Below are 72089 nucleotides of genomic sequence, written 5' to 3'. Positions count from 1 at the left end.
AAATGGGTTAGTTAACCCCTCGCTGTCCAGGAGAGATGCTAATATGCAGGGGCCTGGGGTATAGCAGGAGGAGGGAGGGGGCAGGAATGGAGAGGGCTTTTTAGTGGGATAATAGACAAAATAAATGCCTTAGCGTTTATTCCTTTCATCAGAATGAAAGCATCCCTCCATTCATTGTTTCCTCCCTTTTTCCTTGTGCGCGTCAGCCTGTCTGCTGGACGCTCGCTCAGTGGGTGTCTTTGGCTCTGCCACTTGCACAGGAAGCTCTGGTGGAAGAGTGGTGGGGGGAGAAAAAAAAGCACAGAAGGAGTAAAAAGTAACAAGGCCATTAGAAAACAAGACAAATCTGTAGCAGATTCGTACGCGGCCGCTGCCAATAAGAGTTGTGTTGCTCAAACATGTCAGGATTCATTCCAGCTTCGCTTCACATGTGATGCGGAGTGACAGCTCCTCCTTCGCCGCAACTCATCGTGTGGAGTCTAAAAATGACACATCAGTCAAGATTACAAGTTTATGGACTTGTAATTGTCTGCTCTGTGTGTGTGTGTGTGTTGGTCCTGGTGGTCCAGTCCACACACTCACTCACATTCGGGCCAGCAGGAAAACCCGAAGACAGAAACTTCCCAGACGAGAGCCAAGGCATCAACGTCACATTGTTTTCAGCCAGATAGGGAAGCTCTGGGAATAGCTTACGAGAATACTCCGAAGGAGGAGAACAACGCTCCTTTTGTTATTTAACTGTCCTGCTCGGAGAGGAGGAACGGTAATTCGGGTCGGAGAGGAGAGCAGCAAACTGTGCATATATCTTCTCCCCTGCAACACGCACCAGGGCCAGATTAATTTGCGTTAATAGATGCGTTCTCAGGCCTAGTTTGGAGGGGATAAAGGACATTTTCATTAACTTTCTTTATATTTAATGTTCAATTAGTTGCGGGTATAACCGGACCATAATCAGATGGAAATATGGGCAGGAATTAATGCCCCGGCAGGAAGAAAGAAAGACCAAGGGATTGGTATGCACCCAATGCAAGCTGTGTGCAGATGTGAGTGTGTGTGTGTGTGTGTGTCTGTATGAGGGTATGTGTGTGCTCACTTGTCTTCATGACGGTGTAAAAACCCCGATGCTCAGCATGCACAGTATTACAGTACAAAGGTATTAAATCTCATAAATATATTTATAGAGATTAGCTGAGATATTTACATAAATACACAAATATGTGCTGTTGTGTCAGGAGCGACGCCGCCGGGGGAACGAGGGAGAACGGAGGAGGTTTACAACGGCATAAAGAGAAAATGAATGACACGGAAAATAGAAAAATCAAACGCTTTGTTGTGTGGATGAGGCATGCTTTTATCATCCTGATAGGCAGTGTTTAGTGTCGTGTGTGTGTGTGTGTGTGTGTGTGTCTGTGACTGATGCGGCGTGTTGTGTTGCATGTCACGCTGAATGATAGGATTACTCATTTTCCCCTCAGCAGAACACAAATCACTCTTTTATCCGCCATCATTGAATCTTTCCAGGGTTAAGTGTTTATGTTCACAGCTTGTCACCGTGTGAGTGTGTGTGTGTGTGTGTGTTTGTCTCTGTGTGTGTGTGTCTGTGTTTGTCTCGTTTTTGCGCATTTTGTTTGTGCGTTCAGCAGAATATTCCTTCAACCTTCAGCAGCACTAAAGTGAAACGGCAGAAACTAAATGACAGCTTAAAAACAGTGTAGTCTTTCTTGTCATTAGAACTGAGGTGTGTGTGGGTGCATGACTCTCCATCACAGACACACACACACACACACACACACAAAGACACACATACACACACACACACACACACACACACACACACACACACACTAAGCGGTTCACAGACAGAGAGAAACAAACAGAAAAAGAGTCGCTCTTTTATCTGCCGTTGAATCATTCCAGGGTTAAATGTTTATGCGCTGCAGCTTCTCACACAAGGATGTGTGTGCGTGCGTGTGTGTGTGTGTGTGCGTGTGTGTGTGTTTGGGAGTTGTGTGATATATGAGGTCACTGTCTGGGGATTCATGGCCTGCAGTCCTGCACAGCTCACGATGAAGACGATGACGACAACTTATTCTTCGCCTGAAAAGATTATGCGAAGCCTCTTCAGTCCTTCTGTTTCCCTCCGGGCTGCACAGCTGCTTAAAGAGGCTGGAGGTTTTTTAATTCCTCGCCATGAAATCTCACACTCTTTAGTCCTGTCTGGAGGTGCTTTTAAGTGGAGGTTGTGACACGGGGCATCGCCACAACGCACTTTCTCCTTCTCTTGTCACACACACACACACACACACACACGCACACACACACACACACACAGGTGTTCAGGTCTGTCCAGGTAAGTGGGTCAGGACGAGGACGTAAATGAGGTGAAGACAGAGCTGAAACATATTCAGACATTATGCGTAACCACATCATGCACAGTAACAGTAAGTCGGCCTTAAAGGGATACTTCACCCAAAATCCATAATTCACCAATGGTCTACTCACCGTCATGCCAAGGAAGGGTTTGTTGAACTTTCAGAGTCATCAAAACTCTTTAGGAGTTCCAGGGGGGGTCCGGCTGGTAACGGATTTTCATATAATGGCGGCGGATAGAGTTCACTTTTGAATCGTCCAAAACACACACTATGAAACATCCAGATACCTCCATACTGCTCCTATAGGGCCTCACAGGGCCTAATGTCGTGTATAAATTTACCTTGCTCACAATTCATCAGCCACTGATATTGGATCCGTCATCCGTCAATCAAACGTGAGAAAAACGAGGGGTACGATGGAGGAGACTCGTCCACCACCACCGACACAAACTCTCCTCCGTCCCTACTCCACTCTCCTCCAGATCCCTGCGCTCCATCACTTTGCCTCGCTAGCTAAGTTAGCAAGCTATAACGTAGCAAGCCTACTGGCTTATAGTTAGCTACGTTAGCTAAACACACTCGCACACACACATATACACACACCGAGTTCGGTCCGGCCCCCTCGATAACGACCAATCAAATTAGTTTGCGACAACACGTGGAAGGAGGCACGACAAACAGGTCAAACGGCCATTTCTGAACACCTTTAAAGCTATGGTCGATGTTGAGAAAGACAATGAGAAACATTTGGGAAAGAAAAAAATTCTCTCTCTCTCACACAGTTACGATATGTGTGGCTTTTTCCAGCAGGAATGCGAGAATTATGAAATGATACAAAACCCTGCATATTTTGCGCATTTTGAACGTAAATCTGCAATTAATGCGGCAAAAGAATAATATAATAATAAAATCCAGACTTTGGCTGATTATGCATTGAATTATGCAATGGCATGATCTCATTTTTCTAGAGGGCCGTCCAATCAACACAAATTTTTGCAACCTCCCTGTAGTACCACTGTGGACCCCTAGGGGTCACGGACCTATGCACTGGAATACAGCTCAGACTTTTTTGAAAAAGAAGAAGAGACACATCCAAGGCTTTTTCATTTCATATTCAAAAAAACACACAACTTCAAGATGTCAACTAATGTAGGATGGTTTATCTCACCCACAAAACACCCGCTGCTTGTACAGTAATTAATTAAATCAACACATAAAACAAGTTCTGATGACAGTGTGTAATTCATTAGTTCTTTGCGTCTGCACCTCCGTAAACTAGTTAGAGTTCAAATAATCTTTAGTCAGACTCAATGAAAGTTCCAGTCTTAGTGAATGAAAAGTAAATGTCCCTTCAGCTTGTGTTGGCTCCAATGTTTTTTTTTTTTTTTTTGCACTCCATGATCCAAGTGAATTCCTTTTTCCTACTTTCAAACAATTTCATGCTCTAATTCCAAAAGCCTACTGCGTCAAAGATAACAGGGGAAACATGGAGGAAATTCTGATCATTTGGCTAAGATCCCCTCTGAGTTCATTAGCGGCCCACATTAATTAAAAACAAACAGGATAAATTGACCACAAATGGAATTTTGGGTGAAATCTTGTCAGCAATCCAATAATGGTGTATGTGTGTGTGTGTGTGTGAAAAGAAAAAAAATATCATTTCAATTACAGTGTAAGCTGTCTAAAGCTGGGGTCAGATCTGCCCCTCTCCACTGAACTTGGGGGCTTCCCAGGCTCTGTCTTGGTGAGAGCATCGGGGGACTTGAACACAGACGATTACTGAGGTAATTTGGCTGAAAGCCCACTTGAATTGGCCCCAGACCCTCGATACTATCAGCCTCACAATTAACCAACAAAAACAGATAACCTCCAAATCTCTCACCAGTCCATGTCCAACACACACACACATACACAAACACATGCGCGTGCACATACAGTACTGTACATACACAGATACTGTACTGATGCACACACACTCTCCTGGAGTCACACACACACACACACACACACGAGCACAAGCTTGTGCAAAAAAAAAAAACCCAAATACACTGCAGGGATTTCTGTCCAATTAACATGCATGCAAAGCAATTTAGAACCCAACAAGATGTTTTTGTCTGACTGCTCCAGGGTAATTTAGCACTTCTGTTTCCACACAAGCCCGCCATGGAGGGAGGGGAGGAAGAAGCGAAGAGGGGTTAGAAAAGTGGAATGGATTTCTTGATTAAAACTGGCCTTTTTCCCCCCTCTCTCCGCGCACAGAGGCGCGAGGCTGCAGCTACACACGCGCAGCAAAACATGCAGCGAATCCATATGCCCTAATACAGAGGCAGCATCGTTGTTAATTTCCTTTGTTAGCCGCCTGCTCCCCTGGCCGATTTAATTTGTGGCGGGTGTTTTTAGCGAGCGCTTGGACAGGAATTGAATTAACAGACGTCCGTCCGCTCGTGCATTCCTCTGTCTCCGTCCCGTCGCGTGTGTGTCAGTTTTACATACTGCTCAATAATTGGACTTAGATTACTGTTGATGCGAATGCATGATCACACGGACGCCTAGTCTCCGCAAAGCAGATGGTCGGCCGCGTGACGTCGTCTCTCCAACAGCCTGCTGGCGTTCGCGCTAAAGATTGTTTTCCAGAGACAAGAAAACTGACAAATAAAGAGTTTGAGGCTTTTATTTCTTGTTTGTCTCAGCATCTCGCCCTTTTCCACTCTAGGAGGTAAATGTTTGGACATGACGATGTAGCATCAGGAGACACTGAACACACCTCCCACCTTCACTCCTCCGTCCTCCTCGCTCTTTTTTTTTCACGTAATTAAACCTATAGTCACTTTCAATTAGCTAGCCTTTCTCCCCGTGCACGCCTTTATGCAAAAATTAATTAGTCAATTAGCCAATTAACATGTGAGCAGGTCTTTGTGTTAACAAGGCTTTTACAAGCTGTGGCAAACCCTGCAGTAATGGCAGACAGGCAATAGACACCATGGGACTAGTTTACACCGCTCGGATTCAACACAACCAGAGCTGCTGGCACACACACACACTCACACCAACACTCACACCAACACACACACACACGCTGACTTTCATTTACTCTGCTGAAAAGCCTTAACTCATGCTCCACACAGCAGATGGACTTGCTTGCTTATTTTAGCCCAGTTCGGTGATTAGATGTCTTTCATTAGGTGAATCGAGTGCGTTGGGGACGGGACTGGACCGGAGCCAGCGAGGTCCCTGCAGACTCCTAATGCCGGCGCGCTGAGGCCCACACCGCTCTGCACCGTTCCCAGTAAAAAGCCCGGGCCCTTCCTCTATTAGGCCCCGACCACAAATCACTGCAGTTTATTTTTACTGTGCATTGTACACAGACACACATCTTCTCCCCCCTGAGTCACATAATACGCATGCTCTCCTTCTTCCTTTCTTGCTTTCTTTCTTTCCTAACTCTCACACACAAATACACACTCATGCACGGTTGTATCAGCATGCGTCTGTTCTGTGTCTGTGTATAAATACGGCCCAGAGACAGCAGTAATGGCTCCTGCTTCAAATAAACAGAGAAGCACAGAGAAGCAGAGAGAAGCCTCCCCCCCCGCTCGCTTCCCTCTGACCTAAATCACGGCTGGACAGACACCCCCACTTCCTCACGCTGGACGTTCTCAAGGAGGACCCGCCGCTCGATCCGCTACCAGATCTCCGCCTGAGTATGTGTGAACAAGTGAGAGGGGGCGAGGGGCAGAGAGAGGCAAGAGGCGGGTCGGGCCGGTCGGTCAGGGTGGTGATATATGCCACATGTTGCTCTCGGCGAAACCCAGACACAACAACGACTCCCCCCTCGGCATGAGGAGGAGCGCTGGAGAAAAGAAAAAAAAGAGAGAGTAGGAGACGGCAGAGAAGTTTCTGCTGGTGACGAGAGAGAGGGGAAATACGATGGGTACGAGCTGGAACTGGTGGGGGGGCGGGGGGTAGTAACAACAAGCAAGCTTTTAAAGGGATAGTTCAACATTTTGGCAAATTGGCCCATTGCCATAATCCCTATAGTTTTAGCAGTAGGTTTGTTACCTTTATTTGTCGGTGCAAGCTATTTTTAGAACGGCGGAGCAGAGCCGTGAGCTGCTCAGAGCTATGCTACGGAGGGATTTCTTGGTTTCCCTCATCAAACTCATCAAATGCACAATCCAACAACTCCAAAACGCTCTGGTGGACAAGTTGTGACCTGCACATTCACCACGCTATGAAATAATAACAGAACGTTACAAGACAGAGTCGTTTTAGAGCCTTCAGGGACAGTTTTTCGGCAAGCAGTCTCTGTATTTCCTTCGAAAACAACTCTCTCTGGTAACGTTCTGTTATTATCTCATAGCGTGGTGAATGTGCAGGTCACAACTTGTCCACTAGAGCATTTTGGAGTTGTTGGATTGTGTATTTGATGAGTTTGATGAGGGAAACCAAGAAATCCCATGAGCCTCCGTAGCGTAGCTCTGAGCAGCTCGTGGCTCTGCTCCACCGTTCTAAAAATAGCTTGCACCGACAATTAAAGGTAACGAACCTACTGCTATGACTATAGCGATTATGGCAAAATGTTGAACTATCCCTTTAAAAAGTGTGAGGTTTGAATTTGCTGAGGTGGAGGCTGCATCAGGGAGGAGGAGGAGGAAGAAGAAGCGAGGTCATGCAGGGTTCACGTGAAATCACCCTCTGATCACCAAAAAAGAAAAAAAAACAGCGGCCAAAAAAAGGAACCTGTCATTTTAGGCTCAGCTCACACAAACACACACCTCCTCAACCACACACACACACACACACACACACACACACACATTTTGTGCTGGTAGCGGAGATCTCTCTCTCTGTCAGTAAAGAGCGTCGGCCTCCTTGAGAACGTTTATTTTCCCGTTCCGTCAATCTAAACAATCCCTTAAAAGGGATCGCAGATGTTTATAGACCTTCACAGAACAAATGCTGCCTTTCTGACCTGCACATACACACACACACAGACACACACAGACACACAAGCACGCAAATATATGCACACACACACACACACACACACACACACACACACACACATCATCCTCCCACCAGCGGAAGAAACAGAGGCAAGTGCTTGTTGTAATGAAGACGTCCACTATGAGAGAGAGAAAGGCAGGAGATGGGACTAGAGTCAACAGCAGCCACGGCTTAGTGTCACCGACGTCACAAAAACTCTCCCTGTGCTTCTATTATGGGATGTTCAGTCTGACTCTAACATACAAGGTGATGGTTTTAAAGGGACATTGTGTAACTTCTCCTGTTATCTATTCACGAAAATCGATTATTTTCCTGCATTCACATGCAGTCGGGCAGACGGCCAAACCGGATGTCATTTTAGTCACAGAAGTCGACAGAAAGCCGGTAAAACGTGGGTCAGGTAAACAATACCACATCGCCATGACAACAGATTGTCACGTGTATTGTTTTGCCTCGTGCTGACGGACCACTTGTTTACATAGAGGCTTGTTTATGCCGTTACATGCAGCGGCTGTCGTCCGTCTGCCGTCTGCCCAATTTCACGTGAATGCAGCATGAAAAATACGATTGAGTTGCTTGCGATATACAACCGCAACGCTAGATGGGAGTAATTCCTACACAATGTACCTTTAAAAATGACCGGCTTTTTTTTAAAAAATACACTGATTATCTCTCGTCACATTTCAACCTGATCAGATAAATGAGAGCACACAGGGAAGAACTCTTCACAGAGGAAGTAGAGGAAGAGACAGAGGGATAGAAAAGGGCCATGTGTGTGTGTGTGTGTGTGTGTGTGTGTGTGTGTTTGCCTGTTTTTTTTTTTTAAAGCCTTGTTAAAAAGGCTGCCCGCTCTGCCTGGGCTCTAAAGCCACTCAGACAAGCCGTGTTTTAGTGTAAACACACACAGTGGTTTTCCCCTTACATGGCCATGTGCTGCCAAACTGTGTTTGTGTGTGTGTATGTGTGTTGAAGATGGGTGATTATGGTCATTATTAACCTGCCCAGTGTGTGTGCATGTGTGTGTATGTGTGTGTGTACTGGACCGGAGTTCATGTTCAAGAACAATGCTGTTTATACAGTACCAGGTATTTTATGTCACTGACACTGTACCACTCTGCAGGCTGGATCTTTCATCCCCCACACACACACACACACACACACACACACAAAGCTTTGAGCTCTCTGTGGTTTTAGGATTATTCGCGCCCAAAACATCCATTTAAGGCGAGACACTACAGGCAAAAACACAGTCTTTCATGCACTGATCAATTTTGAGATTTTGGGCGATTTTTCTTCCTTGCTCCCATCTAGCGTTGTGGTTGTATATCGCAAGCAACTCAATCGTATTTTTCATGCTACATTCACGTGAAATTGGGCAGATGGCAGACGTAAACACGCCATAAACAAGTGGTCCGTCAGCACGAGGCAAAACAATACACGTGACAATCTGTTGTCATGGCGATGTGGTATTGTTTACCTCACCCACGTTTTACCGGCTTTCTCTCCACTTCTGTGACTAAAATGACATCTGGTTTGTTACCGACGGCCGTCTGTGAATGCAGCATCAGTGTAACGCTCCATTCCTCCTCACTGCGTTACCGTGGTGACTTTTCACAGACGCCACCTCGACCTGAGCCAACAGCTCTGGTGTCTCCGCTGAGTTTCCGTGGTTTCTTACCGTCACGCTGCCACTGAACGTAAAAACATGGCAGCCAGCACCGAGCTTACCCGCTCCATGTAGATATGAATGATATGAACAGCAAATTCAGAGCTGAAAGGAACACTTCAGATTGTTGATGGGGGGGATTACTGATTAATGAAAAACAGACTTTTGAACGAAATAATCGATTTTCGTGAATAGATAACAGGAGAAGTTACACAATGTCCCTTTAACATGTCTTCTTTCAGAAAAGTCAAAAGAAATGGTAGAAAATCCACATTAAGGTGTTTGTATTTTACTTCATTTTGTCTCCTTTGTCAGTAGATTTCTCCTAAATTCACCAAAAGTTAGCAGCTACCGTGACATACTGTGCTGTACTTGTTCATGTCAGGTATCTTTGTAAAGCTCTCTCTCTCCTGAACAATTATATAGGCTCCAAAAAATTGTCATTTTCTCTGTATCCGCAACCAATCGTAAAAGTACGATTTACATTAACAATCTATGGAATTTTACAGTACAAGTGTTTAAAGGCCGTTTTCTCAAAATGAGGTTTTCCTCAGACTCTGAGCCCGAAATCTCCACTTCAGCAGCACTTACAGACACCAAACCTTCCAGTTTTATTCCTGTCTATATTCTGAAGGTTTTTACCGAGGGGATTGTTGATATGTTGTTGTTGTGTTGTTGTTTTGTTCCTAAAAACAGGGCGAAATCTGATTTTTTTAGGGCTGGTGACAGTATTTTCTGATTTACAAAGTGATAAAAAGAGATATCCAAAATCCCCTCTGTAAAAACTTCTGACTCTAATATGTCAACAAAATAATACAAGAATTTTGAAAGGGGCTTTATCCATTTTTCAGATTTCATTGGGTTCTGGAAATGTATGCAAATTAGCCCCAATTTCATCAGATATTGCCTCATTTACATATTTAAACATAGAATTTGAGAAAATTTGTAATACAAAAAATATTTGTCTTAATGTAAGTGATAAACTTGGGAAGTTTCATGGTGATATTTGTTAGTTAAAATTTTTACCCTATTAACCTGTAGTAAAACAAAAAGAAAAGTGGGGCGAGTAAATGTTTAAGTTGAAGCGGAGATCTCTCCATCTTTGTAGGACAATATCTTACACTTACTGCGCCAGTGGTCAAATAATTTTCATATTGGTGACTTTAAGAAACTTTATCCGGGCTTCTTTTTGATTGCTCTGACACTTTGCTGTTAGTTCATTAGTTCTATCTGTGGCCATATATGGAGACTAAATGAAGTTGGAGTGTTTTTATAGCCTGCAGTCAGGGCCGTCTCCTATCAGAGGATAATATGTCTTTATGATAGGGACTATTATAACTTTGGGTAGTTAGGCAAGGGACACAGGGGAGTGTGAGAGGTTGGGGTGGGTGTGGGTGTGGGTGTGTGGGTCCCCTAAGTCTTGGTAATGAAGCCCGATCCATCTCGGCTCTCTCACACACACACACACACACATATACGGATGCACACGCTCAAATTGGCCAACTCTTAATGGCTCTAAGGGCACCGAACATTGTGATTACGACCGGCTGGCCATGAAAAATTAACAGGTTTATCTTTTTCCCCCCTCCCTCTCTCTCTCTCTTCCCTCTGTGTCTTCCTGCCCCTCTCTCTTTATTGTAGTTACACTTCGTACCCCTCCCACCCCCCCTCCCCTCCTGTTCTGTCCATCTCCACTCGTCTCTACCTCCAGCCCAGCGATACTTTTCCAATTTTCCTTCAGTGTCTCCCACTGAGCCCAGGGGAGGACTGGGGGAGAATGGAGCTGTGATTAAGTTGATACATTCTAGATAATAAAAACCAGAATGGCTATCATCCTCTCCTCTCTCACTCTCGTACGCAAGAGCGCCTCGGTTCGCCCCCCCCACCCCAATCCACACCCGACGTGTCCCCCCCACTTTTCCCCCTCTCTGCGCTCTGGGCAGTTTGGACACTGATAGACGAACCATATGTAAGGACAATGGATGGGAGGAAGTGCAGGGGATGACAGAGAGAGAGTCGCTGAGATACGTGCTGACGGTTTTCCTTTTTCTTTCTCCTCTTTCGTCTCTTTGCTTCCATATCATGCGTTTTTATTGCTGCGCCGCCCGTTTTCCACTTGGGGGTGTCACACATGTTACAACGACGAGGAGATACAGTATACTATACGCTCAAGTTGTGCTATCAGCTAAAGCTTCTGTCTGTCCTGTTTTAAATTCTCTACCTCAAAATCGCTGTCACTGTTTAACAGCTGGCACATGAACTGTTTAATGTTTCTTGACTGAGTAGTGTGTATTTGTGCTGCAAACCTGAAACTCCTCAGTAACTATGTTGTTGCCTGAGGTATCAGGGAGAATGTCATTTTATCTGTATGAAGTTTTTTATTTGCTGTCTTTGTATATTTGTTGCACTCTGTTGTACTTTGCAGTTTGGCCTTGGTGTCTCTCTTCAGAGCTCCATCCCTCTGCACCAACCGCCGCCTGCATCACCTACTTTCCTCTGCTCCCTCACTGCTCATGAACCAGTCTGCCCACCAGTACTCCCATTAAAGGGATAGTTCAACATTTTGACAAACTGGCCCATTGCCATAATCCCTATAGTCATAGCAGTAGATTCGTTACTATTTTTAGAACGGCGGAGCAGAGCCGCCAGCTGCTCAGAGCTACGCTACGGAGGCTAATGGGATTTCTTGGTTTCCCTCATCAAACTCATCAAATACACAATCCAACAACCCCAAAATGCTCTGGTGGACAAGTTGTGACCTGCACATTCACCATGCTATGAGATAATAACAGAACGTTACCAGACAGAGTTGTTTTAGAGGCAAATGCAGAGACCGTTTGCCGAAAAACTGCCCCCGACGGGAACGCGCATCAGCGGTTTTGCATGAATTTAACAACTCCGTCTGGTAATGTTCTGTTATTATCTCATAGCATGGTGAATACTTGTCTGTATACAACATCTATTGCATGTCTGTCCGTCCTGGGTGAGGGATGCCTCCTCTGGGGTTTCTCCTGTTTTTTTTCCCTGGTAAGTTTCTTTTCTTGGGAGTTTTTCCTCAGTCGATGTGAGAGGTCAGAGGATGCTGTTATGATGCCGTGTAAAGTCCTTTGAGACAAACCGTTCTTGCCTTAAAGCCTTTAACCGTCTTATGTATTGTCATGTACATGTAATGCTACGTGGACCCATGGCTGCTGCTGATGTGTCAGCTGATCGGAATCCAAATAAACTATAAACTTTGGGTAAAACAAGTGTTTTGTGGAGACTGAGTTGACTATGATGAAGTTAAAGTTATGAAACTAACCTTGTGTGGAGCAGCACACAGTCTCCTTCTCTGCTCTGCTTCTACTTGACTTGTTTGAAATGTTTCAGTACTTGTGGTGAGTTTCAGAACCAATACAAACATTTTTCTTCTTCTTCTTTTTTTTTTTATCGATACTTGTTCCAAAATTTTCAAATCCATTTCATTTCATTTCCCTTTTATTTATCTTAACATTTTGCCAAAATGAAAAGAGGCTAAATTATTATTATTATTTTAAGGCGAAACGATCTAATCAATGAACAAACAGAGCAGAGAACTGATCTGAGCGAGCGCTCAATGCCAAGTGTTCAGCGTTCAGGGTTTGGAGGAGTTGTTCCTGCTGAGGACACGATTCAGTCTGTACCAATAAAAAGAACGATCAGTGTTTTTTTTTTTAAGCTTCAGTATTTTTTACACGAGCACTGTAAAGTGTGTTTTTATATAACACACGGAGACATGAGGAGGAGCTCTGTGCACAAACCTCTCAAACAGGAAGTAAATATTCAGTATCCTGTCCAATCAACATCGAGAACACATGCACATAAAACACAGAAGTTTTAGACTTGTGCATCTTACCACACACGCATCTACAGTGTCCTTTCACAATGACATCACTGTAAGCCTCACCTATAATCCCTCAGTGACAGAAGCCACAGCAATCTTTATGTTAATGTCTGATTCACTCCTCCCTCCCTCTCTCCCTCTCCCTCTCTCAGTCTTAATGTTACTGCTGAGGGAAGATCCCCTAAATACTGAGATGCTTAGACTTTAATGGCAGAGGCAACGGCCTTGACGCTGTCCCAAAACACACACACACACACACACACACACACACACACACACACACAATAAAAAAAAGGGTCCGGTAAAAAACAGTCCAAGGGGAAACGGACAATCGAGTGCTCTTCTGCCAACAGAACACTTTGTTCCTCCAGAACATAAACATACTGATTTATCTCAACAGCTCTCTTCAAACACAGCCGCCTCTCTCTTCCTCTCTTCCTCTCCTCCTCTCCTCCTCCTCCTCTCTTCTGCAACCTCTCTTTCTCTCCAGCTCAATGCCCCGCTGCACCCCGCTGCCCCCTCTCATTTTGGGAACTTGTGATGTCTGTGTTAACACTCGCAAAAAAACTACGGACGCCTTAATCGCCTCGTTGCCTTATCCTCTCCCTCTCCCTCTCTCTCTTTCTCCCTCTGTCTCTCCCTCACATCAGGACCATTCCCATGCAAAAAGAGCTTTGCCCTCTCGAACACTCGAATCCGTCACAGCAGCCCCTGCACGAGGTTGGAGAGATGCTGAGAGTAGCTTTGGTATAAAATGACAAATCAAGCCCTCCAAACTAAAGATGACCAGCCTCTTTACCTAGCATGCACTCGTGCTGCCCTTTCTCTCTTTTTTTCCTTTTTTCCCCCCATCCTCCTCCTCCTCCTCCTCCTCCTCTCCTTCCCCATCATCACTCCTTTTTACAGTTTGGCTAAATACACGCCATCTTTTTTTTGTTTCCTTTTCTTCCTCTCTCCCCCCCTCTCTCTCCTCCCTCTCTCTCTCAGGATACTATAGTTTGATGGCTCACACTGATTCCAGCGTCACATCCAGACTGACAGTTGACATTCTCCCTTCTTTTAAAAACCTGTCCTGCTCCTTTATTTCCCCACCTCGCTCCGTTCAGATTGCCAGGCTATTGTCAGAGGTATAGCACCAAGGGGCGGTGGGGGAGAAGGAGGTGGGCAGTGAGGGCGAGGGGAGGGAGGGAGGGAGAGATAGCAGCTTTCATGGTGCTCTGATTGTGTGATTGCAGAGGTTTGGGGTGAGTGGAAAAAGGAAGAAGTGAAAGCAGAAAAGTGCATGGGAAGAATAAAAGAGACAAAAAAAGTTAAGAGAGGTAACGCAGAGGTAGATAATAGGTGTCGCTTGCTTTCATTCATTTATCCGAGGCTTCGTCCAGCTCACATCCACACACCTTGAGTTGTTATCCTACAGTGTTGTGTTGTGACAGGCTGTTGGCTTCTGTGTTTATGATGTTTACATCTCTAATGACTTCTTCCTCTTGGCATTTCCCCCCCCCTCCCCTCCCCTCCCCTCCGTCTTCTTTTTTCTTTTCTTTTTTTTGTCTTTGAAATCTTCCACCTCTCACATGGAAAGACTTCCACAACAAAAGACACAGCTCCTGTAATTGAGTTTGTCCATGTGGAAAAACAATACAAGCCAGAAAAATACTTAATGCCTGGTATTTTGTATACATGTCAGATCGCATGAGTGTAAGTTTAAATTGGGACCGTTTGTGCATTGTGTGTGAAAAAGAGGGGAGAAAGAGCCGAGGAGAGAGGAGGCAACTGGGTAAAAAAGAAAAAGAGAAAGAAGAAGTAGAAATAGAAGACGGAGGAGAGGCAGAGATGAAGTGGCACGGTGCCTGAACGCTCCACACATGGACCAGGAGAGATTCAGTTTTATCTTCAGTGAGTGTTACGGAGAGAATATGTGAGACAGCGTCAGCAGCAAACACATGAGTGACGACTGTACGACTGTATAATCTCTGATAACACATGAACGGTTCTGTGTGCTTTACATGAATAATTACATTTCATTTTACTGTATATTTGTAGTTCACAGCATTTCAGAGGCCAATATTTTACTTTTTACTCCACTGTGTTTATTTGACAATTGTTGTAACTACTTATTTTGCATATCAAGATGGTTTACATCTGAATTTTAATTGGAAGTTAAGCTCTCTACTGTAATTTATCTTACGTAATGTCTTTGTGTGATCTATGTTTATGTTTACTTATACTGTGGTGGATGAGTGGAAGTGTGGTTGTTGTTTTTATGAGTTACTGGAGAATGGAAATTCACTTCGGGGTTATATAAAGATCTATCTATCTATCTATCTATCTATCTATCTATCTATCTATCTATCTATCTATCTATCTAATTAAAAACAAACATATACTATCATCGTTTGACATATTCAGCACCCTGAGACCAACCAGTACAGTGTGAACTAAAATCAAGTCAAGATTTTGACACTGGGATTACAAACATGATTACACAGAAACCAAAAATCGTAGATAATTCATTTTGTCTTAATCACATTTCCAATCAGTGAATCAATTTATTAATCGGTGTAGTACAATGCAGCACAGCAAACAGTGACCAAGAAGCTGCAGGAGGTCTGGGTGTAAATCCATCCTGGCCCACATTTATTAAACATTTAAGTTAAAACAACTACAATATTAAAACCTGCTTACATGTTAATGCATGTGTAATAATAATAATAATACAATAATATAATGCATAAAAAGTCATATTAATTGACGCATATTTTGCATTTTTAAATATTGTACTATCATTTTACACTGTGATTTTGTGTTTTCTTACATACTGTATTCTGAATGATGTGTAAAAACTGTCTGATATTTAAAGATGAAGTTATTCTGAAAAAAAGAATCAAAGAAAATGACTCACAGCATATTTTAATGACACTTTTACAGCCAAAATAAAGAAAAAAGATCCAGACTGACTATGTTATCCATTGGTAATACAGGGTTAAGTGAAGAATATGAGTTCTTATTCTGTGTCATTTATGAAAGTGTTTACTTTGCTTTGTTATTATTATTATTATTATCATGATGATGCTATAATACAGATTTAATCATCTGACACACAGGATCTTATACTTGAATGACTGCAACCAAAGATCCAAACGATCAAACAGCAACTTGAAGCATAAAGCTGCTTTATCTAATAACACAGACGACATCAGAGGCTGCTGTGACCTGATAGAAGAGAGGGGGATAAAAAATAATAATACTAGTAATAATAATAATATTTATCCACCATTAATCTGCTTTATTTTGTGATTTGTGTTCTGATAAATGTTGACACTAATAAGTGGGAACAGGAAAGAAAAAAAACATCTATATGATTTTTGTTGAATAAAAGCGAGCACGGTGGAGGTTGAAGGTTCAAATCAATGGAAAACCTCTCTCTCTCTCTTTTTTCTGAAGAGGCGTCTCCCCTCTCAAGCCCTCACCCCCGCTTTCCCTCTCTCCCTCTCTCTCTCTCTCTCTCTGCCACTCGTCCGTCTGTGTGATGTGTTTAAGCCAATCCCATAATAAAGGATGCAGCCATACATATTCATGATAGAAATCTAGTAATTAGTAAACCCCCCCATGCACACACATAGACACACACACGCACACACACACACAGGGGCTTCATGCATATGTATGTCCTTGGCAAACAAAGGCAGTGGCAGCGTGGGGCATTCTCTATTAACACACACATCCACGTGTGATGGCACAGATAGCAGCCCTGCCACTCACACACACATATGCACACGCACACACACACACACACACACATACGCACACAGGCATACGCACTTTCACTCACGTACACTCGCACACACACACTGTGATGGCAAGGTTGAGAGGGGAGGGGTTTCCTTCTCTCATCAATAGAGAACCTATAATTTCTTTTTGGGTTGAAAAACAGCTTAAACACAGACTCAGATCAGCACTGACTTCCAACCACTCACTCTGACACACACACACACACACACACACTGACAGCCCTGCATCACTATTGCATCACATTTAACAAAAGACAGTGAGGCATATTTAAGAATCCAAACCCTGGTGGGACGCTGCCTCAGCTCCCATCAACACTCGACACAATCGCCCACTCCCTCAATGTTATCTCTCTCACCGAACAAAAACAGCTGAATGCAAGTGAGAATTGGAACAATCAATGCACTAAAAAAAAAGAAGAAAAAAAAAAAGATTGCGTCATGTGAAGCGTGTCTGTTGCTTTGAACCTTTAAAAAAAAAAAAGGTTGGTGGGTTTAGCTTTTGTGGAACAGGGGGGGTTTATGCCATCTGACATCCTGAGCCTTCCAGCAGAGAAGTTTCGTTCCAGTTTTGCTGAATTAGACGATAGCGAGGCGAGGGAGGAAGGGAGGGAGGAAGGGAGGGAGGGAGGGAGGAGACAGGTGAGGTGAGGAATGAGTTATAGGTGACAACAAACTGAGACAGAGAGAAAGTGGAGGAGGAGGAGGAGGAGGAGGAGAAGGAGGAGGTTGTTCTGTGATACTTCATGCAACATTTTCAGCTTTTTAAAAAATATATATTTTTGTTCGACTGCATCCCAAAGTAGCTGTTTGACTTCTTGTTAAACTTATGCACTTAACCGTACACGCACTGTCTCACTCAGGGTCAAACGAGACTTGGAGACTGACAAGATGGTTCAATCCACTCGTGAATCTTTGTGAAAATCTAAGAAATGGTGACACTGCGGCGTCCCGGTGGCAAACTCACTGGGAAATCACCAGTATGAGTAAAAATCACAGAGTGAAAATGTATAACTTTGAGAAATATTATAATAAACTATATATATTATAAACTCGGGGATGTGTATTGGCAAAAATTGGCAAGAATTTTTCCCTTTTTTGGACTGTGCTAAGGCCCTGTTTACACAACAACACTCGCTCGTGGATGAAAACTGCAAAATATTTTATCGGATGTGCCTTTCATTTCGACGGCGACAGCGTTTTGGGGGCTTGAAAACGTTAAAAAAAAGTAAAACCACCCTCCAGAGTGAATAAAAAGTGAAAAGTGAGAACCCAACGACACTTTTGCGTTTTCTGTTCAGATCGTTTCAGTGTAAACGTAGCCTAAATTAGCTAACGCTGGAGCATGCCATGAACCACAGACCCGTGCTCTCGCGAGATTTCATTCTTCCATTGGAGCGGAGGAGTCAACAACAGGGGCTGGATCCTTCAGAGGGATAGTAGCATTTTTTTTAAAGTGGGGTTATATGATCTACAAATAGCCCCCAAGTACTTTAATTGCAGTAGAAGACTTTCTGCACTCCTCCCGTTAGCAACGCCAGCCCATAGCCCTGCCCAGAGATTTACAACATGGCCAAATAAGGTCCAAATAAAAACTGTGTTTTTCCTGCACTTTGAGGGGCTGGAAAAAATTATATTATAGCGAACAATGGAACTGTGTATTTTTTTTCAGGTAAAACCTCTTTTAGGCCGCGAAAATAGGCCGTTTCTTTGGGTCTGTTCACAACACTGTATGTTGTAAATCTCTGGGCAGGGCTATGGGCTGGTGTTGCTAACGGGAGGAGTGCAGAGAGTCTTCTACTGCAATTAAAGTACTTAGGGACTATTTGTAGATCATACAACCCCACTTTAAAAAAAAATGCTACTATCTCTTTAAGAGGATTCAGCCTACATGGAGGCTACGGTTCCAAAGGCCGCGCCAACCCTTGGTAAATGGAACGGTTTCGCCTTCGGAGCATTTCCTGATGCAATCAATGTAACTAATGTCAAACATTTGAAAAGTGGCGACTTCTTTCCACTTCCAATGGCCTCCAAGCCGGCCGCAAAGCGGGGCTAGCATGGCTACAGCGTGGAGCCGATAGCTAGCATCATTGCTCCAGGCTGCCCCTAAAATTTGAGACGGTGCAAGTCAATTTTTCATCGACTTGCACATGTGCAACCAGTAAATTTTCAGTTTTTTTTAAACACTGGTGAAATGTGAAAAGAGGCAACTCAAGGAACCTGGAATCTGTCATCACAGGTGTCAGGCCAATGTGTGTGGGAGTCATGAATGAAAAGGAAATGTGAATATTTACTTTGAAAGTTGATTTACAGTGTGCGCCCCTGCATTTTCTGCTTGTGCTCCTAAAATTTTAAGTGAGGGGCCACTGTGCTCCTGGTAAAAAAAACTTAGTCTGGAGCCCTGAGCATGCTAGACGGCTAATATTCAACAGCGCGCATAGGATCTTGGGATATGGGAGGCCCGCGAAGGACAGGTGCACCGTGTCCTCCTATTTGTCGGCTGCATTTGGAGGAGTCGTCGAATTGGGACAGGCCTCATTGTCGTGACGCTGTGACGTAATTGGCCTTCAAACGCGTCCTCCTGAATTGAGACACAGCTAATGGCTGAATGACAGCTGCCAACTAGCAGTCAGAGTTTTAAATGCAGCACAAAAATGTACCACTGTTGTGAATGTTTGCATGAAAACTGTTAATAAATACTGCGCTTTTGAATATCGATACAGTATTGTGAAACAAAATGTGATATTTCAGTGTATCGATATTTTTTTCTTTCTCCCCTGATAAATTACGACAGTCCAAAAATGGTTTCTTCAATTACTGGCTCAATTCAATCATGTGGTATATGGTGGCGCATGAAGGTAAACACACACTCAGAGAGATTAACAAACACACCCAGGAAGTTTGGTTGGGTTTCAGGGGCCTGGTGAAAGGAAGGCCACTGGGCAAAAACAATGCCAAACTTATTCCATCATTGCTGAAGAAAGAAGATGGCAGCGGGGAGCGGAAAAAGAAAAGAAAAGTAGGTCAGAAGGACTGCAGTGCTGCACACCAGAGACAAATGGATTATTTCTTCACTTTGCAAAAAGAAAAAAAAAAAAAGCCCGGACAGTGATGAATGAATTACAGTAAATTAATTAAAACATCTGGCACTGACTCTCCTCTAAATTTTAAAATGTGACAGTTTTTTTTTCTTTTTTTTCTCCCCACTCTCTGTCGGAGTACAAAGACGTTGCAGGCGTTCGTTTTTTTTTTGTTTTTTTTTAAACCTGTCTTGTAGCACTGTGTAGTATACATGAAGAAATGTAGAGCTGGAAGTTGAAAATAAAAACTCAAACTGATTGCATCAAAGACTGTCAGTCACTCGTGATGTTTCTTTTATTACAAACTCTTTATTTAAAAAAAAAAAAAAAAAATCTGCATTGAAACACTCCACCCCAACACCGTTTACCGACTTTTCACAGTTTTAACTTTTATTCCGATTTTCATTTCCTGATTTTGAAGGTCATAAAACCGGCTCTCCTCAGGAGGGACTAAGATTATAGAAACATTATTTAAAAGAAAAGCAGATTTTGGGGGGTTGCAGGGCACAGACAATAGAACTACCTCCGCTCAGGTAGCCACAGTCCAGTGAAACTATTTGAACAGCACCACCAGCTGAGAGAGCTCTCCGTCCTTATTATCACATCCTCAAATGTACTCACACGTACGTACACACACGTACACACAGCGTACGGCCGAACGCTTTCTGAACAGGGCTCATCTGAAGTTGTAATGGGTCAGGTATAAAGGGCTTTTTTGTGTGCATGTCCATCAGAGGAGTATGAAAGCCGATGAGCATGCAGAGAAAATGAGAGGTTTGCCACAAAGAAACATTCAGCCGCCTAAAATAATACGGCTCAAAAGCCATTCAGAGACTCTCTCTCACTTTAGCATATGAATCATAGTGAATAATCAAGTTTCTACCGGGGGAAAGGCCTTTAAATTAGATGGCAGCAGCATTGAGAGGTGCGAAACGGAATAAATGAGGAGCGATAAAGATCTGATGTTGCCACATTCAGGTATTTGCTGGGTTTTTATTATGTCCATCCAGCGTGGTTTATAAAATGATGCACTTGCAGCGATGTTCGCCCGACTCCGCTCAGTGTCAAAGGCGCCCGATCTCAGATAAATGAAAAATAAAGAGTCTTGAGAGCGGGATGCGTTCCTTTTTTGCAGGAGTCGAGGGGTCAAAAGGCCCCCGCTCCTCTCACCGGACGCACAATGACAACAACAAGCCACCCCTCGCTCGGGTTAAGTTTTTGGGTTACTGAGGTAAATAATGCCAGAGAGAGAGAGAGAGAGAGGGAGCGGGATGTGAACGAGGAGGAGGAAGAGGAGGAGGAGCAGGAAATGAACTAAACTCTGGTAAACTGCACCTGCAGGGATCTCCTCCTGTGTATAATGAGAGTGTTTAATGAGTGCACACTGCTTAACGCCTCCATGTGTGAGTGTGCGCGTATGTGTGTGTGCATGTGCAACTGCAAGCGTGTGTGTGTGAGAGTGTGATAATTGAATAGAGACACAGTCTTCATTCCAGCCCCCAGCGCCTGCACAGCGAAAATAACTCATGAATACATTTTGTGTGTCCGTTACACAGCTCTGTTGTTCAAGTTGTTCTCTCCCGTTCCTGCCGATGGGTGTAGAGAGTGGCCATTGACAAACTGGGGGAATAATATTGCTGTTAAGTGGTCTAATAAAAATGGGAAATATGAATAATTAAAACATATTACTTAATCTAAATGCAGGTGGAGTACGGCTCCGTGGCATCGGGGCCTAAATAAGCCACTTAGGCTCAGTGAGAAGAAGCCTACATGTACACGTTCTGAGGGGTGAGGGGGGGTGGGGGGGGGGGGGGTCCTACTGGGGCTGCATGTGCATGTGAATGTGCGTGCACGTGCATATCCAATGATGTAAACAAAACAGACGATGCAAAACAGGAAAACAGGAAGAAAAAAAAAGGACAGACACCGAACAAATACAATTAAAAGTGAAACAATGTAATGAGATGTTTATTACATTGAAAACACCAGGACAGGCAAAAAAAGAGAATGAGAGAGAGAGAGAGAGAGAGAGAGAGAGAGAGAGAGAGAGAGAGAGGGATAAATGGTAGGAGAGAGGGGGGGAGCAGAAAAAAAAAGGGAAGGGAGGCAGGAGGTGGTGAAAGAGATGAGCGGCTCAATTTATCAAACCCCTTTGCTGGGGGAAACTAATTAATTTGTTTGTGTGATTGCTTTTCCACACACACACACACACAGAGCAGCGCATACGTGAACGCACACACATCACTGTCACCTCACCAACATGACGGACGTGACAGTGTACGGCTCCCTCTCTCTCTTTTTACAGTTTATCAGGATTATTTTAACACTTCTTCTTTGCGGTTTCTCCTCAGAGCTGCTTCATCTGAGATCAGTTTTCACATCGTACACAAGCCAATATCACCATTTATCAAATAAAAAATGGTTGGTCAGTATTTCAGGTCCTCAAATTTCATCTGAAATGACTGTTTTTGATCATTTTCCACCTGGTTTATAACTGACATTACAGTGTAAGCAGAAGGTGTGAACAGCTGTGAGCTTGACTGTCTGAGCTGAAATTATATTTCCCTGTGGTTATCACGAGCACATGACGCTGCACAGTGTGTTTCAATGAGTGAAAATGTGTCGGGTTTTGCAGAGAAGTGAACTGAGTTATGCAACTTCTGTGTAACTAGTGAAAAATTGTTTTGCCAAACAAGTAATTAATTGATTCAGAAATCTTCAAAAAAAAAAAAAAAAACTGCAGTTCCTGGTTTTTGTTTGCTTATTTCTCTCATTAGTAATACCTGTTTTTCCACCAAGGTTGCATCTTTTCAGTGATCCTGCCCGTGCTGTACTCCTGGTGTGTGTTGAGTAAGCTGCGTTCAGGTGGTTTATTCTGCACCCTGTGACAAAAAGAGTTGATTAAAACAGAAACCTTGAAGAGTGAAGAGCAGGGATGACGAGTCAGGTCTTGTGTCTGGTTCGCTGCTAAACACAAGTTTTACACAGTTAGATAAATAAATTGACTAAATACCTGCAAACACTGCAGACGGAAGTGGAAATGATTGGTTCATATTTACATGCACAGATGGTGCATGAGCACAAGAGCACGCGAAATTGTTATAATTTCCTTGCAACTTGAGTCAGTGAATTATTTAACAAAGAAGTTTAAAACAGTTTAAAACTACTGTTTGTACACCCACTGGCCACATTATTAGGCAAACGTTTTTAACTGCATGTTAATGCAAATATCTAATAGGCCAATCACATGACAGCAGCTTTTTTTTTTAAGTATATTTTTTGGCTTTTCATGCCTTTTATTAGATAGGACAGTTGAGAGTGTGACAGGAAAGTGTGACCATCCGACGCAGGACTCGAACCGGGGCCGCCTGCAGTGAGAACTATAGCCTCAACACATGGGGCGGGTGCTCTACCAACTGAGCTAAACACCGCCCCACATGACAGCAGCTTCATGGTGAAGACCATCTACTGAAGGTGATTTACTGTAAGTGGCCGTGAACGTGGCCTGGTTGTTGGTGTTGGAGTTTCAGAAACTGCTCATCTACTGGGATTTTAAAGGGATAGTTCAACATTTTGGCAAATTGGCCCATTGCCATAATCCCTATAGTCATAGTAGTAGGTTCGTTACATTTAATTGTCATTGCTCAGAGCTACGCTACGGAGGCTCATGGGATTTCTTGCTGATGTGCGTTCCTGTCAAGAGCAGTTTTTCATCAAGCAGTCTCTGCATTTCCCTCTAAAAACAACTCTGTCTCGTAACGTTCTGTTATTATCTCATAGCGTGGTGAATGTGCAGGTCACAACTTGTCCACCAGAGCGTTTTGGAGTTGATGGATTGTGTATTTGATGAGTTTGATGAGGGAAACCGAGAAATCCCATTAGCCTCCGTAGCGTAGCTCTGAGCAGCTTGCGGCTCTGCTCCGCCGTTCTAAAAATAGCTTGCACCGACAATTAAAGGTAATGAACCTCCTGCTAAAACTATAGGGATTATGGCAATGGGCCAATTTGCCAAAATGTTGAACAATCCCTTTAACATGCAGCGGAATATACAGACTCCTGTACACTGTTACACTTAAACAAAAATAACTTCTAATGTACAGTACCGAAACGCTACGGCCATTAAAAGTTTTGTTAATTTAAAGCAAAAGCACTATTCGATAATTACAGGGAATTCTTCAACTATTCATCGATCACAGACTTTCCGTCATGACAGACTGAAAAAAAACTGTCTATCATTTAAAAATGAGATCACATACTATGATCAGAAGCAGTACCACAGAATATTATAACGGTATCTATTCGAATATTCAGAAATCTTTGTCCATCCCTACTCAATGTGGACCAAAACCTCTGACTCTGGTTGAATCTATACTCAAACACAAAGGATTAAGACACTTCTGCAGGTTTACTGTAAGTGTGTATAAGTATACCTAATAAAGAGGCCGGCGAGTGTACATTAAGATATAAAACGGGAAAGTGGTGAGTGTCGTTATTGCAGTAAAAACAACATCAATTTCATGCAACATCCGTTTTGGCGCCTGCTGAAGCGGCTTCTTACCGGGGGATCGTGTCCAGTCGGTGTCATTCATCACGCCTCAAACCTGTCTGCAGCCACACAAACACAGTAATGTGATTAATAGCAATCATTTTGGAGGGGGCGCAGAGGTGGCATTTTGAAACAACTGATCAGGATGTGCCTCATATGTATCTATCTACCAGCAGACAGCACGGTGTGTGTGTGTATGTGTGTGTGTTTCTTACTGCATTCAATTGTGTTAATTGTTATTTTTCACACCTTATTATTTATGCGTATCAATAAAATTCAATCTATCCTCAGTGCAAGGCTGTGTATGTTGAAACCACAGTGCTTCATATGCATAAATAACCTGTTTTTATTTTCTTTATACTAAATTCTATGTCGTCTTTATCAGTGTGTGATGCTGTCGTTTAGTGACATCTGAACTACAATGTCTTTATCCAAATCAGTCCTGGTGATGGCCTTGACTTCCCCCCCATACCGGGCGCTTGTTACCACTATACGTTTACTTTTTTAACCTGCTGCCACAATTGATTTTTATTCACATTTTCTGCACTGAATTAAATCGTCTTCACCCTGTATTCATGCACAGGGACACACACAATGCCACCTTGGCTGCAACGCTGCTGCTTTACCATTAAAACGTTTCTGTACCAGACCTCACTGTTTGTGCCTTCGCTATGTGCAACACGACTGGTACCAAGGCCAGTCAGTATAACAGAGAAGAATACAAATGAAATATATCTCATGATGATAACACTGAAAACACCATTTACTAGCAAAACACACTTGCTTTATTTTCTTTAAATAATAATAATTAAAAAAAAAAAAAAAAAAAGGTTTTCTCTTAATTTTCCTGCTCTTGTTTCTGCTGCTCTTCTTGTTGTTCTATTAGAAACTGTCCTTGCCATTTGTTTGCTAATTATATTGTCATCACATGGAAAAAATATGAAAATCCAGAGAAATTATGACAAGAAAACTGCAACAACAACAACAACAAAAAAAGTATGATTATAATGTTTAATTCTTTGGCCAAGATCTAGTGCCCACTACAAGATGAGAATAAAACCGGAGGCAGAGACCACCCGACAATCACACCAACGCACAAACAACCATAACACGCACAATAACCAGCTCCCCACCACCTCCAGACCCCCTTAATCCTTTGCAGGTGACTGCTCTGTCTGCTGGTGAGGCTGGAGGAGCCATAAAGAGGAAGCTTATTGGAAGCAAAGGGGGGTGAGGAGGAGGAGGAGGAGGAGGAGGAGGAGGAGGAGGAGGAGGAGGAGGAGGAGGGAGAAAGTGTGATTTAAGGTGAAAACAGTATAATGCTGAAATATGTATTTTTAAGAATATCTAGTTTAGATTTCCAAGTATTTGGATGCACTGGTTCAGCAGTAGCAGCTGCTTCACCATCCGTCTCCTCGTCTCGTTTGTTCTGACAGATTTTAACGTCTTCTAACGTCTCAAACTGACGCAGTCGTTGAATTCAGTGACTTCAGAGTGATAGATTAATCTTCCCATGTGAGAGTGACACTGATAGGTCGCACCCTCAGGCTGAAATACACCCATCACTCACTCACACAGTGCTGGGTAAAGTTTCATAGAAAAACATTTACGTAAAAAAAAAACTTGAAAACTGAATGTAAGATGTTTTTTTATTGAGTCGTTAAAACACTCACTTGCACGATAAACTGATTGGTTGATTGATTGATATCTTTATTTCGATCATGTTAACGACAATGTAAAAAAGAATTTCAAATATATACTGTATATAACAATAATAAGTGAACAGCAAGAAATGAAAACAAAACAAAACAGTAACTCGCATCCGTGCAGTAACAGTGATGTGTTCAGGGACCAAACCTTATCAATAAAGCGCTCCTCTACGCAAAAGGTTAAATTTTTAATTACAAAGTACATTCCTGCAGTGATGACGATCATTTAAGGCAGAATTAGTTGCAAAATTCATGTTTTGAAAGTGATAAACGACGAGTGTGCGTTCACACGTGTACGCGTGGCAACTGGCAAGCCTGGGCAACGATGCAAACGCTAAAAGGCGGCGAGGAAAGACACAAATATGCGCATGTGCTTGCACCTGCCTGGACAGCCCCGGTGGATTGATGTGCTTTGGCCTCTGGTCACAGTTTAATTAAACTGCACATCACTGTGTTGGGCACACGCTGTAATACAGCAGAGAGAGATTGGGTTTCTCTCTCGTTATTTGTCTCTGTGTATATAAATATATAGAAAAAGAATCCAGTGTTACCTGCTTCTGTCTTTAACTGGAACTCTGTTGTGTATTTCTCTCTTTCACACACTCACACTGGCCAACACTGAATATGAGAAGACACATGCATTGGTTACAGCCGATATACAAATGCATTTACTTTAATTACCCATCCTATCTACAGCAGTATCTTACACCATATACATCAAGTTATCATATCAGACATTCCTCGCAGCCTTATTTTTCTGTTCCTAATGTCATTAAATCATTTGGTAGAACAGATTGGAATAACCTTCCTGCTAATATCAGATCCAGTTCCTCTCTCGCTCTGTCTTCTCACCTCATGGAGACCTGCTCCTGTTTTCACTGAAGATGCATGCTCTTTTTGATTTGTTGAATTGATATTAATCATTATATACTGTTATTTCAGTCTCAGTGTTGGCCATTGTGGCCTTCTTACGGTTGTATTGTTCCAATGTAGTTATATTAACCGTGGTTTGTTTGATGAGTTCATGTTTGTCTCAAGGGGTTTTCCAAATAAAGACATTTCAACTCACTTAGACTCGGTAACAACATGCTAAACTGCAAGGTGCAGAAGTTCCTCCTCATCTTCTCTCTCCAGTGTTATTAGGATTTCAGAGCAGTGTGTCTCCCACTGCTGGGTTGGAACTGCAGGGTCACACTGGAGAGTTAAAGCCTCCAGCCTCCACACCACTTTAACATGGAGCAGCTTTTATCCTGACCTTCAGGATGCTCAAAGGGAGGATAGGTCACAGCTCACGGAGGCCCGAGTCAATCTGAAGACCAGCGTCTTGTATGTTCCTGTATTTACGATGTGCCAAAAACACAGCAGTGCCAAGACCTCAGCAGGGACTTTATCTGACATCGCACAAACATACACCGACACACAACCCGCTATCTTTGTAACTGGTCAGACAAGCAACCAAAAAAAAAGAAAAAAAAAAAAAAAGGCGTCTGGATCGCTTGGCTCCCAGCCACAAACAAACTGAGCGTTAACACACACATTCAACATCACACACCTCTGGCCACTGGTGCCTGGGTGAACCAGAGGGGCAATAATTGAAAGTTGGCTCGCTTCAGAGAGCATGACACAAAACCAAGAGGGGAACCAAGAGCATTTTCGCACTGTTTGTATGCAGGAGTTGGTCGGTACTTGGGATAGGTCAGTGGGGGTGTCTGGCCCTGCCCAGTGTGGGCAAAAGCTGCCGGGGTTTGGTGTGGGGTGGGGTGGGGTGGGGTGGGGTAAAGGCAGAGAGAGGAGGCAGGGAGAGGGTTAAGTCCTGGCTGCCATGGCTAATGCTTCAATCTTCTTGCCCCCCTCGCTACAACAACACGGGATCAACAAAGACAGGATCAACAAAGCTCCAGCCAAAATCCTCCGACGCACTGACACAGAAAATTCCCAGTCCTCCCCGGGCCGCACAGGGAACAGCAAACACACACTTACACACACGTACACACCAACACGCACACACATACACATATCTCCGACTGCTTAGGGAACAACAAACAAAGGCGGTAAATACAGCTGCAGACGGCTGGGCAGATAACAGCCAATCCCTATCCCCAACTTGTTCCGTGGCTCAGTGGCTACTGACTGCCCTCTGCAGCTCGCTGCCTTGGCCATGCCTTCTACACAGCACAAACACCTGCTGCTTAATGCTTCAACCCACTCAACTGCAGCATCCCTCCTCAAACAGCAAACTTTTCTACTCTATTCCGCCAAAAACTTTTCTCCGTCTGCACCATCGTACCTTATGTTTTGTTTTTCCTCTTATTTTTATGACCATATTGTGCAGATATGATCTAATAATCTACTGTAAATCATATAGTAGAGGAACTATAAGGCCCATAAAAGTTGACATACCCCTACCCGAGGTAGAACAAAACACAACCATGTTTTTTCATATCTTTAATATGTCTAGTTTATGAAATGGATGATTGTATAAAAATATTTCACTGCAAAATTATTATTTTTTGGTTAATGTTTAGATGCTTCCCAAAACCGAAAATAGTGAAAATTTAGGCTCCTCGAAAAGGGGCAGTGTTTACCTTATCACATGTATCTCTGGAAATAATGATCAAAAAGTCACCAAATTTGGAATGGATGTTCACAGACAGTTATTGAATGCAATAAAGCAAAGATTTGATCAATACCTTTGCCCATCTTTGAGATTTATACACTTAAACACACATGAAGTATAGGCGGAAATTGAATCGGAAATTAAAAATCCAGAAGGTATGGAAAAATGTGTCTGTCATTATAAGAGTCAGAATACCCATCATCAAAAGATGTAATTTATATGTACCAAAGACTGTTATCTTACCAAAAAATAGGTTATTTGACTATACACCTCACCCACTGTTGTCACCAGCCCCTAACAGGTAACTAGTGCAGCCAGCACTTCAAACAGACAAATAGGCTATAATGGGGCCCGATTTGTGTAATAGTTGCTCTCTCTCAAGGAAATTTAAATCGAATGCAACTGGACTTGGTTATTTGTCTAGGAAGACGTTTCACCCCTCATCCAAGAGGCTTCATCAAAGGATGAGAGGTGAAACGTCTTCCTAGACAAATAACCAAGTCCAGTTGCATTCGATTTAAATTTCCTTGAGATAACTATGATCTGGACAAATGAGAATATCCACAGGCTAATAGTTGCACTAGAAAATTTGAATATTTTTTGATGCAGATTCACATTCACACATTTTACAGTATATACAGTACTGTGCAAAGGTTTTAGGCAGGTGTGGCGAAAAAAAGCTGAATGCTTTCAAAGATGGAAGTGTTGATTTTATTTTTTTTCCATCAACTAACAAAATGCAGTAAATAAAGAGACGAGAATCCTAAATCAAATCAATGTGTGGTGTGACAACCTTTTGCCCTCAAAACAGCATCAGTTCTTCTAGGTAGCTACACCTGCACACAGTCTTTGAAGGAACTGGGCCGGTGGTTTTTTTTCCAAATATCTTGGAGCTCCTCAGATCAGATCCTTCTGTCTCTACATGTAATCCCAGACAGACTGGAGGATGTTGAGCTCAGGACTTCCAGGACTTGTTGTTCTTCTTTATGCTGATGATAGCTCTAAATGACACTGGCTGAATGTTTGGGGTTGTTGTGAATAAATTTGGGTCCAATCAGACGCCTCACTGATGGTATTGCATGATGGGTAAGCATTCTGACTTAGCATTTTTTCACGCCTGCCTAAACTTTTGCACAGTACTGTATATATATATATATATATATATATATAGCATTCACATGCCAACACACACACGCACCTCAGCAGTAAGCGGGGCAGAGAAAGGCCATGCAGGTCTGTGTTTTAGTGGAGCAGACAGAGCCGGACGCTGCTGTGTTTGTGCACGCGTCTGGATGGAAAGATGGAGAGATAGACTCCCTGCAGAGGAAGAGATAGAGAGAAAGAGGGAGGCAGAGAGTGACAGAGAGAGAGAAGGAGGGAGGAAGGAGGAGGTGGTGGGAGTTTTCGGCAGCCCTCGCTCGCTCGCTCGCACAGGGGTGTTTGATGTAATCCAGGAAGTTAGTTCAGTAACTCCATCCCTCCATCCCTCCGTCTCAGTGAAGGACAGGAGAAGGAGGGATGAAGGAGGCCCTTGTCTGGAGAGCCAGGGGTTTTCCACATCTGTCCTCTGCATTGTAGCCAGCCTCTCTAAACAGCCCAGGAGTCTGTTATGGCTGGGGGGAGGCACACACACACACACACACACACACACACAGCAGCAGCAGCAGCAGCTCAGTCTGAGTGAGCCTTGTGGAACCCTTTAACACTGATTGCAGTTAAGCGTTAAATCATCCATACTAAAGTTACCAGTGAGAAAAAATACATCAGGGCACAATTCATAGCTAAGCAATGTCTGTTTGGTGTGTGTGTGTGTGTGTGTGTGTGTGTGTGTGTGTGTGTGTGTGTAGTGCGTGCATACATGTGTGTGTTTATGAAATGCCTGTCACGCAACACTGCCCTGCCTGCTGAAGGGATCCTTGTCTTTCTTTTTTTCTCCCTTCCCTCTCTCTTTTTTCCTCTGGAGTGCTCTCTAACACGCACTTGCCTTTTCTTTCTTTGGGGTATTTGACAGGTTGCCCCCCCCCCCCTCCTCCCTCCTTCCCTCACCTCCCATACCCCTACACCACAAACTCCTCTCCACACCCTGAACACCAACAGCCACCTACATTGCCACCGCCTTACTCCCTCCTCCCCTCACCTGGCAACTCTTTCATACTTCCAGTGGGTAGGTGCCAAATAAACAAAGACGAGCACATTCATTCGCCGACACATCAGGCTCCGAGGCCCGAGGCCCGAGGAGCTGCAGAGGGAAAGTTATAGGAAAGGATTTATCCACATGTGCTCGTGTCTGCCCCTTGTGGTTAGACAGGAGAACACAAAATCAACTATAAATACTGTGCAGTGAAGTGGAACTGGGAAGTTGTATGCGAGTGTCTGTGGGGAATAATGAGAAGTTTTCAAAGAATGTATTGAAACAATAAATAGCATGAATGAATTAACAGGAAACCAACTGCAACAAAGTGCAAGGAAGAGTTATTTCAGATTGTTATTAAATGGTCAAGTATTTTTTTTCTCTCACCTAGAATTTTCTCTGTGTCACTTTCTTAGCAAAGCAGTCACTCAACATAATTTCTTTCATTCTCTCCATTTCAACCATTTTATGCTCATTTCAGCAGGCTGACATGTCATTGTAGTGGGCGTTTGACAGTCAAACACATTTCAATGTAATTGCCACCTCATAACATCATAATTACCATAGACGCTACAGCACTCACTTCTGAGAGGCTTGACAATAATGGGAAAGCTGTAATGATAGGTGTGTGTCATGGCAGACACACATTTAGAGACACACACACATACACACACACGCACAGGCCAAAACAGCATTGTTCCCACATGTCTACCCTGGCCCTGGCCCTGATTTTTTTTTTTTTTTTGCCATTTCTCTTCATGTAGATATCTCCCATTTAATTCAATTAAAACTTTTAAACAACCTAATTGGAAACAACTGCCTGGAAAAATTAAATTACATAAACAAAACTATTCTGACAGATTACGTCTAATATTAGGCATCTGGGCCTTATTAGGCTCCAGTAATAACAGCACCAGCACACGGGGAGGAACGGGGAGCGAGCCATTTTCTGCTGTATTAGCTTTGACTGGCCACGCAACCAGAAGGTGGGTTGTGTGTGTGTGTGTGTGTGTGTGTCTATAGAAGCTGTGCGCTCCACAACAGAACAGTGTTTATTTATCCTCTATTAGAGCAGAAGCAGACATTAAACCCAAACAGGCCCTGAATAGTCCCCCCCCCCCTCCCTCGTGTCCTAAGCCCCCACCACCACCACCATAGATTTCTTCTTCCCTCCCTCTGGCCCGATTAAGAACATATGGAAATGGGGCGCGCTAAAGGTAAAAAGAGCGAACGCCTGTGAAGTACACATATGTAAAGAAGTGTCAGCAACTATGTATATGGCTTCCGGCTCTAAGATCATACTTTGTAAATCTATATATATATATATTTAAATATATATGTATAAATCTGGGTTTCTTCTCTCTTATATCTGTCAGGAATGTATTCTTAAAAAAGGCCGAAGCACTTAAACCGTACGCTGCCTGTATATCATCAGTTCTGACTGCTACTCTGCCATACAAGGTGTTTCCTGAATGCTGACTCCCAGTAAGCGATGGGTGGGCTATAAGAGCTCTCAGTGGCAGGTAGCGACTTGTTGTATGTTGAGCCGCCAGGGTTGTAGCCGCGGTCCAGCGCCAGGCCGCACTTTTTAAAAAAGAAAGAAAAAAAAATGTATTCTATTTTTTTTTACGAGCTGCTGCAGCTGTTGTCAAGGTCAACTCTCTCTCTTAAACCCTCTCTCTTTCAAACTTTCTCTCTGATCTCCACCTGACCCTCAAACCGCCTCTCGCTGTCTGTCGTTCTCCCTCTCCTTCCCTCTCTTCCCTCTCTCCCTCTCTCACTCCCCTGCTGTGGTTTCAGCCCATGTCATCACATCAGAGTCGACAGCTCTAATCACTGTGCAGAGCGGACGGGCTGTAAAACATGGCAGGGACTGACAGCAGGGCTCAACACACGCACCTTTCATCTTCCTTTACCAACACACACGCATACTCACACTCCTAGATATGCATACACATACAAATCCTCATGGGTAAACACACACAGACACACACACATACGAACACACATGCTTTATATTTACAGTGCGCTAATCTGCACAAACGTGTTGTGCACGAACAAATACGCACTTAACACAAATTCAAGGAGACCTCATTGTTCGGCAGTCCGTCTCGGGTGTGTTGTAGTCATGGTTTCCCGCCTGTGTTCTCCTGTAACCCCAAACACAGCGATGCTCGAGGAAGAGGCAGGAGGGGGGAGGAGGAAAAAGGAGGATCTGTCAATCAATGTCTGATCCACCTAATCCTCAGGTAAGACGGGAGCTTTACCACGGAAGACTGTCGCAGGCCAGACAGAGTAAAACACACACACACACACACACTGGAACATCTGACCCTAGACTCACATCTTCTTTACAATCTGAATTAATTTTATGTGTCATTGGTGAAGATGATGGCGAAGGTACCGGTGCTCACTGTGTTGGACCTACCGGTATTCCAAGGTTTCTATGGTCTATCGACTACTGTAAATCGGAGGCCCATGGTGTAGTAGAGTAAATATGAGATGGATTATTACCATGGTAACCAACTTCAATTAATCATAAAAAGGTGCACAAATGCACGCATTAATAAAAACAAACAGATATTTATCAGTTGTGTCTTTTTTGAGTCTTCATTAAGTAGTAGCTAGGGTCATGTATGTACACACATTCATGATCATGATAAAAAAAAGCTGTGAGTCCTTGTCCAGTTGGTTTCTCTATGGAGTTGGTTTAAACTGCTTCAATTGGTACTGTACTGTAAAATAAGTCAAAAGCTACATTTTCTAAAAAGCCTTTTCAATGTTTATCTTTAGAGACAAGGTTTTAAAGGAGTGCAATCAAAAATGTTTGGGTATTTATGAGTTTTGCCATTCAAAGCAAGCAAATTTTGGAGTTATATAGGTATTCAAATTATTTTTTAAGCTTGGAGGAGGAGAAAGGACCAGTGCCTCTCAAGGTTGCTCTGATTGTAGTTGAAGTGAGTTGGTGTCCTTGCACTGTCCAGTCCTTGTATTCTCTTGTGTTTGTGAAGGTGTATGTGTGTGTGTGGGTGCGTGATGGTTTCTGTGTGTGTGTGTGTGTGTGTGTGTGTGTGTGTGTGTGTGTGTGTGTGTGTGCGTGTGCGTGTGCATGCCCATGCATGTGCTTGCATGCATGTACACATTAATAAAAACATTTTTTATTGACAGCCACTGTGCCGGCAACACAAAAGATGTCTGAATTCCAAGTCTGGAATTCATTAAAAGACACTTTAGTATTCAGGAAGACAACAAGATCAAATACTGAATACAGGTTGCATGCTTGAAAAGTTTTACTCAACCAAACTCAGCTCAACAAATAATAAAATATTCAAGCTGGCACAAATAACTCCCAATTAAAAGAAGTGGCTATTATTACACATGATCATTGCATACCAAGAACTTCTCTGCAGCATTATTCAAAAAACATCTTTCACAAATATAAAAGATAACTGTTGACAAAGAATAGAACTGGTTAAAACATCTTAAATTGTTTGTCCTTGAGCATTACTGGAGTGCAGAATAACATCGATACATTCCCTCCAAAATATAGCCATGAGGAAAGATTGAGATCTTTAAACCACCTGAGCACCAGACAGAATTTCACCAGCCTTCAGCCACTGAAAATACATCACAATCTCTATTCAATGACTACAGTGTTGAAAGTGTGTCTGGTGTTCAGAAGGAGGAGCAAGGCTATTTTACTAACAGTTAAAATCACACAGTCCTCAGAAAAGGGACCCAAGAGCGCGACTCAGGAGGCAGATGTTAAAGTAAAGAGTTTTTACTTTGGGGAAGAAAAAAAAACAAGGATACAAAAATCCATGCAGCCAAACAAAGTACAAAGGGGCAGGCTGAGGCAAAACCCAAGTGTGGTGCAAGACAGGATCAAAACGACCCAAAACTAGTCAGGCAAAGAGCAGGGCACTGGAAAAGGTAAGGCCAATGACACAGAGACAATCAAGAGGAGAGCAAGTAGAAATGGTACAAATACTAATGAGCTAAAAAGTAAATGTGTAACAGGTGAACAGGTATTTGAGAAAGAGAAGTGGGAGGTCGTATAGGCAAAGGACATCCCACCACTGGCGAGGATGGGACAGATGGAACTCCGGGTAACCACGAGTAGGGTGGGATTCAAGACTGAGACCTTCAGGTCCTGGGACCCTCCTCCCTAAGTGTCAAGTGTATCAAAGGTTTTCGATATTAAGAATGGTCCAACAAATCTGGGAGACATTTTTGGGTCTTTGACTGTAGGGATGGCCAAATTCGCAGAACCAGGTGCCAAAGTGCAATATGTACCTCAAATTGGCTGGTCTTTGATGACCCCCAGTCCAGAGAAGTTTATTTTCCTTTTTGAGTTCACTGGATTACACCTTGTGATCCTTTGCTAGCACGAGGAGAGCCTCACCCCCAGGTCAGAAGTATCAGTCTCCACCACAAACTGCCTGGAAGAATCAGGAAGAAATGGAGGCAAAGTTGACTTGTCACTTGAGCATCTTAAATGCTGAGAGGGACCAGCAGAAGAGGCTCTTAAATCAAGGGGCATCAATGGAGCTATAATTCTGGATGAAGCCTCTATAGAAGATGGATAATCCTTGGAAAATTGAATTTGTTGTGGGTTGTGAGCTGGGGCCACTGCATAACCACTTGGATCTTGGCCAGGTCCATCTGAATGCGTCATCCAGAGCACAAACCAAGAAGAAAACCTCTAGGACATGAAGATCACACTCTTCTGTTTTCAGTTGGTTCTCCAACTCTCCCAAACACAGACCAAATGAAATTTGTTGAAAACAATGGCACCTTGCTGATGAGATGATTGGGGGTGTTGGGGGCGTCTTTGATAATGGAAAACAGGGTCTTATGCTTCTTGTCCAGGCAAAGAATCCTTCTAGGGCCTAGATGTACAGAGCTGTAAGAAGAGTTGTAAAGTTCTTACAAATTTGTAGAGTTGATGAGGAGGCTGGGACATGGCATTCGCCTGGTTGTAGACCTCCTTGACATTGATTCCTTTAGGAAGAGATTTGTCTTTGGCAGCTCCAGGAGGTTGGAGATACTCAAGGGCAGGGCAAGAGATCGCATAACTGGCTCTGATGTGACAGAGGAGGTGTGAACAGGTGCATGGGAAACTGGATGGGCCTGGACTGACACTTCCTCTCTCATATGGTCATCAACAAAAACTAGTCAGCTCAACAAGAGCATCTAGTTTGCTGGGTCATTTTCAAGCAGCTTGTTCATCTCTCATCTCATCAATCTCATCAAATACAAAATCCAACAACTCCAAAACGCTCTCGTGGACAAATTGTGACCCCCCAAAGAGATATTGATTCAGCTGTTTCGCAATAATTTACCTCTAAAACAACTCTGTCTCATAACGTTCCGTTATTATCTCAGCATAGTGAATGTGCAAGTCACAACTTGTCCACCAGAGCATTTTGGAGTTGTTGGATTGTGTATTTGATGAGTGTGATTAAAGAAACCAAGAAATCCCATAAGCCTCTGTAGCGTAGCTCTGAGCAGCTCTCGACTCTGCTCCGCCGTTCTAAAAATAGCTTGCACCGACAATTAAAGGTAACAAACCTACTGCTATGACTACAGCGATTATGGCAATGGGCCAATTTGCCAAAATGTTGAACTATCCCTTTAAGGCTAATGCAACAACTTGCTGTGCCCTGTCCCGCAAAGTATTTTTCTCGTAACCAAGGTAAGTTGAAACTCATGGCGAAGTGGGAAGAAAGTGGGCTGGTCCAAGATAGCCAGATTTTATTGTGACAGGTTTCAGAGACAGACATAAAAGTAAAGTAAAAAGGTAAATATGCGTGAGGTCTGGATGAAAACATGTGGGCAAAGAACAGACTGTGGGAAAGGTGAGACATTTGGCACAGAGACAACGTGGCTGGGAGCAAGTGGAAGCAAACCAGTAAAATTCCTAGAGATCTAATGAGGGAATTTGGAAGCAGGTGAGTCGGAGGGGGTGGGGGCGTGGTACTGTAGGTGGGAGTGGCAGAGTCTAAACTGCCATCAGACTTCAACCATGTGATGCACAAACAACTGGTTTTAATGAGTGAAAATGTGAACGAGCAGATACAAAAGAAAATGTCGAGGGTGAGTTTCATATCTCTGCTAAAAAACTTTAATGTGGCAAATAATCTGAGCTTCCCCCCAGTGAGTCAGAACCATAACATCTGTCCTGTAATGTAACTCACAAAGGGGGGGGACAGTTTAAGTGATGCGCGTATCCTTTTCAATGTCGCCCTAAGGGTTCAGTGCATGGAGGGGGAGTGAGAGAGTGTATAAGTGTGCATGTGTGCGCATGTGTCTGTGTGTGTGTGAGAGAGAGTGTCAGGAAACAGGATGGCTTCAGAAGATTTATCACTGCTTGATCAGGTTGCGAGTGAGTTACTGCTGTTTAACCCCCCCTCTCTCTCTCTCCCTCCTCCTCCGCCTCCTCTGCCCAGGGGCCAGGGTGGTATATCTACCTCTATATGACACATGCATGTACGCACACACACACATCGCAGGGCAGTATATCAGCTTGTCTGTGACAGGCTCTGTGTGTGTCTCTCCCATCATCTGGCCATTAGACAGTAATGGCTGGGAGAGGAGAGTAGGGTTTCCCTGTGGGCTCAATACAACAGCATTTATTACACACAACAGAAGCACCATCCTGGCCCTGCCACTCACTGGATGGAGGGGGAGGGAGAAGGAGGGGGAGGGGGAGGGGGGGAACAGGCAGCTATAAAAGTGGGCGGGAGTGTAGTAGCATGTGTAGTGTGTGTCAGGAGTTCAAGGGAACTTTGTGTACTCTCCTGTGTTTCAGGTGTTTGTTTTCTGGCTGCTGAGTTTATCATTACAGAGTTTAAGTTTGTGAAGAAGCAATGACACAGTGAGACCCTGAAATCAAAGCAGCATAACATAATTCAGCCATTGTTAATTTGAATATTTACATTAGAGATTTTCAAAATAAGACAAGTAAAAATGTCAGCACCTTATGAACTTGAACAGAAGTAGGCGATCCGGTCGTTTTGGCTAACTTCTTGTCAGCCGATGGAGTTAGCAGTCCCCGCCCTCGTCCCTACGTCACCACATTCACATGCATCCCTTGGCTGCACACACAGAGAGGACTGCCCCTTTATGCCGTTCTCTCTCCTCATTGGATAAAGGTTGTAGGATACAAGGAAAGTTTTCTCCTCGGCTTACAGCAGAGCAGAGTGACTGACAGACCCGTGTTTCAGACCAAATACTCTATATGTGATTGTGTTAATATAAGTCTTAAATAGTTATATCTTCAGACAGCAAACATTCCGCTTACTTCTGCTTTAAGTCGACAGATATCGGGGGAGTTTGCAGACTTTTTACTTCACCTGTTTGCCATTTCTTTACTGTGTAGACGTCAATGACTGAACCATCATCCCTTCTTGGCAATTTTTATTATTATTATTATGATTATTATTCAGCCTTGGAGATGTAAGTGGACATATTTGAAGTTTGGACAAAGCCATTCCCATCTGCTCGGTTTGAGCTCCATATTTAAACCGCAAACGACACTAACAAGTGAAAGCAAGTAAACACATTTCTCAAAAAAATGCTGAATTATTCCATTGAAGCAACAGACTAACTTCGAAAAAGGAAATAAAGGAAAATTCATCATAACATTCTTCTGTAATTTCCACTGTGGCCACTATTCAGAAAGCTTAGTCTAGCAAAGGGGGGGAATGAAAAGGCTGAACTTTGAATCAGAAAATAATGGCTACACAAAAGCAGAAGAGCATGAAACAACGGTCTTAGAAATGATGGAACATGGCAAATTCGATGACAGATAATAAAACTCCTTCTTGTGCTCTTGATACCGCTCAGGTTCCCCTGAGCGAGCCTCCTCTGTAACCCCCCGAAGCAGGATTAAGAGGCGTGAAAAAGAAGGGTTTCACATGCGGGACACAGGGATGTACATCATGTTAGCGTCGCACAAAACATGTGCGAATGGGCTGTAATTCCCCAGTTTAAGTCCCTTATTTCCATTTTGTCATGTCTGAGCGCCTGTCATGCTTTTGAACAAACATTGACATAATTAAAATGCAAATGCAGTTTGGTGTTGGAGGAGACAGAGAGAGATCTCTAAGCTGATATGCACACAGATACAGACGCGCAGAAGGAGAAACAAGCGCACAAACACACACACACAAACCCTGACAGGAAATAAAAAACTCGATGTAACGAACAATGATAAAGGTTTAGAACAAATTCGCTGTTTGAGCAGAAAACTATTGAGCAGCGTGTAAGTGGGTTTTTGTTCTGATCCTCTGAGTGTACCGTTGTGTACATCTGGATGTGTATGTGTGTGTACATACATACACACACACACACAGGGCTCCGTGGGCTTCAGGCTCCCCAGCCCCTGGCCTTTATTAAGAGCAGTTGTTTGATGAGAAAAGGAGCCGGCCTTCACTCTAGGGCCCGAGAGAAGCCTGGGGAGTGGGTAAGTGGGTTAACCCAGAGGCCCAGACAAAGCCTGAGGAATGGATAAGTGGGTCACCCGCCCTCAACTCAACACTCAAAGGATCCACTCTGACTCCTCTCCCTTTTATTATTAGAGCTGGTCTAATGTGTGAAGGGACCTCAGGAAGGAACACAGCACTCATCTCTGCATGAGCGAGTGAGTTTGTGTGTATGGGTATGTGTGCGTGAGTGTGTAGCTGAAGAACAGAAAACGCGAAGGTCCTTGAAGACCCTGAGAAATTAGAGGCACCAAGTTAAAGGCTGCTCCACAGGAAGGTATAGTGTGAACAACAACACAGCAGAAAGTGATATAGAATGAAAGTGGCATCTTACGTGAAGGATGCTCACCTTAGGGGGGGGGGCGTGCTGGGAAAATGCAGCGGAGACGGCCCCATTATGTTGTTGTTATTGAGTCCAGAGACAGACGTTGGCTCCTGTCTTGTTTGTTTCCAAGCAGTTTAACACCGTGTCACACAGTAAACACTGTGCCTCATTCTCTCTCATGCACTTACTACTTTACTTCTTCATTTTCTTACTTCAACGTCTCTCCTTGACCAACACTGTGTTATTATTGACTGCAGGTCAGATCACACGGATTTCCAGATGATTATATCTTAAATTGAAAGACGACAGATGACATCCAGCTCATAATGAAGTTGAAAATTTAACAAAAAACACTGAAAACACTCCCTCTCCTTCCAAAAAGACAAGAATTACTCTAGATGCTACTGTATTAGCAGGACAAGTATGTACACAAATATGATTAATCCTGTTATGTTTAATAAAAGGTCTGGAAAATACTATGGAAATACTACCAATACTATGGAAATACTACCAATAAAAAACAAGACTGTTTTTCCAACTTTCAAGCAACCGTTTGATATTTTCCAAGGACAAAGTTAGTGTTGAATCTAATTTGAAATCAATTTAGTTCTAATTTGAACTTAATCAGAGGTGAATAATAATTCTGTTGATACTGTGATCTACCTGTCTTCAGTTTAGTTTGTAATAACTTTATTGTAATATTGAGCCATAAACACTGTCAAAACAAATAGAAAACAAGTCAATTTTTTTTTTTTTAAAAGGGAATGTTTTTCTGCCAAAGTGAAACCTGACACAAGAATATGTCGAATTCTTGATATTTATAAACCTACTCAGGGTATTATTCCCTAATAAAAAAAGCTAATTTCAAGTTGAAGCGCCACCTATGGGTCACACATCACCACTACTGTTTGTTTCCAATCATCCAATCACTGGTGAATTTTCTCCAAAGCAACACACACTGATGCTCTTATTGTACAAAGTACAACACATCCAGGAAGTGCAGCTTAACTAGCACAATGCAAAGAATTCACCACAACATTGTGCAGCACGGTGCACAACCAACACGGGCACACACCAACACACACACACACACACACACACACACACCAACACACACACAGAAGCACATACTTCAGTGGGGAGATCAGCAAGAGGATCAAGTGTAAAGTCTCTTGTGTCATGGAAAGGCCTTTGATGAAACAGAAACACAAACAGCGTAACCACACACACACGCACACATACACACATTCACTAACTTCTTCCTTACTGTAATTATGTTCTCACCAGATTTACTTTTATTCCTCTGTTAGCATATAGTTTCCTGTCATTTCATAGGTGTTGCATGATTAATGAATGACTTTTACTCATCCAGTTTTGAATGACATGCAACACACACATACAGTGAGAGTGAGTTCCCACATAAACAAACAGTGGGTCTTTGTATTCTGCTGCACATCACCACAACACAGATCAACAGTCCCTGAGGTAACGGCCAAAATAAAGATCTCATTACTTTACTCTCTCTCTCTCTCCCTCCCTCCATGGCTTGTCAGCTGCCAGACCCTGACGTCTCCTTTCATGTTGGTCAGGCCTCTGAGAGGAGCTGAGAGATGCTGAGAGGCGCAGAGAGCCTCCCAGGGCTTTGAGCAGCGTTTGATTCCTGCTAGATAATAGCTGGTTCACTGTCAGCCCCGGGATGATCAGTTAAATCCTTAATCACTGCCTGTCCACTCGCATGACAGTTATTTTAGGGGCTCTTTTCTGGACCTTCTCTTCTCTCTTTCCAGCGCTCCCTTCCTCCCTCCCGTGTAAAGTAATCCTTCAAGAGAAGCAACAGAAAACAGGGCAGCGTGGATGGGTTTAGGGATGGACGGATGGGAGGACATGGGGGGGTTAGAGGCGGCTTTCTGCAGGAGTGTTTAGGTGCTTATACAAGGAGGAGAAAAAAGGCCAGCCAGCTCAAAACTTGCATGCATGATATGGTGGACGACTGAAGCTTATTCTTCATGCTTGAAGAGGGTAACAAGACAGATAAGGGGGGGAGAGGAACCAGACTTTGACCTGTCAGTAGGGTTGCAAAGGGGCGGACAATTTCCGGTAAACTTTCCATGGGAAGTTAAGCTGGGGAATTTTGGAAATATTCCAAATTGGAAACTTTCCCTGGGAATTATGGGAATTTATGGGAATTAACTGGAAATTGGGGGTAATTTAAACAAACTGTGACATGTAAATCTTTTGTTTTGTCATAAGTAGACATCCATGCAAAATAATACAATTAAAAAACATGACATTTCAACAGATTTATTTATGAGTAGAACTTTATCAAGTTTTAATTCTTGTATGAACAATCAATTATTTTACTGAACAACAAAAACATGAATGTTGAGTAAAATATTACTCCCCCACCTCCCCCACCCAATCAAAAAGTAAAATGTCCCCCAAAAGTGTGGCCTGCAGGGTTCAAGAATGATGAAAAGTACGGTAATGTATAGGGCCATGGTGATATGGAATGCTCTGCCAGAGCATATTATCCAAGAACCTAACAAATACAGATTTAAAGATCTATTGAAAAAACATTTATTAGTCAAACAGCTCTATCTAGCTAAAGCTATTTGGTACAATCAATTAGTGTTTGTCTGATTTACTTGAAATATCTTAAGTCTGCTTGTGTATTGGGTACTGTTTCTGTAAGTTAATGTAGTTATGAGGAACATATGTTAATATTTGAACATCTGACTATTTCACAACTAAGGTAATAGCTACACTGTGGAAATGAATAAGGTCCAGTAATATGTGTATGTTGTTTGTATTGTTTTTGTTTTGTTGTTTTGTTTTGTTTTTGTCTTGTAGATCGTTGTGAGTTGTTGTGGTTATGGATCTTGTTATTGTGTTTATGGTGTGATGTGTTTCTGTAATTATCTATTGCAATGGATAGTTAATCTGTGAAGGTAGACTCCAGGAAGAATAGCGATGGCCTTTGCTAAAGCTAATGGAGATCTAAATAAATGAAATGAAATGATGGAGGAATGCACAGTGCATGTAGGGGGCGTGGCCTCAATAGCCCTGCAGTAAGCAATGTGCTGTGTGCATGTGATGGAGGAATACTAGCATAGATATTCAATACTACTACCAACCTTCAATTTTGTAAATTTCGGATTTATTCCCGTTTATTCCCATATATTCCTGTTAATTCCTATGGAAAGTTTCCAACTTTGAAAATTCCCAGAATTTTGCTACCCCATGGATGACTGTAGCTTATTCTTCATGCTTGAAAAGGGTAACAAGACAGATAAGGGGGAGAGGAACCAGACTTTGACCTGTCAGTAGGAAGCTGCTAAAAAAGAAAGAAAGAAAAGAAATGTAGAAATGTAGAACCGTTCTCCGTCTCCTCCGTTTTTTTTTTTTTTTTTAAAGGACATCCAAAGTCGGGCAGAGAGACAGTTAAGGCGCTGTCTGTCTGTCAGCACTGTCCTGTAACAGTGTCACGGGCTGAGCGGCGCGCTACAGCGAGATGAACGCCTCCATGTTCATGTCCAATCCGGGGGCCTTGATCAAGGCTGCTCCTCAGCCAGGTGACAGCCTCACCTACACCCCCATCCCTCCCCCTCATCCCCCGCCCCATCCCCCCCGCCTCACCTGCCTCCGTCTGGAAGATGGAGGGCACTTCACTCTGACAAAGACAGAAGCTTGGAGGTCGGAGCGGGGGATGTTGAAGTAGTACAGTTTGACTACAGAGGCATCACAGAAAGTTTTGGACAGCCCGGACATTGACGTAGTAGAGCGTGCGATACGTTATCTTTTTTTCTTTTGAAGTGCCCATAACCCTCATCGTCAGGTCTCTTGGGATTACAGTGTTGCCGTGCTTCAAGTCTAGAGGTGTGAATTCAGTCTCATCCATTCAAGTCAAAAAGGTTTCATTCACTTTGGGAACATGAAAAAAGAAAAAATCACCGATTATTGTTTCATTTTATCATTAAAATAAGATAATTACTTCTCAAAATCTGGTTTTAAAGTGAATTATTAATCAAATAAACAAGAAATATTGTGATTAAGATTAAAGATCAATTGTTTGGGTGATCACTGAAGTCAGTACAAGACATTGTTGAGACATAACTTCAGGTTGTTGGGATCTCAGCTGTTGTTTTTTTGTGCACTGAAGTGTAAAATGTTTTGTTGTATGTTAGATGAGAACTCCCTGCTGCTTCTGATGTGACACAAATGGTCTGAATTTCACTGGACCTTGACTTGGAGATATGAGTTCAGACCTCAACTTGACAACTGTGAGATCTCAGAAGGCGTCGAAAATACCAAAAAAAAGAAAGAAAAAGAAGTCAGATGGAAGAAAGAACACAAGATCCCAGATAAGCGAAATTATTTAGCTACAGCTGCTGCACTTTCTCTTTGATTATCATGACATTACAGTCGTATTTCAAAAGTGTAAAGTCATCACAGGACTGGAGGAGGAGGAGGGGGAAATCCACATTTTCGATAAATTAGCCTGATGTTCCATTTATCTTGAATCCCTTTCTTTTTTTCATCTGTCTGTCATCATTTCCCTCCCTCCCTCTTTCCCATGTGCGCCCCTGTGTGTACAGAATGATGGTATTGTGGCCGCGCTGTAAAAGGCAGACCGTGCACCATTGCCTCATTTCCACGAGTCTCCACCTCTGACCCCCTGATTCTGACTGGCGGCACTTTGCTATAAGGCACAGGGAGCCTTTCAGCCAATAGAATCGGAGCGCAGCTGGAGGTCGAGGGGTTGTGGGTGGGGGTGGGGTCACAGACGCACCATGTATGGAATTCCATAGAGCCGGAAAAAGGTCGAAGGTCACTTTCAATCACAGTCAACACAGAGCAAAGGAATCAGGAGGCTCCGACGGACACAACACAACAATGGGGAGGGAGACACGGAGGAGAGCAAACGGCACCGCGGGGAGAGAAAGGGTTAAACGATAAGAAGAGATGATGATTGTAGAGATGATGAGGCATTTATGTGGAATTTAGTGTCGGCAGGACACGATCAGGAATTTCCCAGACTGGGACTTATTCTTCTTCTCCTCCTGTCTCGTCTTACTTGTCCTGATGTCATTCATAAAATCACTAAAGCAGGAGCGGCACTGTGTCAGTCAAACAATCAATTAGTGGTTCCCAACCTTTTTTGTCTGGTGTAACCCCCTGAGACTTTCTTTCATATCATGAGTCCCCCCTCACTCACTCATACGTGTTGATGATTCTCCAAAAGTGGTCATATTATTATGCAATGAAAATCATTTTAATTTCTCTCCTTAGGTTGTACTAAAACATTTTACACTTACAGAGTATTGTATCTTAAATAATAATTCTCCTGCATTATTTGTTCTTTTGAATTTTAAGTCCAGTCGCTTTTCTGCTGTTTTGCTAACCCTCCTCTTGGCCATGTGCATTTGTGAGCAACGAAGCCGGCTCGAAATCAATCCATAGAGCGGTAGATAGCGTTATATATCATATACGATGTTACAACGTGTATATTTGTGTAGTTTAATCTGTCAGAGACAAGAGCTGGTACACCGGGTCGGCGGCCCCGATCTTACGAGGTTGGTTTTCAGCCAAGAGACGCTAGGTGGAAGGCAGAGAGCCTCCATTCTCCATAGTAACAAGTTAAGCTATTTATTATCAGAATTACTCAAAATCTGTTTAATTTAGGTAAAAATGTAGCATAGTTAAGCTACAATTCCTCCATAGTTCCTCTGTAAATGAAACATAAAAATAGATAAGAATCCGTCTGCCTTCAAAATAAAATAAATAGGCTAATAAATAATAATCAACCTGCCTTTGTTCTATTAAACTCTTTAAACATTTATAACTCTTACACTGAAGCTGCGGTGGATCGGCGGACATACAAGTGAATCCACACATAGTTTTCCCTGAACTGCCCGTGTTTAAGTTTGGCCTCTTCCTCCTGTTTGTGGCCGGGTTCCCTGGACCCTCTCCTGAGTCCGGAGCAACAGTAACTGGAGCCATTCAAGCCATTTATTTAGCTAGTCTATATTTGGCTGTTTTGGTGTTTGGTGAGGCCTTGGCATGTGTCTTCACAGAGTTACGCCACAGGTTATTGTCTCCTAGGGGAAACTAGTTGTGATGTGTTTATGAAATGATAAAATGATGGGTATATTTACTTATCATCTTGGAAATAAATTATGAAATATTTCCACGCACCCCCTACAATGTGCTCGCGTGCCCCCAAGGGGTTGGGAATCACTGAATTAGACCGTACCTGAGCTGAACAGGTGACACCTTCTGTCCTCTCGGAATACAGGAACAGAGAGAGGAGAGGAAATCTGTTTCTATGTCTCTGCAGGTTTGTTTCTTCAACACAAAAAGTCTCCATAACCTTTGTCTTAGATTGTTTCCACCGTCACCGTCCTCATAGAGCTGCTCCTGACCTCACCAACACATTATCAAACACATTAACAGTGAAGCAGGTTCTGTGGCACCTGCTGACAGAGGAGGACAAGGAGAGAGAGAATATGCCGAGGGTGGATTAAACATGGCTGAGGAGTTGTTTTGATAGGAAGTGTTAAAGGGATAGTTCAACATTTTTGGCAAAATGGCAAATTGCCATAATCCCTATAGTCATAGCAGTAGGTTCGTTACCTTTAATTGTCGGTGCAAGCTGTTTTTAGAATGGCGGAGCAGAGCCGTGAGCTGCTCAGACCTACGCTACGGAGGCTAATGGGATTTCTCGGTTTTCATCAAATTCATCAAATACACAATCCAACAACTCCAAAACGCTCTTGTGGACAAGTTGTGACCTGCACATTCACCACGCTATGAGATAATAACAGAGCGTTACCAGACAGAGTTGTTTTAGAGGCAAATTCATGCAAAACTGCTGATGCGCGTTCGAGCAGTGTCTGCATTTGCCTCGAAAACAACTCTGTTTTCCCTTTACGGTTTGTTGATGACAAAGAAAGAGTTGTGTTATCAGCCCAGTCATCGTCCTATATGGCCACTTAAGTGTTTCCAAAGTAGGTCTTGATATATTTAGGTTTTGAATCACTGGACTCTAAACTCAATGTAAGTAAAGAAATAATAACACTGCAGTAACAAGGTGCTATTTTTAGCCTATTGTTACTTACTAAAAGTTAACAATCACTTTTTGTAAAATCATGAACTTCCACGCTCTTTTTTGAACACTGTTTCTGGTCCTCAAACGCCTCATCAGGTAAAACCTATATAACTTTCTCTGTCCATAGAAGCTGCAGGAGATCTGAGCTCTGTCCTGAACATAAGTGTTGTTGTCCATTGTGCTGTATGTGTGTGTTTGATGTGTTCACTTCTGACCCTTTGAGTCAGCGCCCTCCGTGTGATCGTCCTTTACAAATTAAGAATATCTGTGTAACAGTGGTGCATAAGTTTGGTAGGTAAGTGTGAGTGTGTGTGTGAGTGTGTGTTGTTGTGTATCCGTGTGTGTGGTGTATATGTGTGGATCTCCGTCAGTGAGGAGTCCCAGGCGTGCCCCGGCTGCCTAAGCCACTTCTGAAGATCTGTTGAAAGATCATCAAGAGACTTTTTTCTCAATCTGTGTGAATGTGTGTGTGTGTTGGTGTGTGTGTTAGTGTGTGTGTGTGTGTGTGTGTGTGTGTGTGTGTGTGTGTGTGTGTGTGTGTGTGTGTGTTGTCTCTGTGGGAGCATGCTGGCTGCGTCTGCTGCTTAACACTCACTTTCATCACACACATGCTCAGAAGTGACAGTCCCTGTCTCTACAAAGGGATTTAGGATATTACCAAGAGACCTGCCATCTCTTTCTCTCTCACTCTCTCCTTCTCTCACACACACACACACACACACTCAAAAACACAAACATTCAGAAACACCCGCACGAAGCTCGCTACGAAGGGATTCATGATGTCACCCAGAGACGTAACTTAGTTCCACATAATTTCCCATTATTCCTCCTAATGAATCTTAAAACAAGATAGAGGCTGTTAAATGACTCTTCCTCTCTCCGTCTCTTCTTCTCGTCTCCTCACCTCTTGCTCATTTTTATTTCCTCCTGTCATCCCACTCGGCAAATCTCCTCCACATCCCACTCCCTATTGACACATATCCCCACAACGCACAAGCAAACGCCGGGGCCCAACAAAGGGCTAAGCGCCTAAGCTAACAACCGATACACAAAAACACAACAACAAAGCAGTTGTTGTCAGGTTGTTAAGTCCCTGCCACTGTTTCCAAGGGTCGGGGAGACGGCGAGCAGACAGAAAAGAGGGAGAACAGGATGAGATGGGCTTTGGAGAATAAAAGCCGGCTAATCCCTGCATTTGGATATGAGAAATGCAGGCCCGCAGGAGAACGCATCAAAGCCAGCGCTAAATTAGCCTACATACAGAGAGTGAGAGGAGGAGAGAGGAGAGAGAGAGAGGCCGGTGATTTGAGACAGTGAGAGAGGAGCAGGGAGAGCTAGTCTCCTAGGGCCCAGATTAGCAACACACACTCATTATTCTCCGGCATCGCGGCTGCACACAAACACACACGCACACACCCACGGCCGTGCACACAGATTAGAAACATACACTCATTATTCCGTCCCAGTGGGACGCTAAACCCTAAAAAATCCAGCACGCTTGCTGGGAGCACTTGCACACAGAGAGAGAGGGAGCGGCTAACGGAGTAACGGGGCCCAACGCTGCCTTTGTAGCTGTGCATCGTTAGCCACGCTGGGCGCTAGCACCTCATAGGGGGTGTGTGTGTATGTGTGTGTGTGTGTGTGTGTTGGTGCACAAGTGCAAGTCCATGTGTGTGTGTGTGTGTGTGTGTGTCAGGGAAGGAAAGGGGGCTGACGAAAGCAGGCAATTAGGACCAGAGGAGTGTGCTGGTTCATTCAGCTCCACAAGTGGAACCATCCAAAGCACATTAAATAAGGAAGTTGGGCAGAGAGACAGTGTAGGTTATGACGCCTCTTTGTGTGTGTCTGTGTGTGTCTGTGTGCACCAGAGAGAGAGAGAGAGAGAGAGAGAGAGGGGGGCTTAGAAAGAGGAGATGGAGCAAAGACAAGGATGCAGAGACAGAGGGTGAGCTGGACCAAAAGGAACAGAAATATTCAGATGAATCATGCAGGGTCATGAGCACAAAGCTCCTGATTAGCGGGAGTCCAGGGTGGCCAATAACATTTAAAGGGATAGTTCAACATTTTGGCAAATTGGCCCATTGCCATAATCGCTATAGTCATAGCAGTAGGTTCGTTACCTTGTAATTGTGGGTGCAAGCTATTTTTAGAACGGCGGAGCAGAGCCGTGAGCTGCTCAGAGCTACGCTACGGAGGCACATAGGATTTCTTGGTTTCCCTCATCAAACTCATCAAACACACAATCCAACAACTCCAAAACACTCTGGTGGACAAGTTGTGACCTGCACATTCACCATGCTATGAGTTAGTAACGGAACGTTGCGATACAGAGTTGTTTTTGAGGTAAATGCAGAGACTGCTGCTGAAAAACTGTCCCTGAAGGCAACGCGCATCAGCGGTTTTGCATGAATTTACCTTGAAAACAATTCTGTCTGGTAACGTTCTGTTATTATCTCATAGCGTGGTGAATGTGCAGGTCACAACTTGTCCACCAGAGTGTTTTGGAGTTGTTGGATTGTGTATTTGATGAGTTTGATGAGGGGAAACCAAGAAATCCCATTAGCCTCCGTAGCGTAGCTCTGAGCAGCTCACGGCTCTGCTCCGCCGTTCTAAAAATAGCTTGCACCGACAAATAAAGGTAACGAACCTACTGCTATGACTGTAGCGATTATGGCAATCGGCCAGTTTGCCAAAATGTTGAACTATCCCTTTAAGATGGAGAATAAAACTAAAAATGTGTTATTCTGCATTATATATAGCTCAGTGCAAAAGTTTTATTTGAGATTGCACGTGTCAAACACAGGTGACAGACTTTAATTTGAGTCTAAACACTGCACAACTTCTGACATGCAACAGGGGCTGCAGGTCCACACACACACACACACACACACACACACACACACACACACACATACACACACACAGAGCATCTGCCTCCAACAACACACAATTATACTTATTCAGAAAACTCCCCTCTGCCATCCAAACAGCAGACGTGATGATTTCCTTTGCTTGTAGTCCACAACCTGATGCAACCTATTTTCAATTTAATAATAAGACACAGTCGCCTGGGGGTTTATTAGCATTAACGTGTGACTGACAATAATGTTTTGGTCATGATTACTTCCAGGCTGAATTGCCAGCTCCTCTCTGAGAGAAGCAGGATGTTCTTTTCTTTCTTTAAAAAAAAAAAAAAATCAACTATAAGAACGGTATGCACTTAATCTGCAGTGTGCCGTGTCACTATACTATACTATGCGATGTTATCCAGCGAGTGTGACATACTTCAGGCATCTGATCGCTCGGTGGAATTTATTTGATGACATAGTTTTACAGCTGACAAACATAACTCTGTGTTCATACAACCATCGAGGACTCTGAGCCTTTTTTTGTTTTCCCCTCTGCGATCAGATCAATCTGACATATCTCAGATTTTTTTTAGGTGATTTTCTTTTCTTTTTTTGCAGGTGTGTTTGCACAGTTCAAGAGAGAAGGCACGCCAAGGTTTGAGCCCGTGTCTCAAAATGGTACTATATCAAATAATCCAATGTGTTTCAATTAGAAATTCACTCGGCACCAGTTTCCACACAGATTCAGATGATTTTTTTTTTTTGCAATGTTACGCAGATTAAATGTTTAAAACTATCTTGTTTATTTGACAAAGGTGTGAGTTTCCCCTTTGATTATAACTGGAGCACATGTAAGAAAAAATAATAATAAAGCGGTGAATGGAGTTTTGGGTGATATTGTGATTTCTCTGTAATTTCTGACCTTGATCATTTTAATCCCCCTGCTTTATCTCTCTCCTTGCTCTTCCTCATCTCCTTTATCTTCCTCCTCTCCTCAGAGGGAACTGGTCCACGTGCTGAAAGCTGCCATGTTACCTAGCAGGTTGCTCTGCTTTCCACTCTCCAAGTCAGACACACACACACACACACACAGTAGCAATTATGGCAATCAGCAAGCCGACCCAATTAGTGTTTCCTGCTTGTTAAGCCCTAGGGGTTGGCTGCCCGACCACCTCACTTTGCATAACTTAATCTGCAATGACAGGGTGTGACACCCAGACTTCTGACCCTACCAGCAGCTTGTGTGTGTGTGTGTCTGTGTGTGTGAGAACACTACTAGTTGTCCAACCCATGCGTGGTTACAATTTGCATGCACCAAATTGCTCCCAGGCCGCGGCGGCCCCAGCAGCAGCAGCCGTGGATCCAGGGGAGGAGCACTCTGCTGGGGTGTGAGTCTGAACCTGCCTCCCCTCTCTCCTGTGTCTCAACTGGTTAAAGGCTGATGGACAACTCTGTTAATATGCAGAGGCAAAACAAGGTCTTTCCTGTGGTCCATGATTCACATCAGCTGCTCTCACACTCACAGACACACACACATACGCACACTGCCTCTTATCCACTGTGTGTAGGTAGAGACTGAAAACTCCTACTGCTATGCTCAAACTCAGCTCCTCTAAGCAAGTGCCACGATAGTAAAATTTGTTTCATGGTCAAATACTTGTGCTGTTATGAAGTGTATCAGAGGCCCTCCCCTTCACAGTGAGTGGTTGCCCCGTGACACATGTTGCTAGGCATTAAACCTGACAGAAACCATGGTTACTGAACACAAAAGAAGTATTGTGGAGGTGTGTTTGATCTCAGTTTATGTGCATGTGTGCGTGTGTGTGTGTGTGTGTGTGTGTGTGTGTATGCGTGCGTGCATGTGTGTGTGTGAATGTGTGTCTGAACTCAGTGTGAACTGCATGAAGTCTGCGGAAGCTTTCTGCGAGGGGAACAAAAGCACAGCGGAGTGTGTGAGTGTGGCCATCACCCTGATTGCCGGAGAGAGAGAGAGGAAGCAAAACAACAACTTATATCTCCTTCAGCTCCCCGAGTTCCTCTCTTCTCCCTCCCTTTTTTAATTCTCCCCTGTTTTTGCTTTCTTTCTTTCCTTGACTAATTGTTTTTTGTTGTTTTTTTTTGTGTTTTTTTTTTCTCCTCTCGAGTTCAAAACTGGCAGAAGCGGGGAAAAGCGTAGCGGGGTATGTTTTGTACGAGTATCTCTCTGGTGCCTATTCCATTAAAGGCAGACTGATAAACAGGCTAGGATAATTAAAGGGGAGTGATAAATAGTGCTGCCTTAATTAAAGGGGAGTGATGAGGACACGTGTTGAAATGTTTTGTTAGCGGGCCGACGGACAGATGAAGGAGGAGAGTAATTGCTTTGGATTAATTATTTGGATACGGGCAGCGAGAGGGTACACACATCTCTTGAGGGCTCTTTCAGGATGGAGGGATGGAGAGGAGGGGGAGATGAGGAGGAAGAGGAGGAGAAAGCTGGTTTCAAGAAAAGATTTCACTGGGCTTCCATCCTCCACGAGTGAGAGACACATGGGGGAGCACATCAGGATTAAAGTCATGTTTACTTTGGCGTTTTCATCTTTATTCATCTATAGGGAGAGCCTTATTCCGAGCACACTCACCTCACACCTGGGAGCCGCCGCCGCCGCCGCCGCCGCCGCCACGTACGACCACCACACGCCTCAACTGGTGTCTGGCGAGCCGCCGTCAGAGGTGATGGGAGGATGGAGGATTGTTCCTTCACCTCTCACACTCAGGTTTTCTCAGGATCTGAGGGGAAACGAGGGAGACGGTCCAAGTTCCACCATTAATCAAAATTACTGCAGTGAGATTCAATAGGAAACATCCAGGAAAACCTCTGGGTAACTGTAGTGTATGGATGTAAGAAGCATCGACTACACAAACACCACAGGATGTAATGCAAGCTGTGAACGCACACACTTGTCTTTTTATTATAGACATAAACATTACATCACTATTAAAGCGAGTTTCAGCAATATTTCTGATGTAAGATTTTTCTAGTCCCTGTTCTTGTTCCCTGTATTTATATCATTTGTCACAGTTTGTCGCAATTAGACATCACCAACTAACTGAAGTAAAATAAGAGATAATACCGACGACAGAGGTGATAAACTCTGCACATCCTGATGATGGTGACAAGCTTCTCCTCAACCTCTCATAGTAAATATCTTATAAGGGTTAGGGTTAATATAAGGGTAGTAGTAGAGTGTAAATGCTTACATGCAAACAAACCAACACAGGCCTATTTCCTCATATTCTTGACATTCTGGAGAATGTTGATGCAAAAATCTATATATTATAATCTATACTGATGATCTGTCTCACGAATATGAAAAAAAAAAGTCAAATAAAAAAGGCTTCTTTGAAAATATAAGGCAGTAGTACAGTGTTTTTCAACCTTGGGGTCGGGACCCCACGTGGGGTCGCCTGGAATTCAAATGGGGTCGCCTGAAAAAAAATTACTGATATTTAAACTACTTATTATTGTTTTTAAAAGTATGATTAAAAACACCACACATGATCTTAAACAACTGTATTCTTGTTTTCTCAAATATAAATCAAGTTCAAATAAAATGCAGCATCTTGATTGACAGCTGCGATAACGTGACTGCAAGTGATCGCGGGGTTGCCCGAAATTTGTGATGGGGTCACAAGCCAAAAAAGGTTGGGAACCACTGCACATGCAAATGTTTGTTTGGGCTTATTTGCACATATGCACAGGCTCACACTTAATACACTTCTGTCTCCTGCTTACAGTCACTAAAAATCAGCCTACATCCTCCCTGAAGAATCTAACACACAGAAACAGCTGGGCTGATGTGAGCGCAGGATAAATTTGTGGTAATTGCACATTATGTATACACTAGTACGTCTGATCATTTGGAGATACATTTCAAAGATACTCCTCAAGTCACAAACAACTTTCAGCAGGGACAATATAAGACCAGTCTATTCTTTTTCACTTTCTAAATGCACCACTGTAAAAAAAAATAAAAAAAAAATAGTTCCATTCCTTTCATGACAAGGTCAAGTACTCTGAGAACAAACAACGGCTGCAGCCTCACAGCTAACTCATAAGATGTGGGAGAGAAACTCATAAGTAGTGAGAGAGAGAGTCTGTGCTCTTTGTGTCTATATCTTTCTCTCTTTCTCTCGATCCTTTTAAGACATTGATTATGGTGGACAGTTGTGGTTTTGCACCACTGAACTCTCGCATGTGCATTCATCTTGGTAATGAGAGGTTCATGCACAGCAACACAGCAACTATCCTCCTTATTTATATTCTCATTCACCTGTGGAAAAAGCTGCTCTTCTGTCTTCTTTCCCTGTTGCACTAATGGTCGACTCGTTAGATGTGCGACCAGTGGTTTTTATTTCCGTCCCTTTTTACTGACGTCATTCCCACAGATCTGTCACTTCAGTCGCTGAAGCTCCCACCACCAGCGCCCCGACAATGAACCCCTTCTTCAAAGCCACTTGGATCTTCTCCTTCTGACATCTTGATCTAAAAATCGGAGTTAGCTCGACCTGTGCTGCAGTTTGATCGGATATTAACGGCTCCTCTGCACCTGAGTCCAAGAATCTGCATTCATTTATGTCTCTCCACCACTTTAATCATGTGGTTGTCGGCTGCAGATCACCACACCCAACTAACAGTGCCTTAAAGGGATAGTTCAACATTTTGGCAAATTGGCCCATTGCCATAATCCCTATAGTTTTAGGAGTAGGTTCGTTACCTTTAATTGTCGGTGCAAGCTATTTTTAGAACGGCGGAGCAGAGCCGTGAGCTGCTCAGAGCTACGCTACGGAGGCTAATGGGATTTCTTGGTTTCCCTCATCAAACTCATCAAATACACAATCCAACAACTCCAAAACGCTCTGGTGGACAAGTTGTGACCTGCACATTCACCACACTATGAGATAATAACGGAAAATTGCGAGACGGAGTTGTTTTAGAGGTAAATTCATGCAAAACAGCTGAATCAATATGTCTTTGCTTATAGATGAAATTGAAGATATATACAGCAAATCATCCACAAAGGAATGTGAATAGCTTGAGGTTTGTTGAGACAAAGAGGCTCTATTAGTTAAAATTTTCTGACTAGCGCAGTTTTATTTACTTTTTGTTGAGAAACGTGTCCTCTCTAAGGTGAAATCTCTCTCATCCTGTCGAGTAAAATCTGTTTTTTTTTTTGTTTTTTTCCTCCATGTGCATTCTCTCTCTACTTCTAGCTGTGGTCCTCCTAACCAAGCCCAGAAGTCAAGCATGCGTGACCTCTCCTCTCAGCAGTGTGTGCGTGCATCCCATTGAAAGGCTTGACTTCACTATTTCCTTTTTAGCAGCGGCAGTCGGGCACTAAAGCCTAAAATCTACAGCACACACACAGTTCGCCGCGCGCACATTTGCACGCAAAAACATCTACCTCACCTCTCCACCTCCAGACTCTGTGTGTGCCTTTGTGTGTGTTACTGTGTGTTGAGTTAGTGTGTGTGAGCAGGTAGAACCATCTGTGGTGTAGATCACAGCCAGATGTCCCAGGCTCCGCCACCAGCCAGATCGCCTTACATAAATACTTTACCATGTGAGGGAATCATTTAGCCATATTAATTGACGGTAAACTTGCCCTGGAACGAAGGCCCCAGACTCCTGCACACACACACACACACACACACACTGCACTGCATCACAGGTGGGTTCCTTCACTCACAGGAGCAGCGAGTGGGTAACCGGTGGTAACCGGACTCTGATCAAAAGGAAGATTGACATAAATAAAGAGCCTGCAGGAATGCATTGTGCAAACAAAATTTGAGCTGGGCCCCAAAACATTCCCTGGAGGGGAGGGCTGAGGAGGAGGAGGAGGAGGAGGAGGTGAAGGAGTGAGAGAAGGGGGGCTAGTTGAGAAGTTTTCTTTCTTTTTTTTTATTCCCTCTTGCACTCAACTCCTGTCTTTCATTTCTAGACATGTGTCTCCGTATTCAGAGACAGATTAAAAACAAGAGCAGACCAGGTGAAAGTAGAAAGGGAGAGAGATGCAGAGGATGGTGGACGGCAGCAGCAGCAGCAGCAGCAGGCCGTCAAATGTAAACCAGGCAGATTTAAATCCAAGTACTAGAGGGCATAGCGGACTGGGTTTCGTCCCCGTAGTGACAGTCTCATGTCCTGCCACCTATTGTTGTCACTTCTAAACACCACCATGAGGCTTTTTGCGGGGGGAGTGATATTTAATCCCTGCTCACTGAACCTTTGATATGGTAGCCTTCACCCATGGGCCTCTAAGGTTTGTGTACACACACACACACACACACACACACACAGGGAGAGACACATACTGTGCACACACAACAAAAACCTGTCTGGGGAACTTCCATGTAGCTTCTGGTGTCTGTTTGTCTCCATGTAAGGCTTTAAATCTGCAGGGGAAAACAAAGTGGCATAGCCCACGTAGATGTACACACACAGACACACACACAGTACTGTACACATGGCCATAACACTACCATAAGAGGACTTTACCGCTGGCACGGCAGGGTCACTTCAACCAGCACTGGGGAATTTTTCTTTTCTTTTCTTTCCAAAACAGAACCGGCGACTGGATCGCTAAAAAAGAAGGGTTGCTAAAATCGGCCACCTACACACACACACACACACAGACACACAAACAGAAACACACAAGGAGAGAGGAGGCATGACCGTTTACTTTAAACAGAACTTTTGCGGAAGTGTTCTCTCTCCTGGGCTTGTGTCGTTAGATAATGTGGATTAAAATAAACTTTTTGGTTTACAGTTGCTACGTTGCATGCTTATCTGAGCACTTGTCTATAAGTGTGTGTGCAGTTATTCTGTGTGTGCTTGTGTGTTTCCACATCACAAAGCTTCCGGGACAGGTTGGTGAGGTGACGAGAGACATAATGGAAGGAGGGAACGGCATAAAAGGCAAAACAACAATAGAGAGATCACAACATCTCCCCTGATAGCAGGTTGCAACCTCAGTGGCTCTGTGGGGAAAACACACACACACACTAACACACACTTTTTTTCAACTGTGTTGTGCGCTCTCAGTTGGGACTGAGCGCGACCTTGTGCGGTGAAACTGTTACTGTATGTTTGTTTTTTGAGTGTGTATGTGCCTCACAGCAAGGTGTATCACCCCTTCAGGTGAGGGTAAGACATCCCTCAGGTGGGGTGAGGGTGTTGAGGGACACGGGGAGACACAAGATCCCTCTGGCATCGCTCTGGGAGAGGAGAGGAGAGGAGAGGAGAGGAGAGGAGAGGAGAGGAGAGGAGAGGAGAGGAGAGGAGAGGAGAGGAGAGGAGAGGAGAGGAGAGGAGAGGAGAGGAGAGGAGAGGAAGGAAAGGAAAGGAAAGGAAAGGAAAGGAAAGGAAAGGAAAGGAAAGGAAAGGAGAGGAAAGGAGAGGAGAGGAGAGGAGAGGAGAGGAGAGGAGAGGAGAGGAGAGGAGAGAAAGGAAAGGAAAGGAAAGGAAAGGAAAGGAAAGAAGAGGGGAGGAGAGGAGAGGAGAGCAAAGGAGAGGAGAGGACAGGTGAAGGAGCCAGGGAGGAGGAAAAGGAAAAAAGGAGGAGGAAAAAAAATAAAATAAGATGTAAGCGAAGAGCGAAAAAAGAAAAAAAAAGGAGGTGGAGCTGGGATCCTCCTCTCTCTCTCTCTCTCTCTCTTCATTCCTTCCATCTGCACCGGCCGCTTATGGAAGAAAAACAACTTTGATGGACGAAGAGAAAGCAAAAGGCAGGAAAGGGCTGAATGAAAGGAAAGAAAAACAAGAAAAGGTAAATCTAATTACAGAGGCCAGATACGGCACCAACGTTAGTTAACACTGAGACAATAAACACCACTCCCATGCAACCACACTGTGCACATGTGTGTGTCTGTGTGTGTGTGTGTGTGTGTGTGTGTGTGTGTGTGTGTGTGTGTGTGTGTGTGTGTGTGTGTGTGTGTCTCTGTGTGTGTGCTTGCATGAGTGTGTGTGTGTTCGTGTGAGTGATAGGGACCAGAGGGCAACAGGGAAAGACGAGCCTATGTTTGTTTGTACATGGCTGTTTCTCAGGCCCTTGACACTGGCATTCCAGAGTCACACACACACACACAGACACACACACACACACACGTTGACATTTCATAAGCAGTGGAGGTCAGATCTCAGCACACACACACCCTGTGGCTAACTTAAGTCCCTGCTGCTGCACACAGGCCCCAAACAGACACACAAATATATCAATAACACGCACACGCACACATTCACTAGTCTGCAGCCACACACACAATTCTTTCTTTTTTTAAAATATTTTATTTTCTAGTTTTAGATATGGAATATACTAACATCAGTATACCAACAATATAAGGACATAAGACGAAACATGGAGGATATACATAACCCTCCTTACCCTATCCACAAGTTTCTGAACGTCATCTATGGTCAAAACCGGAAGCCAGTTTTGCATTTCTGTTGGAATTGTACATTTACGTTCCCATGGTTTTCAGTCGTTGTCATAGTTGCGGTAAACGCATGGATCTATTAACGCTGGCTTTCAACACGGATGTCAATTTGTGTGATATCCATTGTTAAAAGATGGTGTGATGATCCATGCGTTTTACAGATTTTCATTGAGAAAAAAAAAATCCATGCATTTACCGCGACTACCGAAACCATGGAAACGTAAACATAAAATTCCACCAGAAAACCATCCACCCACCCCCACCCAGAGAAAAAAAAAAAAAAAGGTCAGTGTGCAAGGTCAATACAAACGACTAAGTACTTGATGTAACAGATGTAGGATAAGATCTAAATATGGCTGCCAAATATTCAAAAAGGCGTTATATCATTTTCTAAGACAATAAGTGATTGTTTCCAGGGGGATGCAACTATTCATCTCAGAAGACCACCTGTCAATAAGAAGAGGGGAATCAGATCAATGCACTTCTTAGCCACACATAGGGCAACTTCCATGAATTTGAGTTGTGCATTGTTCATAGAACTGCGTATATACTTGTGAAGTTTCCTAATAAACAAAGTTCTGGGTCCACTGGAACATGAACTCCTGTGATCTTGGTTAAAGTAGAGCAGATATCATGCCAGAAAGGCCTACACACACACACACACACACACAATTCTTGAATGACTTTTACCAGACCGATTGCAGCTCTCATATAGTGACAGTGAGAAATCTTTGCGATGGCTCCTGCCGACACGCCGCCGGCCTTGACACGCAGCAAAGAGCATCGCTGCAGACGGTTTGAAGGGTTTTAATTGATGCTACACTGTGTAGAGTGGAATTACAGAGCTTAAGTAAGAAAAGGAGTTAATGCTGTCTTCACATATTAATTAACGCGGCTTTGAAACGTGACATTTCCCATCCGAGGCCCACTACACGCCGACACAATGCCGTATGTCATCTGTTTTTCTCTCCTGCTTCAAACTCGTTGCCTCCGTTGAATCCTTGGATGTGCACAGCAGCAGGTCGAACTCACTAACACCTGCCCGCTTTGTCCATGTGTGAATGAATGTGTGTGTGTGTGTGTGTGTGTGTGTGTGTGTGTGTGTGTGTGTGTGTGTGTGTGTGTGTGTGTGTGTGTGTGTGTGTGTGTGTGTGTGTGTGTGTGTGTGTGTGTGTGTGTGTGTCAGACGTAGGTACCCCCAGTCTAACCTAAACACTTGTAAGAAGAGCTTTTTATACAGCCAGACATTCAAAACAAACCTCTGCCTCGGTCGCTATCTGTCTATGGAGGCGAGCGAGACGCTTTTTAAAAAGGTGCTTTTACAACACATCAGGAACTTGAATGCCTCACAAGACTCGGTTATCCAGGCCGTGCACGCACACACACACACACACACACACACAAACACTTACACACATGCAGTCCACCCACCCTTGGTACCCCCATCCAGGAGGTCAGAATAAGGAGGAGGGAGGAGGAGGGTGAGGGGGGTGTGGGTAACATGCCGCTGTATTAGTGCACTTTTACCATGGATGAAGAATGGCCATAAAAGGTAAAACCATCCTTCTCGGACCTGCTTACTGTAAACAAGCAGAGAGGAAAGTGGAGCGGGTGAGAGATGCCGTCTGGAGAGGTGCAGAAAATGAAAAAAAAAAAAAAAAGAAGCAGTGAAGAGTGAAGGAGGAGGAGGAGGAGGAGTAGCAGAGGGCTGAGGAGGCCACACTCCCATATTTTGTTTGCACTTCACAGGTAACGACATTGTTAGTATAAAGCCGAAAATTTCAAAGAATGTTTGGCAAGAATATGTTATTTTTTTTACAATCTGTCACAATTCACAATTCAGTTTTTCCACTGCTTACATTTTCCAGCATATCAGCCCGTTAAAGCGTCAGCACCTTTCCCCTGCCACTTCAGACACTTTCTCCTGTTACAACACACAAGTTTAATTTACTGACAAAAAACATGGCTGAAGACATCCATGTCAACATCTAGAGATACAAAACCTACCAAAAAATGCTTGACAAAATGGATCATCACTTGGAGGGTGTACAGACACAGCACTCAGAAAGTATTCAGACCCCTGAAATCTTTCACATTTTACCATTTTGCTGCTTTTTACTAATATAAAATGTTCCCTTCCCATCACTGCAAGCTAAAGAGACAAAGTGAAAATAGAATTTTAGAAATTTATCAAAAAGGAAAAGATCAAAAAAACACTTATTCGGTATTCAGACACTTCAATCAAGCTCAGCTGCCTCCTATTTAGAAAGACACACACCTGTTTACATAAAGATCTCATAACCATATTAAAAAGTGTAAATACAAAGCAATAAGGCCATTAAAAAATGTGAAAAATAAAATACAGAGTGCACTGTAGGAAGAGGGGAAGCAGGTGGAGGCGGTGTGATGCTCTGGGAGACCTTGTTCCTCTGACACCTACCACCAACTTAAACATTGTTGCAAAACAAGTGCACCCTTTCAATTGCAGCTGTATTCCCCTAATATCCGTCTGTGGCCTCTTCCTGCAGCATAATGCTCCCTGTCACATGGCAAAAAAATGGTTTGAGAGGCACAACAACGAGGTCGAGGTGTTGCCTCGGCCTCTAAATCCCCTACGTGTCAATCTCTGTGAGCATCTGCGGGATGTGCAGGAAAAACAAGTCCGATTCATGGAATTTTTCAAGTCGCAACCAAAGGAGCTGCTGCTCAACATCTTGGTGCCAGATGCTATAGATCAATGCACAAGTCAAAACTTCTCACCAATTAGCTAATTTTGTCCAACTGTGTTGTGTTTATCATTGATTATTTATCACATTTGCATGGATTTTACTGGCAAATGAATAAAGTTTATATTGTGTCTTGCACACAACTAACCTGCTACCCTTTTTACAAATAAATACCTGGTGTCTTATTGTGAATAAAGATAAATACTTCATTAAACAGTCTACTGTATCTTCCTTTCTCTGAACAAGCCGGAATCTTTCAAGCCACTTCATGTAAAACCGACAAATCTTCAATCCTCTCCGTTTGTATAGCATAAAAAGAAAATGGGGTGTGTCCGTCATGTGTTTGAATCTACCATCTTCAATGCCAAGAGGACAAACACCACTTCTAAACCATGCAACCAAAGAAGATCCTTGACTTGGACATTGGAAGGATGTAATATATATAGATAGATCTGCACTGGCCTTCACATTCACGTCTATCACGTCTCTCTTTGAGACGGTTCTCAGGTCATTGTCTTTCCTTTTATAATGAAGAGCAAATGTATGATTTTATGTCTGTGATCTCAGTTTCATGCACCATAAAACCCTCTTTCTCTCTCTCTCAAAAACATTCCTTTAGGATTCTGCTTTTTTTTTCTGTAGGTGCGTGTCTGCATGTCTGCGTTTGTGTGTCAGGATATGGGTGTTGATTAAATGTGCCGGGCGTGTCGGGCGTTAGTTGCAGCTTCAGGTTACTACAACAACACCTTCCAGTTACTGACCGCAGCGCTTGGCAAAAACCTCCGGAGAACAAAAGCTACAGATGTGTCCAACTTTTGCTTTTCCTCTCTCTCACACACACACACACTCACCAAATTAAAAAACAGAATAAAAAAAAGAATTACGTGGTCATATATTTTATGATACAGCTGAATTAGTCTTGAATATAAACAGAAAACAGTAGCTCCACTCAGCGCAGCACTTTCTGGCATTTCTTTTTGCACTGTTTTTCCAAAAACCTAACAGAATAGTGTTGTAGGTAACTAATCTATCTGGGCGCCTTCCTCAGAGTATGTCTTCACTTTTGTTGTTTAGACGTAGAGAGGTGGACAGGTTGACTCAGGGTGAGGTGTGGGGTTGTAGGGTTTTAATGTGAGCCTTTGTTCACCCAAAGTCTTCTTCTCCTAATTCACTTCACTGGTACAATTTCACCAGTTTCCCCTCTTTCAAGGCAATATATACAAATGAATAGATAGAAAGATAAATAAATAACTCATACTTCTAATAGAGAAATTGCATTGAACAGAGGCATTAAATTTTAGAGGAGTAATTGCTTTTAGGGTTTGTGTTTTTTTTTTCTTAGTCTTTTGCAGGTGAAAAGGCCTGGACAGAGAAATTTGTATATGCACACACACAGACGCACACACATACACACACATTCTCTCAGGTTGGACAGGGGTAACGTAACAATGCAAAGTGGAAAAACATGAGTCGGCCTGTAGAGCGTGAAAAAAGATGTCTTCAAATGAATAGATTAAACCACAGCAAATGAAGAGATGCATCAAGGTTGCGGAGGATGAATGAGAGATGAATGGAAGCATAAGGGTGAAACAGGGAGCGGCTGATTTGCGTAATCCCATCGTGGAAATTGACTTTTAAATGCTATATTCAATTTCGGCACTCTTGGAAGCAAGAGAGCGAGAGAGAACGAGAGAGAGAGAGAGAGAGAGAGCCTCGCTTTTTTGGTTAATAATAATAACAAAATAATGTACTTGAGACATAAAAGCAAATAGAGAAATGAGAATAGGCAAAGCTTTGGAAGGTAGAGACACATCTCTGCCGCACAAAAACAAAGTGTGACTGCCTTCGCTAACAAGGCTGAGAGAATTAGTTCCACCTTGGCCTTTCAGGTTTTCACAATCAGCGGCAGAAAAACACTCTGAATTTCAATAGGAGCAACAACAGACGCCGCGGATACGCAGAACGAACGGACGGGCGGCGGTTGTATGCACACAACTCGGACTCAGATACAGTAGGAGCTCTGTGTGCGTTTGTCTGGCCACGCGGAGCTAAAGCCCGGCCAACACCAGCAAACAGGAAGGTGTGTGGGATAAACTCATTCAAGGTGATTTAAAAGGGCCGGGCAGAACCGGTCCAAAAAACGTCTCCGAGCTGACCAGTAATTGCTTATAAAATATAATCAGCTACTGAAAGTTAAACATAATCAGTCTCTGATTACTAATGCTTCTTTCTAAACACTCGGTGAGCGCTGACTATTGTTTAGATAGGGTGTGTATAGCGCAGTATATAGGTCCAAGTGTTGGCCAGTTATCACAGTTTGATCATTCGGTTTGTTAATGTCTATTTATATGATCCGTCATCGGCAAAGACCACAAAATATCTGGGTTAATGTAATAATGATGGGGTGACAACAGCGTACAACTAGAAGGTCAGAAGAACAGAGCAGAGGAGGAGAGAGGATGGAGGAGGAGCTGAACAGAACAAGTGAGAACAAAGAGAAAAGCAGGAAAAAGAAAACAGGATGAAAGAACCGTAACCAACTAACCTTCATGTGTGCACTGATCAAAACGTCCAGAGTTAATGTAAACTGCACATACACACATTCAAATGTATATTATGCTGTTAGTGGAGTGGGAGGATCCATCAAGCAGGCCTGCTGCTCTCAGCATACATCGAAAAGAAAGAAAAAAAAATCTATACATGTATGGGAGCAAGGTAAAGATAATGAGGTCAGAGATGCTAAAAGAGGTTAGCACACTGTTGGTCCTCGAGAGCGCAATTTAACTGGAAGCACTTAGAAGCTGTTTCACTACTATACGTACTGTCACCAGATGAATTATTTCTATGCAATCAACCTACCTGCCTCAACCTACAACCAGACTACAAAAGCTTTAACAGCGCGTACATATAGTATCGCACAAAAGATGCTGTGTTTTATATGTGCGCTACTGGATACTTGAATTTCCTTTGGGATCAATAAAGTATCTCTAGTCTAATATCTCCACCAGCAGTTTGTAAGGAATTAACACAAGGAGAAGGACGAGAAGAAGAAGAAGAAGAAGAACGAGAAGAAGAAGAAGAAGAAGAAGAAGAAGAAGAAGAAGAAGAACTGGGTAGCTGTGTGACGTCAGACTCAGCAGGTTATAAAATGGAAAAAGAAAAAAACATTATACCCGTGGAAATGCTTCAACAGATAAAGAAATCCAAGTTTCTTTATCTGGAGGCGTAAAATTATTATAAAAATAATACATTCACATTTATTCTAAATAAATATAATTTTTTGGAAAAAGTGCGGCTTTTTGTTCATAATCTTCACATGAAAATCCACTTTTTTCTCATTTATATTCACTTGTGATTCTTCACCAGGTATTTGCTTTCAATTAATGCGCTCACTGTGTTTCTTGTTAGTTTTTTGGAAGCACAAAAACCAGGTTCTCACAATTTTTTGGGCAGACTCCGCTGCAATTGTTGCAGGGACCTTGCAGCTGCAAGGACCTCAGCTCCCAGAGGTCCTTGCAGCTGCTCCAATTTATTTCTCTGGGAAAAAGAAAAAAAAAAAAACAGAGTGGTCGCAACAAACAAAAACACGTGAAAACAAGCTCAGCGTCTGGGTCGAAGCAACGAGACGAGCCACAGGAGAGAGGGGATCTATAGAGCAGATAATACTGACCTCTCTGCTCCTCAGGTTAAACTCTGCTGTCAGAGAATCAGACAGAGCTCATAGGTTCTTATTTAGGCCAGTCACACAGGGCAGTTTACACCCTGCCTGGGCCTCACAGCAAGTGTGCAGTGACATGGGACATGAAATTGCCTATGACTAAATTTAGGAGACAAGGTGACTGCCTCATTAAATACTTGATAGCATCACTCTCCAGTGCAATTCAGGTCTCTCCAAGTATAGCAATTCTGATGTTTCCAATAAACTTAAACGGCCTACATACTCATTTAATGTCTTTGGAGAGAACTCCCCCACTTCTTATGCTTAATGAAATACTTTTAAAACACGGTGTAATACTCCAGAACATGCGTCGCAGCACAGTCTGGCAGCTCTGAGTTTTTACTCAATCTTTACTTCATATTTTGTCAACTACCAACAGACACATCTCTGGGGAGAGGAGTTTGTTCAGGAGAGGAGCTTCTTTCATTGAAAACGGGGCAGGTCTGGAGGATGCCTCCCTGTTCCAGTTGAGATGAAGAGGTGTTTTCGTGGAGGCTTGGAAGTGGAGATGTACTGTCAGTCCTTTCTGCCTTCAGTCATCATGGGAAATGTCAACTCTCTGCCCAACAAGTAACGATGAGCTGGAGATATTGGTGAAGACTCAGGAAGTAGACGTGTTTTTCATACCACAATAATACTTGTGTCCATTCCCACGCAATGGCTACTGCTGAAGTTTCACGGACTAAACATCCTGAGGTACTTTTGATAATATCAGGAGACTTCAGTCATGTTTCCCTGAGGGACTCACTGGGGGATGTGGTGGAGAGATTCACACTGAAGATGGTCGAGGCCGTTCTGAACAACTGAGATCATCCACTTCATAAAACCTTGATGGACCAAAAAAACAGCAGTGGTGGACGGAGAGAGAGAAGATCATTTGTACAGACATCAGGCTTTTTAATTCATTCTTCTGCAAATGGAAGATGAGCTGACAGACAAATGAATTCCTCTTTGGGGATTAATAAAGGAATTTCGTATCCGTATTCGTAATATATCATTGTTAAGGTTCGAGCTTGTTTTCCTGAAAACATCATGTGCAAACACAAGGATATGTTTTTGTCTACAGTTTCTGACTGTGTTGAGCTGACCACACAGTCTGTTTCACATTAACAACGGGACCTTGATCACTGACGTGTCCTTTATTTGCAACACTAAGTTGCTGAGCGAGGTTTCATGGAGTCAAGGACCTTTCTAACTGCTTCAGTTCTTATGAGTCCAAATAATATTTACAGCCACTCGCGGCTTTGTTGCAAAAATGACATTCATTTATATCACCTGTAGGATGTTGTTATGATGCCATGTAAAGCCCTTTGAGACAAACTGTTTGTAAAAACAGGCTATACAAATAAAACTGCCTTGCCTAAAAGTAAAAAAGCAGTTTGTATATGATGCATAGAGCTGGTACTTGGACATGTTGCTCCAGGTTTAACTTCATGCACTGTTTTACAATGAAACCCTACTTGTGTGTATTACTTGAGTGGTTCGGCACTGAAATCCACTGTGAGCTGCTGTTGTTGTGCAAGTGAATCATTCGATTCAATAGTTTTGAAATGTTTCATTATGTATATTTATCCAACCGTGTCCCAAGGGCATGTTGTCAATTCAGTGTTGACCACAGTGCAAATCAAAGGCGGTTACAGACGTGCGGCCTCTCGGTTAATTAGATATTCTTGGGGGAAAAAAAGAAGATGCATAAGCTGAATAGATGTCCTGCTGAATGATGTTGCTGCAGAGTCAACACTTAAACACAGGTGCACGCTGGGCATCAGTCACTCTTATACACACACACACATACACACACATGCACAAAGGTCCCATAGCCCTCGCTGTAATCAGTGTGTTTACACGAGGTGTCAAGAAACCTGTGTTGCTCTGACAAAAAGCATCGAGTGAAAATGAGAAATGTTGAGACGACGCACTAAATAGCGTAGACCTCGTCATCCCTCTCAAGAGCTACACACACACACACGGTGTCCGCCGCCAGCCGCTGACGAGGACTGATAGAGTGAACGGAGACGAGGACAGAGGAGTCAAACAAAGGGGTGAAATATGAAGACAGGAGGAAACAGAGCGCCAAAATAAGAGAGGAGGAAGCAGAGGGATGGAGCACAGGATGAAGCTGACAGATATTAAAACAGCCAGAGCACACTGAGAGAGCTTTCCCTTCCTGAGAGCTAATATACAGAGATTAGTGGGGGTGGGGATGGGGGGTGAGGGGTGGAAGAGAGAGACACAAAGAGAGAGAGAACGCCTTTCCTAAAACTTGGAAAGAAAAAAAAATCTTAAAACAGCACAAAAAAAACTTCTTTAAACTCCAAACCTTCCTTCTCCGTCAATATTCCTCCTCCTCCTCCTCTTCTCAATCAAAAGATTTTCAAAGCTAATTTCTAATTAACAACGTCTCATCATGTAACATGCCGTCGTGTATATTAAAAGTGGCATTCAGCAGGCATGCAGGCGAAGCTCATGATTTACTTCCCGTAAAAAAAAAAAAGGCAAAACCCTTTGCTGCTATTAAAATAAGCGAAAGTATAAATCATCGCACTAGTATTGCACTTAAATCCCTCTCGCTCTCTTTTTAAGCCGCTGTGAAAATAAGGCCTCTATCACCCGACCTCCAGCCAACAAATAAAGGTGTAATTGATGTGCAGCGAGTTGCCAGTTAGAGGTTGTTTTATGTCTCGGCGGGACAGTCATGGCGGTGGAATCTCACCGACTGTTTTGGCCGGTTGTGTAAGCCTCGCGGGGAACTGGAGGTAAAATTTGAGACAAGCTGAAAATGTATCTTTTTTTTCCACTGTCTAGCTCGCTGCGCACATGCACACACATACACACACACACTTGAGAGCAGGCACGAAAACACATACGCCATCCCAGGCCTCCTCCAGTATGTGTGGGTGGTGGTGTGGGGGGGGGAGGGGTTGGGAGGTGGAGGGAAACTAATATTTCTCTTGAGAGAGATTGATGTGATCTGTTCAGCACTTCATTGTTTGAGGACGATTTGAGCGAACAGCCTGTTCTCAGCAGACCAGGCCGCCTGCACGCGCGTGTCTGTGTGTGCAATTGAATGTGTGTGTGTGTGAGTCAACAGCAGACCACAAGCATTAAGGAAAGAAATTGCTCTATTATTTTAGCGACTGCAACAAATCAGTTGCTTCACCTTTGTCCCCCCTCAATTGTTGGAGCGAGCATGGACAAAGTCAGCCGGCTCACACGGGACCGGCTGCCTGCTCGTGCACTGCATAAGCCCAGCCGAGTGACTAGACCCTTTCACATCCACAGATAAAGGGATGAAGGGTAATAAAATGTGTATACTTTTATTCGCTAATACACTTGAGCTGTCCTTTTCAGGCTATTCACCCGAACCCCCCGTCTCCGAGGGAAACGGTGGCAGCGGCGGCGGCCACAGCACGCTCGCGCTGGCAGATGCATTATCTGACGTGCGGTCTAAATATGTTTGAAAAACTTCAGCTCAAAGTGTGATTTGAAGTGTTTACCTAGAGTGCTGCCATTATGTAATCATAACACACATCCTCTGTCTAATCAGAAGTGACCGCTCAGCCAAGCTCTGGTTGGACAACATCATCGCTGCAGCAGCACAGTGTGTGTGAAGCTTTGGAGCTAAAATCTGTCCTGAGCGATTTATAGAGTGAAAGTGCTGTTTTGAAATGAACAACACTGAATTAATGAACTGTCTATCTACAAGTTAAGAGTACTAACGGTAGAGTACGAGAATTAAAATAGTGTTTATTTAGAATTAAACCCCAGCTCACGTGATCAAAGTAATATTTAAGCAATATATAACAACAGGCTCATTATACCACGGCTAAGGGGCGTTCTTCGGCCGGACGCGAAAACCCCCTTAGCTAGCTCAGAGTTGTTTTCGAGGTAAATTCATGCAAAACCGCTGATGCACGTTCCCATCGGGAGCAGTTTTTCGGCAAGCAGTGAATTTGCCTCTAAAACAACTCTGTCTCGTATCATTCTATTATCTCATAGCGTGGTGAATGTGCAGGTCACAACTTGTCCACCAGAGCATTTTGGAGTGGATTGTGTATTTGATGAGTTTGATGAGGGAAACCAAGAAATCCCATCAGCCTCCGTAGTGTAGCTCTGAGCAGCTCGTGGCTCTGCTCCGCCGTTCTAAAAATAGCTTGCACCGACAATTAAAGGTAACGAACCTACTGCTATGACTATAAAGATTATGGCAATGGGCCAATTTGCCAAAATGTTGAAGTATCCCTTTAAAGAGGCCTTGAAACATCTGTCAGAATACTATGCAGTTACGCACATACAGTATATATAAAAGACTAGATGACTCACCTGACGCTGCTGCCCAATGACACGGCGTCACCATACAGCTGCCATCTTGGCTCAGTCAACTCGCTTCCTCAGAGCCTCTGGTGCATGTTCTACCAAAATAACCAGAACTTGCTCAGTTTTTGACCGATTTTCAAACGGTTTGGTTTGTTATGAACATCAAAAATGCAGTTATGACACTGCATGCTTAAAATTATGAATAACTTAAATCATGTACTCTTCTATGAAAGTAACATTATGCAAATACACTGAACGAAAATATAAACACAACATTTTTGCGCAATCTGCCTAAATCTGTTAGTAAGAACACAGGTGTGGCATATCAAGATGCTGATTGGACAGCATGAATATTGCACACGTGTGTCTTAGGCTGGCCACAATAAAAGGCCACTCTAAAATGTGCAGTTTTATCACACAGCACAATGCCACAGATGTCGCAAGTTTTGAGGGATTGGCATGCTGACTGTAGAAATTCAAAAATTCATCAATATTGATGTAAAAATATTCAGATAATGACTTTCTGACATGAATTCTGCAAATTTCAACAGAAAAATAAACTATTAACATGTGGATACAGGATTAAAGCTGGAAAAATATTCGTTTCATTTCATGGAGGAAACAAAACTAAACTGATAGTCTACCACCACTGGGAGCCAGAGCCAGTGATCAACTCAGTGAAAGCAAAGTGACAGGTGATGAAACATCTTTTTCTACCTGCTGATACCTGGACGTTAATCAGGAATGCGTTTAACACACTGAGCTCGTTCAGTTACTGCAGGAGTGAAGGACCCAGGAGAGGGTTTTTTTATCAGGCGCCGGGGGGCTCAGGTGACAGGCTCAACTCTTAATTTCAACCAGAAAACTATGAAGAGAGCAGCTAACCACCTCTCTGCTGTGTCGCTCAGGTGGCATTGTTCAAAAATGAAAGCAGCTTGATGAACTGGTATCGGGGGAGAAGAGAGAGAAAGAAAGAGAGAGAGAGAGAGAGAGAGAGAGAGAGAGAGAGAGCATCCATCCCCATGGTGCACCTGCAAACAGAGGACAGGTCACGTCAGTGCAGACCACAGCGGTTACAGCAGCACCACCAATTTCAAATTTAGCAAATGACAAATTTATTTCCACAAACCTAGGGCTCAGATTACACAATTAATGAACACTAATGCACATTTCATTTTCCTAAAAGACTAATCAAATATAGACTTGTTAAATCATCACATACGTGTGAGCTTCTAGTCTTGCCTGTATTTTGATGTTTTGGTGTAGTCGGTGTGTTTTCTCCAGCCAATGACGCTGCACAGCTGGTCAAGTGGGGTATAATACTATAGGCTTGTATAAAAACTATCACCAAGATAGATGCTGTGTTCACAACAAATTGGAAGTCGGAAAAAAACGATAGACCTGCGTCGAACTTGGAAATTATAGGTCGGAAACTCGGGTATCATTTCAGAGCTCAGATTTTCCGACTTGACGTCACGACAACATCAAAACATGGCGGCCTTCGTCTTAAACGGTATGAATTTATAAAAATTTTAAGTTATTTGTTGTTTTAATGCATTTTTTCTATGCATTGATTGATTGATTTTAACAGATTTAAAATACAAATAGATTGGCCTGAAGACCACAACTATACATGTATAACATTGTTGAGGAATCAAAACACAATAAAATCTAAAAGACTCGATGTTATTTCTATTATGGTCCTCATATGTAACGGAAATAACTTTAAAGGGTTATCTAGGCTATAATGTTATATGTGCACTCACCTGCCTCTCCTCCTTATTTGCCTCCAAAATAAACATAATTTGCTGCTGCATATATTTTTCGTATTCAGCGATGAGCCACAAAATCCCAAACTTACTTCGGGTATCCTTGTTTTTTCTCTTCCAAGTTCCTGCAGCGTGAACGCAATGAGAGATTAGACGCCGTCAAGCCAGGAGAAATGGTGGATACAAACAGCGAAGAAAAGTAAATACAGTCCGCACTCGCAACGGGAGCCTCAAGGCCAGTTTGAATGTTGTGTTTACAAACTACAGCGAACAAACCTGCGGATTCTACCTTTACAGCCGTGGGCTAAAAAAAATGCTGCACAGACGCTAAAAGCTCAGCAACCCGGTTTACAATTGGAAGACATGTGTCAAATTACTTCTATTGAACGAACTATATTCTTAACGTCTATTATTCGGTATCTGTTTTGCTGTGGATAAACAAGTTGAAGTGAATTTAAATGCGACAGATGTTCAGCCTCAGTTGAACATGAATAGAAAACCAAGAGTGTTTAGATGTTGAAAGATAAGTGGAGATAATGTGTAAGGTCGGTATAATCCACTGCTGAGCTGAATGCAACTGAAGGGTGTTTGGTGTCACGCGCCGACCGTACACATCACCTTCGCCGGTTTCGTTTTTTTATGCGAGATGGTTCCAAACAGCTTGAAACATTAACTCACAAAGAATGAAAGCATTAACATAAGACCAAGTGTTGCACTGGAGCACAGACCAAACCGACGAGCAGCACTAACAGGATTCATAGTTGAAATATAAATAAGTTAACCAACCCAGTCACACATACACGCACACACACAACCTCCTCTGACATAATAGTTGAGGTGAGAGCGAGTGACCCTCTCCCCAGGGCCAAACTTTCCCTGGATAAAAAAAAAAGAAAAAATGAATACTGCTTTGTATAAAGGCTGCATTTAGTTTGTTCCTTCTTTTATCCTCCTTTTTCCTTTCGTCTCCATGTATGATAAAAGGGTGCTTTTATCTTTTGTCTTTCATTTTATCACCACTCATTGTGTGTGATCACAGTGGCACAGAAGTCGAGTATGCTGATGCAGGGTGTTAAGAACAAGAAAAAATAAATAAATAAAAAATAAAGGGTTCACTCTTGAGTCTCTGTGGCACAAACACTGACTGCACTGGATGGGACAACAACAAATGAAAGAGCTTTATTAAATAATAACAAACAAAGCAAGCAAGTCGAGTGGCTTTAAAAAAAAAAAAATCAGTAGCCAAGACGTGTGAAGTCAATAAAAAAAAGTTGTCTCAAAGGTGCCTCCAGGTCAAAGCTGCTGATAAAGTTAACAATACACAGCAGCGGGTCAGATTTAGCAAAAAACAGCAGTAGAGACAAGATATTTTTTAGTGAAGAAGGGAGAGAGGAGTTTTTTGGTGATTCCTATAAAGGCTTTGACAACTTATTTCCCATTTTAATACGGCTGCATTGTACGGATAATTATATAATTGATATAAGTACCTGGTGACACTGTCAAATCCAAATAAAAAAACGTTTGAGCTCTTTAACACCATA

The 72089-nt window shown here is 43.2% G+C and overlaps 1 long non-coding RNA gene across 2 annotated transcripts; it reads right to left on the bottom strand.

The window, feature by feature from the left end:
• Positions 1-24331: 24331 nt before the first annotated feature.
• Positions 24332-69758, bottom strand: LOC146986945 (uncharacterized). 2 transcript variants are annotated; one of them, XR_015035905.1, is made up of 5 exons: positions 69497-69758; positions 68786-68874; positions 52168-52315; positions 50469-50606; positions 24332-24377 (listed from the first exon to the last, which is right to left on the bottom strand). It is a non-coding gene; the product is annotated as an uncharacterized LOC146986945 (long non-coding RNA). The 2 variants fall into 2 exon arrangements; XR_015035906.1 differs by lacking the exon at positions 50469-50606.
• Positions 69759-72089: the final 2331 nt, after the last annotated feature.

The sequence above is a fragment of the Trachurus japonicus genome, chromosome 5 (genome assembly GCF_045865225.1).
Source record: "Trachurus japonicus isolate A0001 chromosome 5, Traja_1.0".
NCBI lineage: Eukaryota > Metazoa > Chordata > Actinopteri > Carangiformes > Carangidae > Trachurus > Trachurus japonicus.
The sequence above is the reverse complement of the archived record's forward strand: the minus strand, read 5'-3'. Positions and strand labels throughout refer to the sequence as shown.